Source organism: Kogia breviceps, chromosome 14 (genome assembly GCF_026419965.1).
Source record: "Kogia breviceps isolate mKogBre1 chromosome 14, mKogBre1 haplotype 1, whole genome shotgun sequence".
NCBI lineage: Eukaryota > Metazoa > Chordata > Mammalia > Artiodactyla > Physeteridae > Kogia > Kogia breviceps.
This window is the reverse complement of record NC_081323.1, coordinates 81429499-81499003: the sequence shown is the minus strand read 5'-3', so window position 1 is coordinate 81499003 and position 69505 is coordinate 81429499. Positions and strand designations below refer to the sequence as shown.

The 69505-nt window shown below is 48.9% G+C and overlaps 3 protein-coding genes across 6 annotated transcripts in view; 2 read left to right on the top strand and 1 right to left on the bottom strand.

Moving 5' to 3' along the window:
* Nucleotides 1–10016: 10016 nt before the first annotated feature.
* EIF4H (eukaryotic translation initiation factor 4H) lies at nucleotides 10017–36385 on the top strand. Of its 2 annotated transcripts, XM_059037267.2 has the most exons (7): nucleotides 10017–10179; nucleotides 25648–25835; nucleotides 28342–28406; nucleotides 28490–28586; nucleotides 28903–28962; nucleotides 34226–34363; nucleotides 34454–36385. In XM_059037267.2, the coding sequence occupies exons 1-7, from the start codon at nucleotides 10121–10123 to the stop codon at nucleotides 34591–34593; spliced, it is 747 nt and encodes a 248-aa protein (XP_058893250.1). In that variant the 5' UTR covers nucleotides 10017–10120; the 3' UTR covers nucleotides 34594–36385. The 2 variants fall into 2 exon arrangements, with proteins under 2 accessions (XP_058893250.1, XP_058893253.1); XM_059037270.2 differs by lacking the exon at nucleotides 28903–28962 and having other exon boundaries at nucleotides 10029–10179.
* Nucleotides 36386–42161: 5776 nt separating this feature from the next.
* Nucleotides 42162–57734, top strand: LAT2 (linker for activation of T cells family member 2). Of its 3 annotated transcripts, none has more exons than XM_067013689.1 (13): nucleotides 42162–42871; nucleotides 47186–47311; nucleotides 47762–47801; nucleotides 51535–51578; nucleotides 51762–51822; nucleotides 52050–52087; nucleotides 52391–52426; nucleotides 52507–52537; nucleotides 53092–53147; nucleotides 54219–54281; nucleotides 54570–54641; nucleotides 55138–55222; nucleotides 57449–57734. In XM_067013689.1, exons 2-12 carry the CDS (start codon nucleotides 47215–47217, stop codon nucleotides 55203–55205), a joined length of 606 nt encoding a protein of 201 aa, XP_066869790.1. In that variant the 5' UTR covers nucleotides 42162–42871; nucleotides 47186–47214; the 3' UTR covers nucleotides 55206–55222; nucleotides 57449–57734. The 3 variants fall into 3 exon arrangements, with proteins under 3 accessions (XP_066869790.1, XP_066869789.1, XP_066869788.1); XM_067013688.1 differs by having other exon boundaries at nucleotides 55102–55222; XM_067013687.1 differs by having other exon boundaries at nucleotides 42538–42871; nucleotides 52017–52087; nucleotides 55102–55222.
* A 1799-nt stretch (nucleotides 57735–59533) lies between these two features.
* The window catches only part of RFC2 (replication factor C subunit 2), a 20014-nt gene continuing 10042 nt past the window's right edge, over nucleotides 59534–69505 (bottom strand). The window contains exons 6-11 of the mRNA XM_059037256.2: nucleotides 68758–68858; nucleotides 64002–64159; nucleotides 63687–63752; nucleotides 62814–62894; nucleotides 61507–61620; nucleotides 59534–59943 (exon numbers count right to left, since the gene is read on the bottom strand). Of these exons, the coding sequence (XP_058893239.1) occupies nucleotides 59833–59943; nucleotides 61507–61620; nucleotides 62814–62894; nucleotides 63687–63752; nucleotides 64002–64159; nucleotides 68758–68858 (631 nt within the window). The 3' untranslated portion in view covers nucleotides 59534–59832. The remainder of the gene's footprint in view (nucleotides 59944–61506; nucleotides 61621–62813; nucleotides 62895–63686; nucleotides 63753–64001; nucleotides 64160–68757; nucleotides 68859–69505) is intronic.

Sequence of the window (69505 nt, the reverse complement as noted above, 5' to 3'; positions counted from 1 at the left end):
GCTGGTTACATGTGTTTGTTCAGTTTTGAAAATTTAGTGAGGTACATACCTATGATTTGTGTACTTTTTCGGATGTATGTTATAATTCAATAAAGTGACATAATAAATGATTAAAGGAAAAATATTAGGAATCAGAACTCTAAAGAATAAGACATTACGGGGGTGGAAACGGAGGAGGCAGGGTTTTAAGAAGAATCAAACAGAACTTTTAAAGATAAAAAATGGGGACTTCCCCGGTGGCGCAGTGGTTAAGAATCCACCTGCCAATGCAGGGGACACGGGTTCGAGCCCCGGTCCAGGAAGATCCCACATGCCGCGGAGCAACTAAGCCTGTGTGCCACAACTACTGAGCCTGCACTCTAGAGCCCGCAAGCCACAACTACTGAGCCCATGCGCTACAACTACTGAAGCCCGCGTGCCTAGAGCCCGTGCTCCGCAACGACAGAAGCCACCACAACGAGAAGCCTGTGCATCGCAACGAAGAGTAGCCCTCATTCACCGCAACTAGAGAAAGCCCGTGCGCAGCAATGAAAACCCAACACTGCCAAAAATAAATAAATAAATAAATTTTAAAAATAAAGATGAAAAATGCACTCAATGAAACAAATTTTTATAAGGGAAATGAGTTATGTAACAGGTTAAATGGACCTGAAATTAAAATTACTGACCTGGGAGACATATCTGAGGAACAGATTAAATGTGCCCAGAAGGCACAGAAAGCCAAAATGGTGGAAAATATAAAAGAGAAGTTAGGGGACATAGAAAAGAGAATAACAAATTCGACACAGGTCTAATAGGTTCTATAAGGAGAAAGAAAGAATATGGGAAAGATAATATTTAAAGAGAATGATTACTCATTTTCCAGAATTGATCAAAGACACAATTTTAAAGATTCAAGAAGCAGAAACTCTACCCCTGCTCAGAAACAATAAGTCCACATTTATTTTTTTAATAGGTATTTTATTTATTTATTTAGCCACACCTTGCAGCTTTCGGGAACTTAATTCCCCAACCAGGGATTGAACCCAGGCCACAGCAGTGAAGGCACCAAGTCCTAACCACTGGACCACCAGGGAATTCCCAATAAGTCCACATTTAGAACCATCCTAGTGAAAAGGCAGAACCAAGGCCAAAAGAAAAACTGTTTAAAGCTACCAGAGGGGAAAAGGCTGATAATCTGACAGTGAGATTGACAGCAAAACATTAGCAACATCAGAAGACAAAAAGGGCAATGGAACATCACCATCAGATTCTACAGGAAAATAATTCTCAACCGTAGAATCGATACCCAGCTTAGTGAAAGTAAAATAAATTTTTTTCAGAAACAACTCAGAGAATTTCTCTCTCATAAATCCTTTCTGAGAGTATTATAAAGGATGTACTCCAGGAAGAAAGAACTAGAATTCAGAACGAAGTGGTCAGTTGCACGAAGTGATGAGAACAAAGACATTATTAGTACACATGTGGACAAATCTAAACAAGCATGGACTTCTAAGAAGATTAATTTTGGTGTTGAAAATAAAATACTGGAAATTGATAACTTGTGAGATGTTGTATTTGTTTTTTGGGTTTTTTTATAAATTTATTTTACTTATTTATTTTTGGCTGAGTTGGGTCTTTGTTGCTGTGCATGGGCTTTCTCTTGTTGCAGTGAGCAGGGGCTACTCTTCGTTGCGGTGGCTTCTCTTGTTGCAGAGAATGGGCTGTAGGTGTGTGGGCTTCAGTAGTTGTGGCACACGGGCTCAGTAGTTGTGGCTCATGGAGCGCAGGCTCCGGAGTTGTGGCACACGGGCTTAGTTGCTCTGCAGCATATGGGATCTTCCCGGACCAGGGATCGAACCCCTCTCCCCTGCATTGGCAGGCGGATTCTCAACCACTGCGCCACCAGGGAAGCCCTTGTATTTGTTTTTTTTAAGTGTGCCCCAACCTAGGTGCCACAAACTGGGTGGCCTAAAACAACAGAAATTTATTCTCTTGCAGTTCTGGAGGCCAGAAATCAAGGTGTCAGCAGGTTTGGTTCCTTCTGGAGGTTCTGAGGGAGAATCCACTCCACGCCTCTCTCCTGGCTTCTGGTAGCTGTTGGCATTCCTTGGCGTTCCTTGGCTTGTAGCTGCATCACTCCAGTCTCTTGCCTCCACCTTTACATGGCCTTCCCCTCTGTTTCTTTTTTTTTTTTTTTAATATTTATTTTCTTAATTTTTTTTGGCTGCATTGGGTCTTAATTGCAGCATGTGGGATCTTTCATTGCAGCACGGGCTCTTCGTTGAAGCGCACCAGGGTTCTCTCTAGTTGTGGAGTACGGATTTTCTCTCTCTAGTTGTGGTACGGGGGCTCCAGGGCGTGTGGGCTCCAGAGCACGTGGGCTCAGTAGTTGTGACACATGGGCTTAGTTGACCTGTGGCATGTGGGATCTCAGTTCCCCAACCAGGGATAGAACCTGTGTTGGACGGCGGATTCTTTATTTTTTAAATCAATTATTTATTACTGTTATTACTTTTTTATTTTTATTTTTTAAAGTTTTGGCTGCACTGGGTCTTCATTGCTGCGTGGGCTTTCTCTAGTTGCAGTGAGCGGGGGCTACTCTTTGTTGCAGTGTGCGGGCCTCTCATTGCAGGGGCTTCTCTTGTTGCAGAGCACAGGCTCTATGTGCGCAGGCTTCAGTAGCTGTGGCACATGGGCTCAGTAGTTGTGGCGCATGGGCTTAGTTGCTCCGCAGCATGTGGGATCTTCCCGGACCATGGCTCGAATGTCCCCTGCATTGGCAGGCGGATTCTTAACCACTGAGTCGCCAGGGAAGCCCTGGAAGGCGGATTCTTTACCACTGGACCACCAGGGAAGTCCCTCCTCTGTGTTTCTATCTCACATCTCCCTCTGCCTTTTCTCTTCTAAGAATCCGTCCTTGGATTTAGGGCTCACCCTAAACCCAGGATGATCTCATCTCTAGATCCTTATCTTAACTACATCTGCAAACACCCTTTTTCCTAACAAGGTCACATTCACTTGGTTCAGAGGATTAAGACTTGTTTTGGGGGACTACTATCCAACTTACTACAGATGGCTAGAGAGTTATTAAAGAGTTCTAGGGTCCTTGTTTTGTTTTGGATTGATTTTAGACTTTGTGAAATCAAATATGTGTGCTGGAAACTGAATGACAATTTCCCAAATATCTGAAATTAAATTATTATAAGTTGGGAAGGAATAAAAAATTTTGACCAATTTAATAGAAGACAGAACCAAAGAAAGGCAAAGAAAAAGCACAGTATATAGAAAGCACAAAATAGGATGACATAAATAATCCAAATATAGCAGCACTCACAATAAATGAAAATGCACTAACTCGCCAGTTAAAAGGTAGACATTACCTGCTTACATGCTATTCATACTGTTTAACCATATACTATTTATATAAGAGGCCCACCTAAAACTATAAAGATTCAGAAAGGCTAAATATAAAGGGATGAAAGAAAATGTGCTTGGCAAAGAAAGCTGGTGTGCTTCTGTGTGTCCTACACATTAGTACAGACATATTTAAATAGACTTTGAGCCCTCCCCGCCCTCCCCAAAAAATTAGGAATAAAAAGAAGGCTCACTACATAATGTTAAAAGGATTAGCAGACCAAGAAGATAAAATTATTTAAACTCCTATGCAATAGCAACAAAGAGTGTCCAAATATACAGTGCCAAAATTACAGAGAATAAAATGACAAATCCACAACCACAGTGTGGAGATTTTAATATATGTCTCCCACTAGTTGAGAGCTAGCTTAAGCAGACAAAAATTAGTGAGGACACAGAAGAGTTAACCTACCTTCACAAAACTCCATATTCAACAATTAGAGACTACACATGGAACATTTTCAAAAACTGACCACATGATAAGTCAGAAATAAGCCTTAGGGACTTTCCTGGTGGCACAGTGGCTAAGAATCCGCCTGCCAATGCAGGAGACAGGGGTTTGAGCCCTGATCCAGGAAGATCCCATATGCCGCGGAGCAACTAAGCCCATGTGCCACAACTACTGAGCCCACGTGCCGCAACTACTGAAGCCCACGTGCCTACAGCCCGTGCTCCACAACAAAAGAAGCCACCACAATGAGAAGCCCACACACCACAATGAAGGGTAGTGCCCGCTTGCCGCAACTAGAGAAAGCCCACACACAGCAACAAAGACCGAATGCAGCCAAAAAATTTAAAAATTAATAAATAAATTTTTTAAAAAAAGAAGCCTTAATAAATGCCAAAACTTTAATACCATACATACCATCTTCTCTGATGACAATAAAATGAGGAATCAATAAGAGAAAACATACACAAGTCCACGCACATTTGAAATTTTAAAATACACTTCTATTTTACCGATCAAAGAAATGAAAATACCATGTAACAAAACTGGTAGGATGTGGCTATAAAAATACATACTAATACTTAGGGGAAATTTTTTAACCTTAAATGTATATGTTAGAAATAAAGACCAAAAGTCAGTGAGCTGGGCATCCAACTCAAGAAGTTAGAGGGAAAAAAACAAAATAGAAAAACCCCAAAGAAAAAAAAAAAGGAAACAATAAAATTGAGAAGAAAGAAACAAGATATACAGCCCATAAACCCCAAACTGGTTCTTTTAAAAGTCTAATAAATCCCCTGACGAAAGAAAGAGAGAGAGGGGGAGGAGAAAAACTAATGGAAAGAAAAATGGCCATATTATAGATAAAGCAGAGACTGTACTGTGAACCACTTTATGACATTAAAGTTGAAATTTTAGATGGAATAGATAATTTATCTTAAAAATATAACTTACCAAAATGTATTCAAGAAGAAATAGAAACCCCTAATAAACTTATAACCATTTTTAAATGGGTCGTTTAATATCCAACCACCAATTGGTCCTAATAGGAAAATAACTAAATTGAGGTTTAGGCACATAATGGAATACCATAGAGGTACTAAAAAGAATGAACTAGTTTCACAAACGTCCACACGAATACAAGTAAGAAACAATTGGAATGGAATCATGTGCAAAAGGAATTGTACAGTCTGATAACATTTCATAAAATGGTAAAATACAAACAATAATCATATCTATTCCTTAGAGATAAAGGGATTGACTGTTAAGTCAATGGCGAGTGGTGAGAGCGTGCAGGCCAGGAGGACTTGGGGGCCCAGCTGGCCTGGTGGGGGTCCATACTCAGCTCCAGTGCCTGGTACCATGGAGAAATGAAGGCCCAGGGTCACCAGATCTTCCCAGTTTTTGAAAGTGAACAAGAAATCAAGGCATTTATGTAGATTATGTTCCAATTCTTTGAAAGGCTGAACTTGGGGGGGGGGGGCTTCCATAGGAGGATCACCTTTGGTCTATGCCCCCCAACACCCAGTTTCTGACTTTTGGCCCGGGCCACAAGAAGTTGGGTCTGGGTTTGAACAGGAGCTCTGGGGCGAATAGGCTGAAGCAGCCTAGATTCTGCCCAATGAAAACTCCTTGGCTTAGGCAACAGGTTCTTGGATATGACATTTAAAGCATAAACAACTAAAGAAAAAAATAGATAAATTGGACATGATTAAAATTTTAATGTTTCAAACAACACCATAATGAAAGTGAAAAAAAAACCCCACAAAACTGGAGAACAGGGGAGAGGGAAGGGTAAGCTGTGCCGAAGTGAGAGAGTGGCACGGACATATATACACTACCAAACGTAAAATAGATAGCTAGTGGGAAGCTGCCGCATAGCACAGGGAGATCAGCTCGGTGCTTTGTGACCACCTAGAGGGGTGGGATAGGGAGGGTGGCAGGGAGGGAGAAGCAAGAGGGAAGAGATATGGGAACATATGTATATGTATAACTGATTCACTTTGTTGTAAAGCACAAACTAACACACCATTGTAAAACAGTTATACTCCTATAAAGATGTTAAAAAAAAAAGAAATAAGTGAATAATGAAAAGTAAAAAAACAAACTGGAGAACATTTTTGCAAATCATTTCTGATAAGGGTCTTGTATCTAGAATAGATAAAGAACTCTTACAGCTCAATAATAACAAGACCAATAATTCAATTTAAAAACAATGGCTCTGATTACACATTTCTCCAAATAAGATATATAAATGACCAATAAGCACATGAAAAGATGTTCACAGCCATCAGGAAAATGCAAATCAAAACAACAATGAGATACCACTTCATAACCACTAGATGGTCATAATCAAAAAGATAAGTGTTGGGGAGGAAGGGGAGACATCGGAACCCTTATATACTGCTGGTAAGAATGTGAAATGATGCAGCCACTTTGGAAAACAGTCCACAAGTTCCCCAAATAGTTAAACGTAGAGTTAACCATATGATCCACCATTTTCACTTCCGGGCATATACCCAAGAGAAGGGAAGGCACACAAAAACTTGTACACGATATTCATAGCAGCCTTATTCATACTGACCCCAAATGGAAACAATCCAAATGTCCATCAGCTGATGAATGGATAAATAAAATACGGCATACCCACAGAATGGAATTTTATTTCACAATAAAAAGGAATGAAGTAGTGCATGGATGTACTACATGATACAGCATGGATGAACCTTGAAAATATTATGCTAAATCAAAGCAGCCAGTCACAAAAGATCACATATTTTATGATTGCATTTACATGGAATGTCCAGAATGGACAACTCTATAAAGATAGACAGTAGATTAGCTGGTCTCTGACTCTGGGAGAGCATATGGGGGTTGGGGAGTTCGGCGAAGGGGAGCAGAGTTTCTTCTGCGTATTGAAAATGTTCTGAATTGATAGTGCTGATGGTTGCACAATTCTGTGATTATCCTACAAACCACTGAAATATACACTTTAAATGGGTGAATGGCATGGTATGTGAATTATACCTCAATAAAACTATTAAAAATATTACTAATGAAGCACATGAATGGTGCCATTGTTGAATCACAGGGTCTTTTTGTCCACAGAGCACCAGTGGCTGTGGAAGCTCTTTTCAATGCTACCCAAGTTGAGGGATAGGAGGAAACGGGATGATGAAGAAAGGGTTTTAATCAAACTCCAAATATTTTTCATCTGATTCCCAGTTTTCATGGAAGCAACCAGTATTTATTGGACTTCCTCTACGAGAGGGTCCCTGCTTTAGGTGCCAAGACTTCATCAGCCAGCAAAACAAATTCCCTGCTCTCAGGAAAGATGGACTTTAAATAAGAAAACAATAAATAGATAAGAAGTCGGTGAGACAAGTGCTGGGAGAAAGAACCACCAGGGCAGGAAAGAGAAAACTGGAGGTTGTTGGTATTTCGAACAGAGCAGTTAGGAAGGCTCCTTTGAGCAGAAGCCCAAAGGAAGCAAAGGTGCGTGCCATGTGGGTATCAGGGCGACAGGCAAAGCAAAGGCTTGAAGTGATGAAGTGATCAGGGTGCTAGAGGAAGAGGAAAGAAAACAGGGTGGCGGGGCGGACAAGTGACGGGAGAGACGGGGAGGAGGGGCTGGGAGGGGACAGAATAGGGCCTTTAGGCCATAGTCAGGGCACTGGCTCCTACCAGGAAGATGGGAGGGTTGGAGCAGAGAAAATGACATGCCCTGATTTAGGGTTTAGAAAAAACACTATGACTTTGTGAAAAATGGACCAAGGGGGCAGAGTTGAAGCATCCTTCTTTTCCAAATAGTTTCACCGCTTATTTGACATATTTGAGATCTTTTTAAACAGTTTTTTGAGTTACTTCACAAAGTCTGCACAGTTTTAGTGCTAGTAAGCTATAGTTTTGGTTACAAAGAAAGCATATTCAGTACTCTTTTTCTTCTTTATTTTCATCATGTATAGATAGAGATTCCATTTTCAATTTTTCTCATATTCACATTCACTTGTTTGGAAAGCCTTTGACCTAGAGTAACACGTGCTTGTTAACAGAAGCTTTGCAGTAGCTCAATACAGATGCTTACTGAGATTCACGCAGGGCCAGATCTGCGTAGATTTGTAGAGTATCAGTATGTCTTTTCACATAAATTGACTAAGTCATTGATCTTAATCTCAACATAAAAGTGATTCATTTTTGAGGTTATTTTAGATAGGTTAACAGCATTTCACCAACAAAAGATCGTTTCGAAACTTAAAAACAGCTGAATACTGAAAACTGTTATCACAAGGACTATCATTCTTTTATAGGCAAAGAATTGACAGATTAAACAATTTGTTTGAGGTCACACAGCTAGTAGTTAAGTGGGTTGGCCAGGATTTAAACACAGGCAGTTTGAAATGCAACCCACAAGCTTCACTACACTATAGGTATCTCAAAGAAAGTGGCATCTGAGATGGGTCCTCTAGCAGGTTGCACCCCCAACTCCCAGGATTAAACGGAACTGGTAAAGGCTGGGATATCCACTCTTGGGAAGGAGTTAGGGAACAAATTAGGATCAAAGCTCATGAAGACAATCTCAGGAGAGGTTGGGCATCTAGCTTTGCCATGGAGGCAGTCAGCACATTTATGGAACTTTCTAGGGTTGATCTCAATCCTCTGGATCCTGTGTGGGACACAGGTTGTGTGCTAGAGACCAACAGGAGGGGAAAGGGCCTATGGATAGCAAGCCTTAAGAGTGTTGCCTGAGACTGGCCCCGGGTGTTGCCCAAGTAGAGAAAAGGCCATTAAGCCCGGTGGGAGGGGATGGCCCATGGATGGGCCCGGTGCTGGGAAAATCCCAGACATATGCCTGCCTATTAGTCTTCCCTCCTTTTACTTCATTCATGATAAATCACTCTCTTCTCCCTCACGCAGGGCCCTGTGGGAGATGACAGACCTCTCTCAACACGGGTTCCTATCCTCCAGAATCTCACCTTGAGGTGACTTTGGACTGGGAGACTTGGCTTCTCATTTAATCTTTACAATCTGAGGAGGTGGGTGATATCCTCCTCTTATGATAAAATGATGATAAAATTGAGACATTAAAGAGCTTAAGTAACTTGCTTGAGGTCACACAACTAGTAAGAGGCAGAGCCCAGATTACTTTGGGTCTATTGGATAGTAAAGTGGTTTTATTATCAATACTTACAAAGATAGAGACAGAAAAGCAAAAACTGAGTTAATAGCTGCCCTGTCAATGCCAGTACTGGGATAAAGTAGCAGAAATGCTTAAATATAACAGTACTGGGCATATGTTGCAAAAATTTTATGAGGTTCTTCTAAATTCTTCCTAGACACGGAAGGGTTTGGAGCATCCAATACTACCACAGTCTCAATCACGAACTGGAGAAATTACCAGTGTAATGAATTCTCATTGCATATCCATTCTTTGCTATTGCTAGATGGACTTCACGTCAGCATAGAATTTTCTTCCAAACGCCAAGATGCACCAACTCGCAGGTTCAACGACAAGCTATACTCCAATCTCAACACCCCTTCCCCACCACCAATACGCAGGCGGCAAGTAGATCCTTGAAGGCAGGATTCAAAAGGGCATCCCCACTGCCTCGCACGCTCAGATGCTGACCCCAATCTCACCCTTCCAGGCCCTTCGCCCCCTGTGCATTCTCAACAAATGCTCAGCTCTGCGGGGTCTCCGTCCTGGGGGAGGTAGCCCTTTCTTTGGTGTTAGCAAGCGACCCCCTGGCCGTGTAGGTGTCGGAGTGGGACCTCCCCCCCGCCGCCAAGCGGAGAAGACCTCTGGGGTCCCTGCCAGGTCTAGAGTTCGGAAGCTAGGCGACAGAAAACACCGCGGGCCCGGCGCAGATTCCAAGGCCAGCCCGGGGCGGGGCCTTCGCGGCGCGCGGAGGGAGCCACCGGAGGCTCGGCAGGTAGGGCAGGGCTCACGTCCAAGGTTGGGGCGGGGCAGGGGCAGGAGGCGGCTACGGGTGAAGCCTCAGAGCTAGCACACAATGGGCCGGAGCGCCACGGCATGAGCCGAGCCAACGCGCCGCCGCACCACGTGGGCCGCAAAATGCGCGGGGCTGCCAGAAGCAAGCCAGCCCACGCCGGGCGCGGAGCGGCGCGGCGCGGCGCGGCCTACGTGCGCGCACGCGAGCGTGCGTGCGTGCGATTTGCGATCAGGCGGCGCGGCGGACAGCCCCGGCGGCGGGGCGTGGGGAGTTATATTACGGGGTCCTTCCTCGCTCACCCTGGTTCCTCTCGGAGCGGAGACGGCAAATGGCGGACTTCGATACCTACGACGATCGGGCCTACAGCAGCTTCGGCGGCGGCAGAGGGTGAGGCGGGCGTGCGCGGGCCCCGGCCGGGCGCGGGAGGCGGGCGGAGTCAGGGGCCCCTGGGCCGCGGCCTTCCCGCGCGAACAACAGGGGCGGCGAGCGGTAGGGGCCCGGCTGGGCCGACTGAGGCCTCGTAGAGGCGCCGGGCGGAGTGGGGTCTGGAAATGGCGCGCTCGGGGAGGGTGCGGCGGCGGTTAGGCTCCCCGGGTTTTGCTCGCGGGACAGATCCCTCTCTGTGCCACCTCCCCGCCGCCTACGACGTGTCTTTCCTCTCCCTCGGTCGCAGGGCCAGGCCGCAGCGGCGCTGAGTGCCCGGCAGGACAAGCTCCCGTTTCCAGCCCCATCCCCCAGTACGGCGGGGCCAGCGCGGGGCTGTGTTGCAGCGCGGGGGTGGGGGCCGCGGCCTGCCCCGCTCCAGTCTCGGTCCCGGTCGCGGCTTCCTGTTGTCAACCTGCGCTGCAGGCCCCCTGGCCCCTTTCGCCAGGAGACCAGCGGGCTTGGTATGATTGGAAGGCCGAGAGAGGGGCGATCCCCATCCCTTTACGGGTGTGAGGCTGGGATTTGGCAGCTGGAGCCATGGAATAGTTCGATTCACCCCGGGGTCGGGGGAGACCAACACACATCATAGCATTGTATTTATCCTTTCTTAAATCAGAGTGCCTTGTTGACAAGTGCTACGTGCCTACTGGCAGAAAATGTTATTCTTCCTGGTTTCTCCAGACCTGGAAAAGGAATCGCATTTAGCTTCGTTCTGATTCTGGTCATACACAGACTATATGTAATTGAGGCACCTTGTTTAAAAGAAAGATCCCTGACTAGTGAAGAAAAAGCTTATGGTGTCCAATTCCAGGAACCCGCCCTAGATTATTTCTTTTTAGACACAAGTTACCTCATACAGAATTTAGAAGATAGGCTATAAACATCTTGTTGTTTGTCAAGGGCACACTTGGCCTTTGTGTGATTTACAGAAAGGATTACTTTCCCAGGATAACACCACAATAGTACCTACTGAGGTGTCCAGTCTCCTGGGTTTCAATCCTAAAAGTATCTTTGTTTGGTGAAGAATGATCTTTTAATACCTTGGTTTGGGAATGGCTCAAATAAAAGCTTGTTTGGGTGCGGTAGTGTACCCAGGATCATTCATGAAAGTTGGGGACATGGAAGTTGGGGGAGGTGGAGCCACCTGTTACTTCAAAGAATACTTTATTTACTAATAAAAAAGAAATAGATGTTGTATTACATGTAAATTTACTGCCTTTGGGGTAGGTTTCTAGACATCAAATTTGTACTTCAGGCATCTCGAAGTTTAATAACTAGGATTTTTTTTTCCTAGTTTCAAAAAGCATTTGGAAGTACCCAGGAAAACTCTTAAACAGAGTAGTTCAGATTAAGGCAGCTCCAAGGAATTTTAGTTGGTTTGGAACTACAGTGTTAGTCATATATCATATTATACAGAGCCTGGGATTTTTTATTATTATTATTTTTAAATTCTGCCTTTTGACAAATTTACCAGCTGTTCTGGTGACGAGGTGTTCAACTTAGACTTTCGGTGGATATTGAATTTTGACAGTTGGAGTGCCTTGAACAATAGAAGTTGATCAAAAGTAAAATTCTCTTTTAAGATGCCATTTATTTATCAGAATATCAAAAGACGAGGACCCTGTTAGCCATTTGACCAGGTGTACTCCAAAAACTTGTATAAGAGAATAGTAGCTGGCATACATCTCCTAAGCTTCCTAATAAAAAGTCCCTTTACTGTTAGTCACCTTCTACATCTTACCTTCTCAGAATTTTCCACTTCACCTTCATGTAAAAGTACATAGGAAATACTGCTCAGATTGCCAAAAAGTAGTTGTAAAAACCTGTTGGTGAATTTGTGTTCTTTTAGGCAGTGTCACAGGTGAGTCAGGAAACGTCACAGAGGTGATCGCACAGAGGTGCGATCTGTGCCAAAGCTTTCCTATTCCAGATGGTTAATGTTATTTTAACTTCACCAGGTCGGAAGTTATCAGTTATTGGAATCTTGGAAATTTAGCAAGGTGATAGGATGGTTTACCAGATATTCTTCAATGATAATTTTGAGTTTTGAATTATGTTCACATCAGTACATGTCTCGGTGCTGTTTGTTTATGTTCAGATAGAAGCTTAAGCATTAGAGACGATTACCACCTCTGGAAAGCTGGTCTTGTATTGCTTTGTTTGGTACTTTTTAAAAAAATTTATTTTATTTAATTTATTTATTTTTGGCTGCGTTGGGTCTTCGTTGCTGCGCATGGGCTTTCTGTGATTGCGGCGAGCGGGGGCTGCTCTTCGTTGCGGTGCGCAGGCTTCTCACTGCGGTGGCTTCTCGTTGCAGAGCACGGGCTCTAGGCACGTGGGCTTCAGTAGTTGTGGCACACAGGCTCAGTAGTTGTGGCTCTAGGGCTCTAGAGTGCAGTCTCCGTAGTTGTGGCACACAGGCTTAGTTGCTCCGCAGCATGTGGGATCTTCCCAGACCAGGGCTTGAACCTGTGTCCCCTGCATTGGCAGGCGGATTCTTAACCACTGCGCCACCAGGGAAGTCCAATTTATAATTTTTTAATTCTTAAAATAATTCCTTTAGAGTTAGAGCGGGAAAATTTCTGTTGAGGGTTAGATGGAGTGAGTTTTTATTTTCCTGTCTATATTTCTAAAGACAATAAAGGGAAAGCTGTTCATTTTATAGGCATAAAGCATTTATAATGTAATACCGTAAGTATGGTAAATTAGTACCAAGTAATTCATTCTTTTCATTTATTTATTTATTGGCTGCTTTGGGTCTTAGTTGCTGCGCACAGGCTTTCTCTTTCATTGCGGTGCGCAGGCTTCTCATTGTGGTAGCTTGTTGCAGAGCATGGGCTTCAGTAGTTGTGGCACTCCGGCTCAGTAGTTGTGGCTTGTGGGCTCTAGAGTGCAGGCGCACAGGCTTAGTTGCTCCGTGGCATGTGGGATCTTCCCGGACCAGGGCTCAAATGCGTGTCTCCTGCATTGGCAAGCAGATTCTTAACCAGTGCGCCACCAGGGAAGTCCCACCAAGTAATTCATTCTTGTATATTATTGGTTTGTAACAGAATTCATGCTTGTAATATTAAAATGCTTCTGAGATTTCTAAAAAAAAAATTTTTTTCCGCACACTTTTAAAATTTATATTTCTGTTTGAAATTAATCTTAGTGTTCTGGAAAGACTTTATACAAATTCAAGAAGTCTTCCCAGAAACTTGGAACATACAAAGCAGAATGTTTGGCTGGGGATGTGGGGGGGCATGGGGGGAGTCAGTCCTAGATCAGCTCCACCTTCCAGTTTCCAGCTTCCGCTAGAAACAGAAGAGTGTTGGGCAGAAGACCATGCCATGCGTCTTTGCCTTTTCATCATTCGTGCAGCACACTCAGGGCACAAAGTAAGCGACCACTTGATTTTGATTGCACTTAGCAGCTGTAATGTCTAAGTTGTCCTTTTAAATAATTGAACATCTTATTTTTTTAAAGTTTGCCAACCATATGATGGTTTTTAAAATGTTTTTCTTGATAGGACCCTCTGGATGTACTTCAGTATGTTGATACTCTGCTGAAGACATAGTACCTTCATTGCACGCCAGTACAGGGTAGAGTAGCTGGTGCTCTCCCTCGCTCTGCACACTCTTCTCTGATTGAAATAATCAGTTGCATTTTTGGAGCCCCCTCCACCCCCTTTTTTTTGGCCACACCGCACAGGCTTCTGGGATCTTAGTTCCTCTGACTAGGAATTGAACCTGGGCCCTTGGCAGTGAAAGTGAAAGCAAGGAGTCCTAACAACTGGACCACCAGGGAATTCCCTGGAGCCTTTTGAATATCTGGCCGAGTAGAAGACAGCTCATTTCTCTTAGCTGCTTCTGTGTTCACTCTTGAGGTAGGTTGTTTGGTTGACATATATGAAGAAAAATCCAGCCTTACATAGGTAAGTAGTTGGAAGTGGGAGGGCTATTTTAATAGCCTTTTCAGATAATTTTAGATACTCTTATTTGTGACTGTACCAAAACTTGACAGGTGGTAATTTCCATAAAGGTTAGTTCTAACAATAAACTTTTCACACTCTTACATTAAAATCCATAGATCTATCTTATATTTTGAGTGGATCTTTTACTGTGCTTTGTTTTTTGTTTTTTTTTTTTTTTTTAGTTGTATTGAATCTTTGTTGCTGTGTGCAAGCTTTCTATAGTTGCGGCGACCAGGGACTGCTCTTTGTTGTGGTGCGCGGGCTTCTCATTATCGTGGCTTCTCTTGTTGTGGTGCGTGGGCTTCTCATTGTCGTGGCTTCTCTTGTTGTGGCGCGCGGGCTTCAGTAGTTGTGGCTCGCGGGCTCTAGAACGCAGGCTCAGTAGTTGTGGCGCACGGGCTTAGTTGCTCTGCGGCATGTGGGATCTTCCCCGGCCAGGGCTCAAACCCATGTCCCTTGCATTGGCAGGCAGATTCTTAACCACTGCACCACCAGGGAAGCCCAGCTGTACATATTTTTTGATAACATGATACTTTGGTCATTTGGACAATACCAGTTCACTGAGTTATGTAGCTCTTCCAAATGTTGAAGCATTTCACTGTACAGTGTCAAAAGTCATGTTCATTAATGTCGCCATCAGTTTCATCAGAAAAATTTCAGGTATTGGGAGACTGTCAAGCTTATGTTAATAGATAAAAAGTTTTCTAAAATTCTGGTTTTTGCTTGAAAGCCTGCGTTTTGTCATTCGCAGCAGATAGTACTGTTGTTTTCCTTGAAGTGACAGACTCACTTCATTTACAAGAAAATGTCTGTGTAGCATCCGCGTCTGAACCATAGTTTGTCAGTTCTTTCAGGTAAAAATGGTGTTCCATGAGAAGAATAGCTAGTTCAGCTTGTAACTCACTTGCAGGAGTGCTTTTCCTGGAGATAACCATGTACTTCTGTGAGTAGCAGAAGTGCTTCATTCCCATTTCGTAACGGAATATTTTAAAAGTGGGTCAGTATTTAATAAAATTAATCGTTTTTACCACTTTATCAAAAACATTCTTTGCCAAAGGTGGCTTTTTTTTTTTTTTTTTTTGGCTGCACCACGAGGCTTGTAGGATCTTAGTTCCCCCACCAGGGGTCGAACCTGGGTGAAAGCGTGGACTGCTAACCACTGGACCACCAGGGAATTCACCCACCCACCCACCCCCGCCCCCCCCCCCCTTTTTTTTTTTAATACTGCAAATGCAGGAGTAATAGTGCAGTTTTGTGCCCCGGCCTGATTCATGCGAAGGTCAATGGCATGATCGGTGTACGTGTTTGCTCTCTTTGACTTAACAGGGATACTACAGCCAGAAAGGTTTGGCTCTGTGGGGGGCAGAGCCAGAGCCAAAGGAAGTACATTTTGGTGCTCTTCTAGAGGCCATCTGAAAATGCAAATAATTGTTACTTTAACTGATTTTCTGTTAATGGAGGAACCTCAGTATGGTCTAGATTGAGCTGGAATTTACCAGTTGCTCATTTTACCTAATACTTAAAGATTTTTAAAATAAATGTATTTATTATTTTTTATATTTTTATTTTTGGTTGCATTGGGTCTTCATTGCTGCGCACAGGCTTTCTCTAGTTGCGGTGAGCAGGGGCGACTCTTCGTTGTGGTGCGCGGATTTTCATTGCGGTGGCTTCTCTTGATGCGGAGCGTGGGCTCTAGATGTGTGGGCTTTGGTAGTTGCGGCTCGTGGGCTCTAGAGCGCAGGCTCAGTAGTTGTGGCACATGGGCTTAGTTGCTCCGCAGCATGTGAGATCTTCCCGGACCAGGGCTCCAACCTGTGTCTCTTGCATTGGCAGACGGATTCTTAACCACTGCGCCACCAGGGAAGTCCCATACTTAAAGATTAATCTGAATATTTTTATGCATAAGCAGTCAAGACTAATATATCAGACCCCCATGTAGCCATTACTCAGGGTTTTTTTCTTATTGTGGTAGAATATACATAACATAAAATTTACCATTTTATAGGACTTCCCTGGCAGTCTAGTGGTTAAGACCCCGGGCTTCCACTGCAGGGGGCACGGATTCCGTCCCTGGTCAGGGAACTGAGATGATCCTGCATGCCACGTGGCATGGCCAAAATTTACCATTTTAACCATTTCTAAGTGTACAATTCAGTGGTACTAAAGTTCACAATGATTACAATTCAGTAATCACTATTTCCAGAACTTTTTCATCATTCCAGACAGAAACTCTACCCATTAAGCAAGGCTCCATTTATTTCACAGTTTTAATTTTATAAACATTTTTGCTTTTTCTGTTTCATCTATCTTCCCCATTGTGGGGAGGGAAATGAATATTTTACAGCAGAGTCTAGTGTAACGACCTGCCCCATGTACCTATTACCCACTGTTTTTTTTTTTTTTTTTTTTAAATTTAAGCTTTATTTTATATTGGAGTATGGTTGATTTACAATGTTGTGTTAGTTTCAGGTGTAAAGCAAAGTGATTCAGTTATCCATACGCATATATCCATTTTTTCAGATTCTTTTCCCATGTAGGTTATTACAGAATATTTGACATAACTACTCTTTTTTTGGGGGGGGGGGGGGCGAGTCAAGCTTTTACTCATGAATTGCTCCTTACACAGAATATGTTCCTTTTTCCTGTTTAGGTATGCTCATTTTTTTGACTAGAACTTTTCTGATGTCTTTTAATTCTAACATGTTATAATTTAACAAACTGTGGTTCCAAGTGTTTGATGTATGGTTTAAGCTATGTGCTTTTTAATTTTTTTCATCATACCTCTAGCAGCCATCTAGACCTTAAGCTCCGTGAGGGAACCCACTGGTTTTTGTAAGTGACCACTCCTATTTCATCTATACCTCCTTGCTTTACTCTCCTCCCACACACTTCTGGATTAATTTAAAACAAGTCTTAGATGTCACTGTCATTTCATCTGGAAGTACTTCAGTATGAGTTTCAAAGGTAAAAACTTAAAAATATATATATATAACCACAATATCATCACATCTGAAAACTTAATACAACAGTAGCCCAGTAAATATTTTGATGTCTCCTAATTATCTCATAAATTTTGATGTACAACTGGTTCACTTAAATTAGGGCCAGACAGGGTTTGCACATATATTTGGTTGTTGTGTCTACTAAATCTCTTAACTGATAGGGTCCTCCTCTTTTTGTCTCTTGACTGGTTTTTTTTGTTTGTTTGTTTGTTTTGTTTTGTTTTGTTTTGCGGTACACGGGCCTCTCACTGTTGTGGCCTCTCCCTTTGCGGAGCACAGGCTCCGGACGCACAGGCTCAGCGGCCATGGCTCACGGGCCCAGCCGCTCCGCGGCACGTGGGATCTTCCCAGACCAGGGCACGAACCTGTGTCCCCTGCACCGGCAGGTGGACTCTCAACCACTGCGCCACCAGGGAAGCCCTGACTGTTTTTAAAGGCTGTTTGAAAGGATGTGTGGCTTTTTTGCAGGTACTTTTAATATACTTAATTTTGATAACTATCATGTGAGGTAGCAGCAAGTTAAAATTTGATATCGTTAAATAATTATTAAGTATTATTTTATTTTAATGTATATATGTGTTTTAGTACAGGTTACTTGGGTTCTTATGACTTCAAATATTAATTGAGAAGAACAGTTAGCTCTGACTGAATGCTTTTGAATTCTAGGTTTTAAATGGTGGTCTATCTATGGCAATTTGTAGTTACCTAAAATAATTTACGTTTTAAAATAAATTGTATAGTTGTAAGTTACTTGTGGATCATATAAAATTCGACATTGCCTGAAAATGTGGTTTCATGTAAAATGAAATGGAGCTGGTAATATGTGGAATGTCAAATCTCAAATAGTAAGTCTTCTATTTTGGAAGAAAAGAACCTATAAAGTTCAAAACTAATCCATAGAAATAGTTTACACCATACCTTTAAGACTTTCTTTTGTGGCAGTATATCTGAGGACCAATAAATAGCTTGAGTTTTAAGATTTCATTTTCTCTGAAAAATCTGATACTTTTTTTGGCTGCATTGGGTCTGTGTTACTGAGGCAAACTTTCTTTAGTTGCAGCAAGTGGGGGCTACTCTTCGTTGCGGTGCGCGGCCTTCTCATTGCGGTAGCTTCTCTTGTTGTCGAACACAGGCTCTAGGCGCGCAGGCTTCAGTAGTTGTGGCATGCGGGCTCAGTAGTTGTGGCACACGGGCTTAGTTGCTGTGTGGCATGTGGGATCTTCCCGGACCAGGGCTTAAACCCATATCCCCCTGCATTGGCAGGCAAGATTCTTAACCAATGCGCCATCAGGGAAGTCTGGAACTTTTGGATTGAGTAACCTTTTTCACCCATATGAAGTTATTAAATTACTAAGCCCATTTCTTTCCTTTCATGTGTGGGAGTCCAAAATTTTAGTTCATTATGATAAGTACCTTTCCCAGTAAGAAAAGTTCCCTAAAAGACTGTGTAAACCAGAGGTCCCTTTCGTGTTCACTATTCATCTAAAGCAAGGCTTTCAAACTGTCTGTTGTGTCCTGTTGGGAGATGATGAAATCAACTTAGTGTGGGTCCTGGTAAGCATCTTCTAAGGTGAAATAGAATAGAGAATAGTGTGCATTATACTATGAGTTAGTACTGTTGGCAAGCTTTTAAAAATTAATTTGTGTAGTTAACATGCAGAAATGTATGCGTGTATTAAGTTGTGATGTAAAGTGTATTTCTTGTTGTACACAGCCTGAAAATTGTTTGAAAATACTTAAGTACATAATTGGGGATGTCATCTGAATACATGTAACCCTCTCTTATAATCTAAATTCTTTTCCAAATAAGCGTACCCACATTGGTGAAGAAGTTACTGGCAACCCTAAAGTAGTTGGTAGGCCTGTGGCTTCATTCCTTCCACCCTAAGTCTCAGATACTGTAATAGTTCTAGAGATGCAGCAGTGAACAAGACAAGAGTTCCTGCCTCAGAACAACTTTGCATTTCTGTGCATTGCTTTTTTTAATATCTTACAGATGTGATTGAATTATTAAGTTCCCATTCACAGCAGAAAAGAGCTCCTTGAAATAGGGCTCAATGAAGAATTCACCATAGACACTGCTCCCTCCCCACCCCCAGTGTTTACAGAAACTTTCACAGGCTTTCATGCACATCCTGTAGTAATGACAGTTGTCCAGATAAAGGGATTTAATTCTGAGTGCTAATTGAAGGCCTTGGAAAATACATACACTTAGAGGAAGATCTACTTGGAAGTGAAGGGTCTTTAATCCAAGTTCCATTGGGCTAGTTTTTTAAAACCTAAGTTACAACTAAAATGTAATGTGGCATCTTGGATGGGATCCTGGGACAGGAAAAGGACATTAGGTGAAAGCTAAGAAAATCTGAATAAACTGAACTAGTTAGTAATGAATTAGTAATGTATTGATATTGGTTCTGTGATTGTAACCAGTGTATCTTACTAATGTAAGATGTTAATAGGTAGTATAAAAGGGTGTTTATGAAATAAGGGCTTGGCTTTTGAGAGCCTAACCTTTTTTGATTATTGTCTAGAAACCAAGTAGGTTACATATTTTGATCTTTCTTCCTTTCTGCATGCTCAGAGGATTTTGTCTTTGTTGCTTACTTGCATATTATTCTCATAAAGGCAGTCTTACTGTGATTTTATGTAGGATCTAGGATAGTGCCTCAGGCCACGTGATATATGCTAGTAAGTGTTTCTGGGTGGCACATGAAAGACCAAAGTTGTTCATCAGCCCAATGAAACTAACTCGTTTATCATCTAGAAGTAATAGAGGGAGAGCACCTAATGTTCCAAATACCAAAGAGAGGTTAATACTCTATAGTCATGGTATCTTGACACTGGTCTTAAAGATTTAAGAATGACAGCAACAGTATTTAAATTCTGTATAGTTTCTAATGTACCTTGAAATCTTCGTAAAATTCTTGTCCAGAAATAATAGCATGTGACCTTCATTTTTTATTATCTTTTACACTTTGGAAGCAAGTCTTGAGCACTTAATTTTGTTTCATCCACTTACTGATTCTAATCCCAGCCCTAATGATCTCTTCTTCTTGTTTTTACTTATAGTTGCCCTTCCTCCAGTCTCCTCTCACTCCTATATATCTTGGCTTATTCACACATTATCATCTTAAGAGTTCAGTGTTTTGTCTGCTGCCTGGAAAATAGAGTCCAAGTGCCTTTTGCTCTACCCTGCAGAGACAGTGCTCATTGCTGTCTCCTGAATTTTCTGCAGTCTTTTTCTTGGGATGTGATTTCTCCTTTCTAGATGCCTGGACCCCCTTAGCTGAATTATCAGCTCCTTGAGGGTAGGAACAAGTCTTAGGTTTGTGCTCTTAATATGGTGCTCTGTATTTAATAGACATTCAGATACTTTGTTGATTTGAGTGAAGAAACGTGATTTGTCTGTAACTCCAGGTGTGATTTTGGTCACATCTGGAGTTGAAAGTTGGATTTCCTAAATGACTGAGGATGTAATTATTACTTTAAAACTTTTATATATTTTTTAAAAATCAATATACTGTCCCTATGTGCAACAGTAATGAGCGGGCAAGCCCATTGCCCGGTGGGAGCGATATGGCCTGGGATTATGCAGCACAGCCCTTCAGGTCTCTATTCTGAATTGCAGGGTTGTGGGGAGGTGGGGAGGTGTGCCCAGGCCTGCAGCTTTGCCTCATCTGTTGCCTGCTTTACATCCATGGCTTGTTAGTCAACCTCCTTCTGTATGAGCGGGGTACCCTGTAGCTTGTTTAATTTACCCATAACACTTGAGAATTATTATTAAACTTTTATATAGCAATCAGTCTCTGTGAAGTGTTTTTATGGTCAATTTCAAACTCCTTTATAACATAGAAATTTGAAACATCTATAAAGTAACAGATGAGAAAACCAAGGTACAGAGGTGATTTGGAAGAGGTCCTACACCAAGCTAAGTAAGGTGCCAGGTGAGTCTTTTGTGTTTTTAACCTGTTTTAGAAAGTGCTTTCATGTAACATAGCTTATTTAGATAATAGTCCCCTCTAAAATTAGTGTCAGAAGTATCTCATAAGAATTTTAGCTCAAAGAATTTTTGACATTTGACATTTTTATTTGATTGATGACAGAGTGTATCACTTTATTACGTCCATATGCATTCTCTAGGGTTTGTCTTCTTCACCCTTGTCTCTCAAGTTACTGGCACACTGTAGACTCTTCATAGAGTGAATAAATTGAAATCTACCCGGCTGGCCCCAGTCCCACTGCATTGTAATGTCTTCAGTGAACTACTCAACGAAAAGCTAAAAACCACTCAAGTCCTGTAGAACTGACCACATCAGGTAGGGAGGGCAGTATTTAGGACTGCATCTGTTAGTCTTGAAAAAATCTGGAGTGTTAAGCCGCTGGCAGTTTTGTGAGGCTGGGGTGAAATGAGCACGTTGATGGGCTTGGCTTAGCTCTTTCCACATCCCCAGCTCTTAAAGTACTGCTTGCCTGAAGCACGATTCTTCTCTCTTTGCAAAGCCAGAGCTGGCTCCTGATCCTACTGCATTCTTGCTAGTGCCCCCCCACCCCCAGTAGCATTCACCTGGGCAGCGGTCCTTATCAAGGCTTGCTTACATGGCTTTCTGTACTCAGTCAGAGGTCGGTTGACCCTGTCTTTTCAGTCTTCTGTCCAGCACCCCACAGAAGTTCTCATGCGCCCTTTTAGCAAGCCTTCCTACCTCCATTTTCTTGATTCATCAAACAGACACACCTGCCACGTTTATCATTTCTTCATCCTCACCTTCATGTTGAATTTTTAAAACATCATTGTAGCCCTTTGCTTTTTTACATATCTATGTAAATATATGCACAAACATGCATGTATGCATTTACAGTTATTTATGTTTTATATGTGCTACTCAGGTGTAAGCTACACCGGGACAAGGGGCTGTTTTCCACCAGATGTTTAATAAATGTTGAGTAGATGAATTTAAAGTGTTTTTAATTATAGTTGATCCCCTATTTTGACAGTTTTCCAAGTGTTTATACTGTATTTTATATGTTCAGTACCCAGTCCCAAAGAGTATCTTACTGAAAATATTTTAGGTTTTATGGGGGGGGTTTGTTGTTGGGGGTTTTTTTGGTTTTTTGGGGGTTTTTTGGCTGCATTGGGTCTTCGTTGCTGCACGTGGTCTTTCTCTAGTTGCGGCGAGTGGGGGCTACTCTTCGTTGCAGTGGTTTCTCTTGTTGCGGAGCACGGGCTCTAGGTGTGCGGGCTTCAGTAGTTGTGGCATGCGGGCTCAGTAGTTGTGGCGCACAGCTTAGTTGCTCCACGGCATGTGGGATCTTCCCTGGCCAGGGCTCGAACCCTAGTCCCCTGCACTGGCACTGGCAGGAGGATTTTCTTTTTTTTTTTTTTTTCTTTTTTTTTGGTGGTAACTGGGCCTCCCACTGCCGTGGCCCCTCCCGTCGCGGAGCACAGGCTCCGGTTGCACAGGCCCAGCGGCCATGGCTTACGCTCCACGGCATGCGGGATCCTCCCGGACTGGGGTCACAAACCCGCGTCCCCTGCACCAGCAGGCGGACTCCCAACCACTGTGCCACCAGGGAAGTCCCAGTTTTATGGTTATTGAAATGCAAAATAAGTCACATTCACTTGTAAACCTATTTTTCTGGTATTGGGACAGAATGCAGGATTTTTCTATTGGGAAGCAGCAGTTCTGAGTTAATTAAACTTAAAATTTTTAGCCATCTAAGAATTACTTCATAGCCTGGTTCTGCTAAAAAAAAAAAAGCGCGTCTTAAAGGTTGGTATTTATTATCAAATATTTGAGGTATCTGGAATTTGTGTCAGGCAAGAAAGATGTGGAATCTCTTTCATGATATTTCTAGCAATATATGAATTTTAAAAATCAAGTTACTTTTGAAGACGTGGTGTTAATACATATTCTGCCAAGAGAAAGGAAGGTTGACTTTAAGCAGATTTTTGACTGATGGGAGGAGACTTTTGCTTTAAATGTCTCTTAAAGAAAAACAACACCCCTCCCCCTTTTAAATTTTTTTCCTCTTGTGTTTTGCAAACGTTTTATTTTGAAATTTTTCAAGTCTTCAGTAAAGTTGAAAGAATGCAATACGAGGGACACTGGTAGATGTCACAAGTTTCACACTTGCTTTATCTTTATATATTCATGCATGCACACATGGGTTTATGCTGAACCCTTTGAAAATAAATGGCTGTCCTGACACTTCACTCCTAAGTACTTTGTCTCTCCTGAGAACGGAGGCATCCTACTAACTTCAGTACCAATTAATCACTCCTAAGAAATTTAATGCTAACAATAATATTTATACTCACCAGATTCAGATTTCTCCATCTGCTTTTTCTTTTATGGCTGTGTGTTCCAGCATCCAAAGATCACATGTAGCATTGGTTATCATTTCGTTAGCTCCCCTGCCTTTTTTGTCTTTCATGACTTTTACATATTTGAAGAATCTGTGCCAAAATAGAAGGCACATTTAAATTTCTCCCATTATTTAGTAATACTAAGTTCAGTTACCTGGTTACAGTAGTGACTGGCAGATTCATTTTATCAGTGTTTTGGCATCCTTTGAGCCTTGCCTGAATCAGTCACTACTATATTGGTGGCTGCGGAGTAGTGGTTTTCTAATTACATGATTCCTCCTACATTTTCTAGCTGACAGCCTTATTGATGTAAAGAAGAGCTCCCCTTCCCATTCATCAATTTAGTAGACTGTCTATTAGAGCAATGTAGGTTCAGAGCAAAATATCAGAAGGTATAGAGTTCCCATATGCCCCCTGCCCTCACAAATGCACAGGGGCACAGCTTCCTCTGCTGTCAACATCTGCACCAGAGTAGTACATTTGTTCCAATCAATGAATCTACATTGGCAATATCATTATCACCCAATGTCCATAGTTAACATTAGGGTTCACTCTTGGTGTTGTCCATTCTGTTCTGTGGGTTTTGACAAATGTATAATGGCCCCATTTATTTTTTTGTTTGTTTTTAAAATATTTATTTGGCTGCAGTGGGTCTTAGTTGAGGCACACAGGATCCTCAGTTGCGTCATGCAGGCTCTTAGTTGCATTATGTGAGATCTAGTTCCCTGACCAGGGATCAAACCTGGGCCCCCTGCGTTGGGAGCACAGAGTCTTAACCACTGGACCACCAGGTGGAAATCCTGTGGCTCCATTTACTTATTTATTTGTGGGGGTTGGTTTTGTGGGGGTTTTTTTGGGTTTTTGTGTGGATTTTTTTGGCTGAGTTGGGTCTTTGTTGCTGCGCGTGGGCCTTCTCTAGTTGCGGCGAGCAGGGGCTACTCTTTGCTGCGGTGCGCGGGCTTGTCCTTGTGGCTTCTCTTGTTGCAGAGCGCGGGCTCTAGGCATGTGGGCTTCAGTAGTTGTGGCACATGGGCTCAACAGTTGTGACTCGCAGGCTCTAGAGAGCAGGCTCAGCAATTGTGGCACACGGGCTTAGTTGTTCCGCAGCATGTGGGATCTTCCCAGACCAGGGCTCGAACCCACGTCCCCTGAATTGGCAGGTGCATTCCCAACCACTGTGCCACCAGGGAAGCTGGTCCCGTTTATTTTTAAATTATCTATAAAACATTGTGAACCTCAGGTCTTAGATGGCAGTTATTATGGTTATTGTTACTCTACACGTGTACTATGTGACAGGCAGTATATGACGCACCATATGTTATTTCTCAATAATTCAAGGTCTCTCTTAGTATTAACCCAGCTTTCCAAATAAGGCTTAGAGAAATTGAGTAACTCCTCAAGGTTATATGGTGGAGTAAGTATGTGGTAGAGCTCGGATTAAACCAGTGCCTATGCAGATTAGCCATGATATGGTGGAGTCAGTGTCCTGCCACTTTTAAGCTCTGTGAGCACCTCTTGACTTAGCTGAGGAAATGGCATCGACGTTTAAATGAATTAGTAATATGCGCCTTGTACTTGAGGACACAGTGAGGTAGTGCATGGCGGAGTGGAGAGTAGTGTGTACAATACACAGTACTTGCTGCACAAAATCTAAAATTTTTATTAGAGCATATTATCTATAATCAGCAAGAAACAATTGTATTGTGAATGAGTTAAACTTCAGCTTCAGGGTAACAAGTGGACACTCCATTTCTGTGTGTGTTAGTATTATCGGGTGTGAAGGAGGGCATTGGCTTAGGTTCTTTTCTCCTATTCTTGGTGAATAGGAGAGAACCACTTGTCTATAGGAGGATGTTATATTTGGATTCGATTCTCCAGGGAAATGTACGTTCACAGAGATTCTGTGTTTCTGTGGACATTTCTGTCATCCAGAAACAGGCATGTTTTTCATAAATATTTTGGAATACTCTATTATTTCAAGTAGATATTACTGTATACATTATAAAGGACTATTTTGCCTGGGTGGTGTGGCTGAGTGGGAGACATTTTCCTTGGCCCTCTGGGGCAAGAACACATGGGCAGAGTTTAATCCTGTCTGTCTCCCCTCCTAGGTCCCGTGGCAGTGCTGGTGGCCATGGTTCCCGTAGCCAGAAGGAGCTGCCCACAGAGCCCCCCTACACAGCATATGTAGGAAATCTACCTTTTAATACGGTGCAGGGCGACATAGACGCTATCTTTAAGGATCTCAGCATAAGGAGTGTACGGCTAGTCAGAGACAAAGACACAGACAAATTTAAAGGTGAGTTTGGGGAATTTTTACTGTGCATTATTGTAAGGGGAGGAGGGTCTAAAACAGAGGGCTCTGATTATGAAAGTGTTTCAGTGAAAGTGTTCAGAACGTGGGCCTAGTCCGAGTAGTTGAAATAAACATGTATTAGCGCTTTAACGCATAGGCCTTCGGTTCTATTTGGGGGGAAAATTGTTTTATACATAATCTAGTTTGTAGAAATATGTGGCATATGCCCAAGTAAATCTGGCGTTTGCCTGACCTATATAGCAGTCCTGTCTCTGCCAGAAAAGGAGTTACCAGGAAAGAAATGAACAGATAAAACTCAGGACTTTTCAGGTGCATATCACCTTGGCCGACTGATGCATTTTTAGGGGACAGTTTTCCTGTAATCTAGTTTATTATGAAGTCCAAAAGGTAACCTGGTACTTGTTGTCACTGTACATTTGTGACTTCAGAGCATGTGTTTAGGGAAATGATTGGCTCAAGTTTCAGGTAAAGTTTAGTGTCTGTAGATGAGTCTTTCGGGTTCTTGAGCCGAGGAGTAAGAATGAGGAGCCAAATGGGTGTTGTCATCCAACTTCCAAGGCTTCCTGAAGGGAAAGGTGCCCTGTATTTAAGTGTGTGATGCCAGGTACAAGGGCATTTGGTTTGCTTTATTTACCCAAGAAGTACATCCATGAAAGGCACACAGAGGCTGTGGGGCTGTAGAAGAAGCAGGGGTGCTGCTCCGCAGAGCGGATCCGTAGTTTTGTCGTTCTGAAAGCTTTCTGACTTAAGAACCTGGAGCCTTGTTATAGTAAGTGATCAAACAGTGAAAAAAAAAATATCAGTTAAGCTTGGAGCAGTAAGTCCTGCTGCTAGGAAGCGTTAGGAATTCAAATTTAAGGTAAAAATGTGTGGGTGAAGCCAGCCTTTGGGCTGAGTCAGTAGTGGCAGAGTTTGTCTCATAGAAGGGCATCGTTAGTTTCAGCAGCTCTGGAGTGTGAGATGAGTGAGAGCTCTGGAGTGACTAGGCTCTTGTTGCCTCTTTGAACTTGGAAGTGGTTTTCTCAGTTCTTCTAAGCATTGAATCCACTTAAGGGAAAAGGAGTGGATGGGGAGGTGGAGTATGGGTTGGGGGTGGAGGACGGGGAACTCTGCAGCCGAGCAGTACGTTCTTTTTTTTTTTTTTTTTTTTTTTTTTGCGGTACGCGGGCCTCTCACTGTTGTGGCCTCTCCCGTTGCGGAGCACAGGCTCCGGACGTGCAGGCTCAGCGGCCACGGCTCATGGGCCCAGCCGCTTCGCGGCATGTGGGATCTTCCTGGATCGGGGCACAAACCCGTGTCCCCTGCTTCGGCAGGCGGACTCTCAACCACTGCGCCACCAGGGAAGCCCCCGAGCAGTACATTCTTTGTGTAAGCAAATGGTGAACAGGAAAAGTTTGGACCCAGGCTTTAGAAGCACTTGTAGTCTAGTGGGCTTTGAAGGTGACCTGTAATCATCTTACAGGATGGGGATGGGGATGGTGGTGAAACAGGGTGTGGTGTGAGCCTACGGGGTAGGGGGAGTGCTTAACCCAGATTTAACCGAGAGGACAAGGAAAGGGCACGGGCAAGAGTGTTGCAGGTAGAAGGAAAAGCTTATTCCGAGGTTGGAGGTGAGAGAGAGGGTGTGGTTTCTTCTGCCTGGAGTGCCCTCTGCTTACAGGCCTGTGTCAGAATCTAGCATTAGAGACTCAAGTTGTCAGCAAAGCATGCTGCACCATGGCCAGCTGTCTTTAATTAACTAGCATCCTGAGGAGGATGCATGTGTGGCCGAGGGTATGTTTTCTAGCTTTTGTAAAACAAATTTTATACCAACTACCTGAGTAGTAAGTAACGGCACCCTCAGCCTCGTCCATCAAAGCGTGTTTGGTATCGAATTTGAAGTCTGTGTCTTAAAGCCCCTGTTAGGTTATATTAAAGTCATTCAGAAGTCAGAACTAACAGCTCTTCAGTGACCCAAGGAAGGTTTTAATATTATGGTTAAAACATAAAGCTTTATAAAAACACAGCTACTATTTCAGTACCTATTTGATTAGCACTTTCTGATAGAATATAATTAAGAGGGAGGAATACCAGTCAAGTTCTATTTATTAGTAAGTAACATATGCTCTTTCAAGTTCTGCAAGTCTGCTGCCATCTAGATGCAACAGAAGTGGTAGTTATGATGTAGGGAAATGGTACAGACAGGGATCCCACCTTATCTTTTTTATTTATTTATTTATTTATTTATTTATTTATTTGCGTTATGCGGGCCTCTCACTGTTGTGGCCTCTCCCGCTGTGAAACACAGGCTCCGGACGCGCAGGCTCAGCGGCCATGGCTCACGGGCCCAGCCGCTCCGCGGCATGTGGGATCTTCCCGGACCGGGGCACAAACCCGTGTCCCCTGCATCGACAGGCGGACTCTCAACCACTGCGCCACCAGGGAAGCCCCCCACCTTATCTTTAACCCGGAATTCCTTGAGGAAATCGGGGTTTGTTTTCTCTTACAGGATTCTGCTATGTAGAATTTGATGAAGTGGATTCCCTTAAGGAAGCCTTGACATACGACGGTGCAGTAAGTATATTCAGGTTTTCTCTGTGGTGTTAGTAGTTGAGATTTTTTTCTTGCCAGTACTTACAGTGTTTTCCACTTATTAGCTCTTGGGTGACCGGTCACTTCGTGTGGACATTGCAGAAGGCAGAAAACAAGATAAAGGCGGCTTTGGATTCAGGAAAGGTGGACCAGATGACAGAGGTGATTGGTTCTTCTACAACTGAACATAAAACTTGCTATATGCCCACTGATTACAGCTCTTGAAGGTTACCAGAAGAACTCTATCTCGTAGGTCTAATAGGTGTTTATGAGCTTTTAAAAGCGTGTAAAATCTTAGAAAGAATGGATGATGCTTCTGCAAGCCTGGGTTTTTTTCCTTCCTGTTGGCAGCAAAAACTCTTATAATTTCATTGAACTTCCCATCACATGAGTTGTACGTCCTCCCACTGAATTTTTCCATGTTTGTGCAGCAAGGTAATGATACGACCTCAACTTTATCTTTTTTGTGTATCCTCAGGAATGGGTGGCTCTCAAGAATCTAGAGGTGGATGGGATTCCCGGGATGACTTCAATTCCGGTATCAGTATTTAAAGTATCACCACTTAACCTTTTCAGTGGCCTTGCTGCTGTTGTACATTTCTTGTGAGTAGCCCGCCTGGCCGGACTACTTTAGTTCCTTTCACAAATGAAACTTTCCTAAAAGGTACCCAGGCATGCAATAAGCCTCTGTTAGAACCTCGATGTTTGGGGTAGGACTTGAAAGCTTCCACGTTGTGGGCAAGTTGGACTGATCTGCCTTATTTTGTTACCTTTTCTTACTCTACTGTTCTTATATGTGCCTGTATCTCATGCTGAGTCTTTCTCAGGGCTTAGCCCAGGGGAGCCCCTTGATGGTGCTTGTGTGTATGGCATGAATAGAAGTACTATTATTTCTGTAAGTCTGAAGATTCTAGAAGCTTACAGAAAGCCTCATACTAATAGTTCCTGGTGGCTCCCTCTTAGATGGTAATAGGTAGTCCTGATGACCCCTTTGTTTCTTTTTTTTTTTTTTTTAACATCTTTATTGGCCTATAAATGTTTTACAATGGTGTGTTAGTTTCTACTTTACAACAAAGTGAATCAGTTATACATATACATAGGTTCCCATATCTCTTCCCTCTTGCGTCACCCTCCCTATCCCACCCCTCTAGGTGGTCACAGAGCACCAAGCTGATCTCCCTGTGCTATGCGGCAGCTTCCCACTAGCTATCTAATTTACATTTGGTAGTGTATACATGTCCATGCCACTCTCTCACTTCATCACAGCTTACCCTTCCCCCCTCCCCATATCCTCAAGTCCATGCTCTAGTAGGTCTGTGTTTTATTCCCATCCTACCACTAATCTCTTCATGACATTTTTTTTCTTAGGTTCCATATATATGTTAGCATATGGTATTTGTTTTTCTCCTTCTGACTTACTTCACTCTGTATGACAGACTCCAGGTCTATCCACCTCACTACAAATAACTCACTTTCATTTCTTTTTAGGGCTGAGTAATATTCCATTGTATATATGTGCCACATCTTCTTTATCCATTCATCTGTTGATGGACACTTAGGTTGCTTCCATGTCCTGGCTATTGTAAATAGAGCTGCAGTGAACATTGTGGTACATGACTCTTTTTGAATTATGGTTTTCTAAGGGTATATGCCCAGTACTGGGATTGCGGGGTCGTATGGTAGTTCTATTTCTAGTTTTTTAAGGAACCTCCATACTGTTCTCCATAGTGGCTGTATCAATTTACATTCCCACCAACAGTGCAAGAGTGTTCCCTTTTCTCCACACCTCTCCAGCATTTAAAGGGCGTGGAGCCCCTATCCCTTAAGTGGACATAATCCACTTTATCATTGCTTTTCTTAACTCATCAAAGCATACCAATGGGTGCCTCCTTGTGTCAACTCAGGAGGTCAGTTTGCATGCCAGGCCTTGAAGGGTTGATCTCCTAAACATTTCTTTATCTCTTTACTTGTTTTTTTTTGTTTTGTTTTTAATTATGAAGGTAATTCATACATGGTAAAAATGTCCATTGTAACCGTAAGGTAGAGAATGAAAAACAAGTCTGTTTTCTTTCCTATAAACTTGAGATTATCTCTGCACTTGCCACCACATAAGTTGAGATCATTAGTGCCCGCTCCCCCCAAGACACCTCCCCCCCAATCAAAACAAAAATCAGTAAAAAGTAACTGGTAAGTATGGGAGGAACTGGTCTTGTGAGTCGAAATTTTTTAAAAGTTCATTCCAGTACTGCGTTAGCTAAACAGATTACTGCTTTTATCTGTTGAATAATTTAATTCCTAAAAGTCCTATAGCCAATCAGAAATGAGCTTATTCATAAAAGTACAGTATAATCCAGTAAACCTGTAATTTTATGTATAAGCTAGTCTCTGATTGAAAAATGCAACAAATGTCATCTCAAAGCCACCTCAGGTGTAGTAGTGACTTGATGAGTGGTGGTCTCCAATCTGCCAGTTTTGCATTTCCTAGTATTGTAGAAATAGCACAGTGAACTCACAGCTTTGGAGGTTACCAGAGGAACTGATGTCTTTCTACTACTGGTTTAGCTTGGGCTTTTTTACTCTGAAGCAAGACATATAGTGAATATAGCCAGAGAAACTATCTTGCCACCAACGAGTGTAAACGACAGTGTTTTGGTGATAATCTAAAACCAGCAGTGCCCACATGGTGGGGTACGGCCTATATACATTATTTGTATAGGTAGACCTTTTTTACTCTTTAGAATAATGCCTTTTTTAAAATGACACACTCTCCTTGTAAAAAAAAAAATTTTTTTTCAAGCAATACAAAAAAAAATACAAAGAAGAAAACAGTCCCTGTCAACCAGAAATAGGCAGTGTGTTTTGTTTTGTTTTTTTTTAATCTTTTTTTTTTTTTTTGGCCGTGCCATGCAGCATTCAGGATCTTAGTTTCCCACTAGGGATCGAACGCGTGCCCCCTGCAGTGGAAGGGCGGAGTCTTAACCACTGGACCTCCAGGGAAGTCCCTAGGCAGTGTGTTAAACTAAACTTCGTAAAGAAAGCTCAGAAGATTTTCATGAATAGTGTGCCTCCTAGAAACCTGTCATCAAACTTGATGAAAAGACAATTGTTAATGTCAAACCTTGCTTCTTTCTCCCCCCTCATAATCTTCCCATCGCTCATAAGAATTTTGAAATGAGGTGGTCACTTGATGTTAATGTACACTGGGTTTTGGGGTTTTTTTTTCCCCACTATATACTTTGTCTCATGAACCTGGACAAAGTAGCAGTTGTGTTTATGTGCCTTGTCAGTGTGGGTGTGAGCTGATTTGTTTTATGCTAAATACTGGTAACAAAAATTAATCTCATTAAAAGGGAAGTAACTTTACTTTCATAACGTGGAAAGGTACACACAGTTTAGTTTGGGGGAAATGTCAGGTTAAATGTTTGAATACTAATTAAGCTTGTTTAATGAATGGTGTATCCTCTCTGGTTGATAGAAAAGATTTTGTAAAGAAACTTATACGTGATTATGTGCTTCCAAAATGGGTTTTCCCCCAAAGCAGGGCTCCTGTTGGTCTAAACCTTCTTAGAATTGTTTTCATTACTTGTTTTGTTAAAATCGAAATTGTTCCATTTAGTCTCTGAATTGAGTTTCAGATAACTTGATCAATTTACAAATTCCTTGCTACCCTTAAAGAACAAAAACACCCCACCATTGCAGGTAGTTGATTCTCCATATTCACTGCAAACACCAAATTGGCGGATACTGAGCCATCGCTCATAGAGGAAATACACAGGCTCCTGTGAGCCTCTGGTCATATTTTTGTGAGACATTCAATACATAACCTTGCTTTATGTGTTTGTGTTTAAAGACGCCTTGTTTCATATATATAGTTGATTGATTAACAATGAACTCCCGGCCAACGGCGCTGTAAGTCATGCCCGTGTGAGGCTTCTCTAGCAAGGCACATCCCAGCCTTGCACTTAGGAGTACTAGACAGCACTTCAGCATGATGTTTGGGTGCTGTTTTATTTTAACAGCAAAATCAGTAACAAAAAGCACAAAAAAGCAGAAAGCCTGGCACTAAATAGATTGTGAAAAGGATGCTTGTTTACCCTTTGAGCTGAGACAAGGCAGAGTGTTGGCTCGTTCAACCTCAGCTGGGAATGTATGTGTCAGGTGACAGATGTTTCACTGCTCTGTGCATGTCTGAATGACCACAAAAGGCCCCAAGTATTGATTTCAGGAATACAAATAAATTTTAGTGAGTAGACAAATTTGCAAACATGAAACCTATGAATAATGGGGATCAACTATTTAGTAGAAGACTATTTCTGAAGCTCAGGATTCTTCTTCAAGGATAAGTTCCTACAAAGCTTTGAGCAATGGCACTATCCTTGGAGTGAGTAAAAATAGTCACCTTGAGGAGCTTAAACAGAGGGGCAAGCTCATTTGTTTAATTACAGTCTCATTTCTTAAATTTTTACTGAAAGTGAAATAGGTTATACTGTTAAAAGGTTAATTATCTTAACCTCCTCCCATGACTTTCAGTTAAATACAAAACTAAATAAGGCTTAAGGTTCTTAAAGTCCATTGAGAAAATATTCTTCACACTGATGAGAATTGCAGCTTACTTTTTAAAATATAAATTCACTTATTTATTTTTGGCTGCGTTGGGTCTTTGTTGCTGTGCATGGGTTTTCTCTAGTTGCGGTGAGCGGGGGCTACTCTTCGTTGCAGTGCGTGGGCTTCTCTTTTTTTTTTTTTTTTTTTTTTTTTTTTCAGTATGCGGGCCTCTCACTGTTGTGGCCTCTCCCATTGCGGAGCACAGGCTCCGGACATGCAGGCCTAGCGGCCATGGCTCACGGGCTTAGTTGCTCCGCGGCACGTGGGATCTTCCCGGACCAGGGCACGAACCCGTGTCTCCTGCATCGGCAGGCGGATTCTCAACCACTGTGCCACCAGGGAAGCCCCAACGTGGGCTTCTCTTGTTACGGAGCGTAGGCTCAGTAGTTGTGGCGCACGGGCTTAGGTGCTCCGCGGCATGTGGGATCTTCCCGGACCAGGGCTCGAACCCTTGTCTCCTACATTGGCGGGAGGATTCTTAACCACTGTGCCACCAGGGAAGTCCAAATTGCAACCTACTTTTAATTCTAAACGAGATGCAGTTTACTTCTGTTGGTAATTATTTTAGCAGTGCACAAATGAGCGGTGTGTGGGGGGGAGAGGCCCTTTGCAGCCAGAGGAGGTGTGGATTGGGTCTGCGGTTCCTGCTCTCTGGCGCCCTCTCTGGGAAGGGAGTGGTCCTGATCACAGCTTTGTTTACACGCAGGTGCTTTGCTTTTAGAATGATCCACACCCGAATCGCAGCAGAAACAGAAAAATGGGGAATGTCACCCAGAGGTGACTTTGTGTTTTTATTTTGTCTTCATATCTAGCTTTTTTCTTTTGATTTTGTGTTCTAAATTGTAACTTCTAAATTTCAGGTTTATCTTTTTAAATAACTGTATAGATTGTATTAGAAAACAATAAAATGTGCTTTGAGTATTTTTGTTTTAAGCCGTATTAGAATATTATGGACTTTTCTTGCAAGCTAAGAATTTACAGCTCGTTTTGTTTTTCTCTCCTAAGATTCTTTTTTTATTTTAGAAGTCTGTTAGCATTGAAATTACCCAGCAGATTCACGTTTGGACTCATTTTGTATGCACTTTTGATGCTGGACAAACTAAAGAATTTAAAATTAAACTTAATTCACACAGGCTATGTTATCAGCTTTGAGACAGTAGTTTAAAAGATAATTCAATGTCATCTTCCTCCTTCAGGCTTCAGGGATGACTTCTTAGGAGGCAGGGGAGGGAGTCGCCCAGGTGACCGGCGAACAGGCCCCCCAATGGGAAGTCGTTTCAGAGATGGCCCTCCTCTTCGAGGGTCCAATATGGACTTCAGAGAACCAACAGAAGGTATGACGATAATGTGAATGTGTAAACGGAGCTCTGGAGGGTGTCTGTTCATGACACATTTGTAAGCCATGTTGTGTTTCCCTCTCCCAGAGGAAAGAGCCCAGAGACCACGGCTCCAGCTTAAACCTCGAACAGTTGCAACGCCCCTCAATCAAGTAGCCAACCCCAACTCTGCTATCTTCGGGGGAGCCAGGCCCAGAGAGGAAGTGGTTCACAAGGAGCAAGAATGAGCTTGCGGTTGGGAGGGAATGGGATGTGGGGGGAGTTTGAGTGAGGCCACAGCCTGGCTGGCCCCCGCGGACCGGCAGTCCTGCAGTTACCATTCCTGCGCCTGACCTTTGTCCTCCTTTCTTACAGTGGAAACTCAGAGCTTGGGAGTGCATGTCAGCAGTTAACAAGTGGTTTTTAGTACATTCTTGGCTTTGCTGTATCTACCTAGTGCCTGGTTTGTGCTTTTTTTTTTTTTTTTTTTTTTTTTTCTTCCTGCCACTCCTTAAGCTATTTTCCTTCTCTCGCTCCTTGTTTCCTTCCAGCACATGAGTTTCTCTAGAGGGACAAAGGCAGCTGCCATGTGGGAGTTCTTTATATTGAAGTGCTGCTTCATTTCTCTCCTTTGCTTTTCTGTTTTTCCTTTAGCCACACTGGACGTTTCCTTTGATTTTTCTCAGCAACGTGCATGTTGAGTTCTGTATTGCTGTGGCTTCCGAGAAAAAAAACAAGTCACAAATTGGATAGCATCTTGTTTTTATTCAGCTGTGATCAACATACAGAATTCGGGACACCTTGCTTTCAAAACAAGGATAAAATATCTGTTGATCTTTGCAAATTCCTTCCTGTAACTATTTATAGATGGTCCTGACTCCATTACTCCCTCCCCAGATGGGAGAATAGGCTCACATTTCAAACAGCAAAACCGAAAAGGATCATGTGAACTGCTGGTGGGGCGTGCACTGTGCACATGGGAGAGAAATTGATACACTGCTGTGTTCACATGCTTTATTATTGCTCTTTCAACACCGGGTCCAAACCGGTTCCCTCCTTTCACCGGCCGTTTTAGAGGCTCCTCTGTGGCTGGATGTAGCGAATTGCTGTCTGGTTTCCTTTCTGCTGGCTGCAGAGGTGCTTTGGGCACTGCAGGTGGTAGCGCGGTGCTGGGCTCACTTCCTAGTGTGGACGCTGCTTCCTCTCAAACCCCTGTTGTCGTGTGTTCTGCATCACTCCCTGTGTTTATCTGTTCCCTGATACAAGTAATAATGAGATACTGTGCTTCCCACCATCCCTTAATTTTAGAGTGAAAGAATGGGCCTAGAATCTGGCACTTGACTCTCTTTCACTTGATGAATTGAGAATTTGACTATGCGGAGCTGTCAGATAACTGGGAGGTGGCTTGAGGTCACTAGTTCTCAGCTGTAGGACGTTCGCTCCCACATACAGTGTTCAGCACTCACCCACGCTAGGCAGCAGCTTTTGAGCTTGAACACCTCTGTGTGAACAAATTCTTTAGCACCTGAGTCCCACCTCATCCAATTGGGAGCAGTTCGGGGTCAGCTAGAGCCCCGGAAAAGAGAGACCCTCACCAGCATGACTGGAGGGCCGGGGGCAGGCTGGCCACGCAGTGTGCTTAGAAGGTAGCTCCTCACTAGCTGCCATCCTCGGCTTCTCTCACTTTGTCGCCAGGTCTCAGCAATTTACAGAACTCTCCCTCCTTTCCTTCCTTCCACCTGTCATCTTTGCTTCTGAAATAAGAACCATTTGTGTAACACCAATACTTACCTTAAGAAAGACATGCATTATGTGGTTGTAATCAAACCTGATGCTTTCAGATGACCTACTTACATCTTCAGTGTGGAAAAGATTAAGAACAAAACAAATGCATCTAAACTTCTGGGCAATCCAGTTGACTTTTAAATGTAAGAATGGAATTCCAAACACTTAACACATTCAGCTATATGACAGAAAGTAAATCTATGGATATGGTATTTTGTGAATGATCTTTTAAATAAAAGAAAACCTTACGTAATATTTAATGCTTGTCTTTATTTTTGAGTTGTTTTTTAGCTGCTTGTGAAGTTAACAATTTTAAATTTGGAAAGTAGTGTCCAAATTTAGTGGAATGTACTGCGGAGTGAGCAAAGCGTCTTGCTTTCGGAAGTTACAAGATTTGTGAAATTATTTTAAAAGCTGGTGATGATCAGAGATGGGATGCCAACTTTTTTCCTGTTTTGTTTTTTTTTCCCAAAAAACTAATTTTTCTTTTTTTGGGGGGGGGGGTTAATTTATTTTATTTATTTATTTTTGGCTGCATTGGGTCTTCAATTGCTACGCGTGGGCCTTCTCTAGTTGCAGTGAGCGGGGGCTCCTCTTCGTTGCAGTGCGCGGGCTTCTCACTGCAGTTGCTTGTTGCAGAGCACGGGCTCTAGGCGCGCGGGCTTCAGTAGCTGTGGCATTTGGGCTCAGTGGTTGTGGCTCGCGGGCTCTAGAGCGCAGGCTCAGTAGTTGTGGCGCATGGGCTTAGCTGCTCCGCAGCACGTGGGATCTTTCCAGACCAGGACTCGAACCTGTGTCCCCTGCATCGGCAGGCAGATTCTTAGCCACTGCACCACCAGGGAAGTCCCCAAACTAATTTTTCTAACAAATGTTACATGATGTGGTCATAGTTTTTGGTTGGATAAAGGAACTTTTAAAAATAACTGCTTGTGGGCTTCCCTGGTGGCACAGCGGTTGAGAGTCCACCTGCCGATGCAGGGGACACGGGGTCGCGCCCCGGTCCGGGAAGATCCCACATGCCGCGGAGCGGCTGGGCCCGTGAGCCATGGCCGCTGAGCCTGCGCGTCCGCTGAGCCCGCGCTCCGCAACGGGAGAGGCCACAACAGTGAGAGGCCTGCGTACTGCAAAAAAAACAAAAACAACTGCTTGTTTGAGAAGAAATCCTAGGTGCTCCTCATGTGCATGATGGGAGCTACTTCATGGCAAGCAGGTCGTGTGTTTGAGGAGGCGCTGCGTGTAGTTGAGTGATTTTATGACCCAGTGGGCAAGGGGCAGGGCTTTGAGCTACGTGTGGGAGAGGCCAGGCTGGTGGGGAGGATGCAGAAGTTACTTACCTTGCGGTCAGAGCGTGACCGCAGCTTCATCTGGAGAAACGAGCCGGGGAGGATGGGTGCTGTTCGGGCCAAACGCGTGAGGGCTGTTGACTGCAGCTGCTCCTCGGCCGAGAGGGCTTGGAGGGGAGGGCTTGATGCCAACTGGTGTCTCCTTAAAAGGAGAGTGGGAGCATTCCTGAGGCTGGAAACCCTCTGCCCAAAGTTAAGGAGTTGGAACTTGGTCTCCTGGAGGGAATTCCTGGGGCTGGTGGCCAGAGGCTTGAAATCCAACTCTGAGCCTTTTTTCCAAAGGTGGTTTGGATTCCATCTTTAAGGGCCTGTGGAATGTTCAGACCCTTGGAAGGATCATCTAGGTCTCCCAGTAATTCAGAGGTTTCTTACGATTGAAATGAGACTGCAGCTGTCTTTCTGCCTCCCCCAGATGTTGCTGTAACTGTGCAGTGGTTGCTTCTCACAAGCACCTCTTCCCTTGGCCTGTAATACTTTTGTGACATTAAGACATCATAGAAAGTGTTTTAGTACCTGTGTCTCATCCATAAGTGAGTTGAGAGGGGAAGGTATGTCTGTCTCCAAATAAGCACCTAAATAAATAGGGTCATTTTCATAAAAGTTTGTACCACCTATGTGAGTGTTCCAGAGATAGATTTAGACAGATAGTTGACATCTGGTTTCTCTCTGCTATTGAACTGGTTTCAGAGAAACATTTTAGTGGAGTGCCAAGTGAGGCCCTTTTAATAAGGGGTTCAGGTTTCTAAGAATGTTCTTTCCTCGGAGTCCATTTTGTCCGAAGCCAGATTGTTTCTCCATGTCCCGGGAGAGGACAAGTTTCCACAGCAGGCTTCCAGAAGCCTGGGTTTCCCATCATGACTCACATGTCTTGTTTCTTCAGGGAGGTCTCAGTGAGCTCGAGGCAGAAAGGGGGCCGTAGTCAGGAGGGGCACACGTTCGGGTGAGGAAGGCAGGCGCTGCATCCCCTTTCAATTCGTGATTCCTTAGGAGTAGCCTGGTTTTCTCAGTGAAGGAAGTTACTTGGTAGAGGTCAAGTCTAGAAGAAGAAAAACTGATTCACTTGAGTTTGTTAAAGCCACTCTGGCTTGGGATGCGTTAGAAACAGCATTTCTTTGCTATGTCATGAGACGGTGCAATGCAGCCTCTAGAAATTCTTGTGCCTGATTTTTTAAACAACCTTATTATAATCTCTCTTCATGAGTTATACTTCAGATACACTTCTGCTTCCTCTCAGTCCTCTTCTCAAATTCCAAATGGCTGTTGAGGTCATGCGGGGTCACTAGTACCATGACAAGGTTCACTCTTTGGAATGACAAACTCAGTAGGACCTGAGGGGGCCCAGTGCTGTCTGTGGGGCTACTTGGTTCTATGAGGTCAGTGGCCTGTTTTCAGTTCAGCTGCTCCTTGATGTCTGCACAGTGGGATTTCTCACCACTGGTTTTGTAGGGAAATTGGGAAGGGAGATGGGTCACATCCTGAACTCTCTGCAGGATCATCTGTACCGGATGTCTGTGGTGCATGTCACAGATGGCTGTCTCCTGGTTCCTCCCCACCCTCCCCAAACAGTTTGCCTGGCATGTAGGGTAGTGAATCATCCTAAAAGGTCCCCCTGAAGCGAGGCTGTGTGGATGGCAGGCTGGGCCCCTTGTGCTTCTTTCCAGGAACAGCTGGCCTGGGCCTGGCCACATCTGCCCTTATTGGTGAGGAGCTTTGCTCTGTCTTTTGCATTTTCTTGGCCAGTCTTTAACAACTTTGAGATGTTGGAGTTACTTTCTCGCTTGGAAGAGGTTCGCAGGCTTATAAAACACATCTAGTATCTGAGAGGTTTCCTTTCGCAGTTTTTTTGTCATGAAAATGAGCCAAAATAATGAAAGCTATGTACTTAATCATAGCCTACTACTCTTCCCCCATCTGTAACCACACTCTAGCTGTAAAATATTAAATACACAAGCAGAAACGCACTCCTTTGCAGCGGCAGGCTCTTTGGTTTTCAGTTCAGGCACTTAGAAAAAAATCTGTTTCCTGTACCTGTTCTTTCGTTCACTGTGGGAGACAAGGTAAATGGTAATAAAATTACTGGCCTAGAAGCTTATCTTTCCAAGTGGGATTGGGAGGGAGGGAGATCAGAGAAGCTTTCCAGGTAGCCCAGAGGTTCTGTAAATAGCACCAAGACTCCTCGGAATTGGTAGAAGTCTCTCACATGCATTGTACTCTTGAAATTAAGAATATGCTCACTAGATTTCTTTTAAAGTAATGTATCAAAATATAAATAAAACGGAGGTGTTACAGACTAAAAATACATGAAGGGTATATGATGATTTCCTGCAGATCTGTAAGAGAAAAACAATAGAAAACTAAGCAACACCTGAACAGGCGTTTCACAGGAGAGAAAATATGGCCCCCAAATGGTCAGCCTCATTAGCAATCAAGGAGTTGTAAATCAAGACTACAAAGAAAATATTATTTTACACCCCTCCAACCGCAAGAAGCCTGACAAACCAGTTGCTGGCAAGTTTGTGGGTCTCTCAACATGTTACAAATGAGACTTGAGTACAGCCACTGTGGGAATTAATTTGAAATTAGCATTAGCCTGAAAATTGAATCTTCCCACGCTAGCCCAGCGGTTCCCCTCCCAGATATGTACCCAAGAGAAATAACAGCCACGCAGCATGATAATTTTATACATAAAAGACACTTCAGAAATACACATAGATGACAAAAAAAGTCCCGTAGGTGGGGGGAGGCAGAAGAATTGGGAGGATATTCTAGGTTCTGTTGGGTAGTGAGGTCATGAACAAGGATAAATGTCATAAATGGCTGGAGATGAGGGACGGGAATGATGCTTGTCTGTACCCTGAGAGTTGAGGGTGGCGGACAGCTTTATAGACAGGCTCCAGGGGCTTCTGGAATGTTGTGTACGCTTCTCAAGGTGCAATTTTCTGAAGAAAATCCCTCACTTCCCGCTAGCCTTTAAGGGGGGATGTATGACACCAGAAGATTCTCAGCCTTGGAGTTGTTGAGTCCTTAGAACTGCTGCATTACTACCTAGATATCTTGCTTCTGTAACAAATGTGTACACAACTGACACTCAGCTGTGAGCTGAAAAGCCAATTAGCCCTGTTTGGAGGGATGAAAACTTTGAAAGTAGACGTGATGGTTGTACAACGTGAATAATTAATGCCACTGAATTGTACACAGAAGTAGCCAGAGTGGTAACTTTTGTGTTATATGTATATTTTGTCACAACTTTTAAAAATGTAATATACCAGCAACCATTGAATTGGAAACAAAAAAAAACTCCGGGACTTCCCTTGTGGTCCAGTGGTTAAGACTCCACACTCCCAAGGCAGGGGGTGCAGGTTTGATCCCTGGTCAGGGAACTAGGGTTCCACATGCCTCAAGCACAAAACAAAACCCAGTGCACTAGCATTTACACAACCGAACATGAAATATCTAATTTGGGTTTTGGGTTTGGGGTTTTGTTTTGTTTTTGAAGAACAAACTGGTCTATGAATGAAATAGAACTTGGAGGAATTTGAGAATTGCCCAAAAGGGGGCAGGATCCTCCTTCCACTCAAGTCCAAAAAGCGTCTTTAGGTTGACAGGCCCCTGTTTTTCTAGATGGAAAATGGGCTCAGAGAGAGTGCCAGAGGGCTCCTAGGTGCCACTGTAGATGGGCCCTGAGACTTTGCCGCTGGTTGACGGTCACTTCTCCGGCAGCTGCCATCGCTAGGGCCGCAACAGAAGCCAGCATGTAGAACAGAGCGCCATTCCCACTGGACGCGTTGGAGCTTCTGTCCGTCTCTGCGGGCAGGAAACCCCGGGCAGGCACGATGGAAACCAACAGGCTTGTCCCAGTGGGTGAGGAGGAGCCAGGCAGGCGGTCCCAGAGAGCACCTGCGCTCAAGGGTGGTGAAAAGACAACAGATTTTGGACTCTGGAGTCTGGGTTCAAATCCAGCTCAGCCTCTGAGCCTCAGTCAGCTCACCTGTATAAGAAAAGTAAGGTCTCCCTCCGAGAGTTGCCGTGGGACTTAAACGTAGCACTGCCCTACATGGGATGAGGGAGGCAGCCGCGATTCTCAGGCTCGGGAGTCAGGTGAGGTTGGCTTTAGTCCTGGTGCCACCACTTGCGGGGATGGGGATTACTGCTGATGCCCAGGGCCCACGGGCCCTCCCATAAGCTCCAGTCCCTGCGCCACCCTTCTCCCCCGCGGGGTGGCAGCAGCGGGCGCCCAGCCCTTGCATTTCTCTTTTGGTTCCCGCTGGGCCTCCTGGCGGCACTTCCACTGTCGCCTGGCCGGGTCTGGGAAGCCCGTGGACCCTGGACTGGAGCTGAAAGAGAAACCTTGTCCCAGCAGAGAGGGGCCCAGAGCTGGGGAGCCCAGGCTCTGAGATGCCAGACAGATGGGGGTCGCGGTGACCCCCCGTGGGCTTCCTGGTCTCTAGCTGGTGGGGTGCCACTAAGAGTTCAGCGGCTCTGGGCAAGTTATTTAATGACCAGTAACGGGAGGCACTGGGGAACAGCTGCTGTGTGCGTGAGGGGCACCCGTGTCTCTAGCGCCGTCCTCACCTCTGAGGGAAGGGCCCAGGCACCGGGGCAGCAGTTGGAGGGGGAGGGGGCTGAGCTCTAGCCGCCCTGCCCAAGGCTGGCTCTACGCCTCTGTGAGCCTCATCTGGAAAATGGGCGTGCGGCGGCTCCCAGGCCCGGCAGAGGAGTCACGGTTGTCCTTCCGTCTGTCCCTCAGCTTGGTCCCTTCCTCTGCTGCCAGGGACTGTCCACTCCTCTGTCCAGCTGTCTTTGTCTCTGCCCGTTGGTTTGTGATGTCTGCCCTGGCATGTGTCTCTCTGTGCCCATCCACCCACATCCCATATGGGGTGTGTGTGTGTGTGTGTCTCATTCTCTCCCCGCACATATATCTGTGTGTTTTCAGTGTGGACGTGTATTTCCGTGTGCGTGTGTGTGTGTGTTTTCAGTGTGTCTCTCCGTGTCTTCCTACTCTCGCTGCCCGTGCGTGTCTATGCGCGCCCCCCCATTTCGGTCCCTTTGTCCCCGTCCCGCGGCGTGTGTCTCTTCCTCTTTGTGAGACGTGTGTTTGTGCGTGTGTATTTAGTGTGAATTTTGTGTGTGTTTGTGTGTCCATGTCTTTCTGTGCTCTCTGTGCCTCTTTGTGTGTCTCTCTGCCTCCCTGTCTCCGTTTGTCTCTCTCTCTGCCACCGTCTGTCAAGAGCAGAGCCTGTCCGGCGGAGCAGCGGATGTAATAAGGCATGATTCAGTGGCTGACAGGAAGCCCGCCGCCTTGCACCCTGCCTGCCAGTGCTGGTGGCATTGGCGTCGGATCAGGCAGCTGTGTGGGCTCAGGATGAGGTGGCCACAGTGAGGAGCCCCCCGCTCTCAGGTAAGCCTTTTCCAGGGGTGCCTGGAGCCTGGCCCCCAAGGCAGGGGTCCTGAGGCTGACCCCCCGACACCCCACGGGGTTGGGAGTGGCCCTGCTGGCCCAGCAGGAGCGCTTGGCTGCCGGCCAGGTGCGCCGGGGAGAAGCTGGGATGCCCGGCACCCGCTCCCTTGGCCCCGGCCCTGTCCTGGCGCCCCCAGCTAGGAAGCCCTCGCCCCAGCCCCTGTGGCACTAGAGGGGCAGCTGTTTCTGGGGCTCTGGCCCCTCTCCCGCTCCGCCTTCCCCGGCCCAGCCTGCACAGCCCTGGGAAGCCCCCCAGGGCGGGTCCCATCACTTCCAGAGTCCGGTGAGGGTCATGGGCAGCAGCTCCCCCGGGCCCAGGCCCGTGAGCCTTGGAACGGGGCTGTAACAGCCCTGCCCCAGGGCTGTGGGAGGATGGGAGAGACGCTACAGACAAGCAGAGCCAGGTCCTGCCCCTGGCCTGGAGGAAGAAGCTGCCCCGGCCACCCTGCCCAGCCCCCAGACTGGCCACCAGCTCTCTGCTGGAGGGCTGAGAAACTGGAGGCCCTGGGGTGCTCTTTGTTTGTGTTTTAAAATTTTTATTTTATTTATTTTTTTATACAGCAGGTTCTTATTAGTCATACATTTTATCCACATCAGTTGTATCCATGTCAATCCCAATAGCCCGATTCATCCCACTACCCTCCCCACCCCCGCCGCTTTCCCCCCTCCGTGTCCATACGTTTGTTCTCTACATCTGTGTCTCTATTTCTGCCCTGCAAACCGGTTCACCTGTACCATTTTTCTAGGTTCCGCATATATGCGTTAATATACGACATTTGTTTTTCTCTTTCTGGCTTACTTCACTCTGTATGACGATCTCTAGATGCATCCACATCTCTACAAGTGACCTGGGGTGCTCTTGGTGCCCTGCTCTGCCTACGGGTGGCCCTGACCTTCACCATCCCCCACCCATGCCCGCAACAAGGGCTCCCCGGGTCCCTACCCCGGCCGCCTAAGCATTAAGAGCCTCCATTAGAGACCTCTCGGTCAGCCTCATCTGAAGGCCAAGGTTATTTGGAGCATAGCCCAGCGGATAAGCCTTTCCAGGAGTCGGATGGGGACCTCTGGGTCCACTCCTACCCCCGCAGCCTGACCTTCGGCCCTGGTGGGCCTCAGTTTCCCCATGTACAACATGAGGAGGGCTGGGAGGCTGGGCAGGAGGGTTGCCAAGGGCCTTTCAGGGTGAGAGGCTGGGTGCAGAGGCTCTCTCAGCCCAGCCCTGAGAACGTTTCCACCGTCGGCTTGTTGCAAAACTTGTTCATATGAAAACTGCCCACTTCCCTTTCTGCTATTTTGGCCTGCAGGCCATGAGCTGTGGCGGCCTCCCCTCCCCTCCCCACCCGACTCAGCCCTGCCTGGCCCCTTGGGGCCCTCCTGGGGCTGCCGGGCCTGCCTCCGCCAGGGGCCCAGCTCCTCTCCCTCCCCCCTCCCTTGCCCCCCTTGTTCTCAGGCCTGGCTGGGAAAGCAAAGAGAGAGGACAGACTGATTCAGTCTGGGGGGCAGCCACAGAGTTTTCCTCAAATGAGCCTCTCTTTAAGAAAATATTGCGTGATTCTTAAAAATGTAATATAAGAAAGGATTTACGTAAAGGAGTGTAGGCCTTGGAGTCAGCCTGCCCTGGGCGTAGATCTTGGTTCTGTGACTGGTCAGCTATGTGGCCTTGGTCAGAATACTCACCTCTCTGGGCCTCCCTCGCCTCCCTTGGAAGAAAGGAGCTGGCATCTCCAAGGTGATGCTACCCGCGTCTGTGACCACCGCAGGGCTGGCGCGACGGCGCTGCTCTCCTTCAGATCCCAGCCCCTCCCAGGGTCCCGCCACGACGCCCTGCACGGTGCAGTAGAGCGGGGGGCTCAGGCCTGCGTGTCTGGGGGGCCCGGCAGGGAGGGCTTCAGGTAGAGGTGACCCACACTGCTCGGTGCAGGCCGTCCAGCCAGCTCTGGCCCCGACAGGATGCAGCTGTCTCTTCCCATCCCACGGGGGCCGTGATGATGGCAAGGCACAGCGGTCACAGCCGACCGTGCCCCTCCAGCCGCCACGAGCACCTTACAGGCGTCCTCTCAACGCTGGGCCTCAGGTGACAAGCCTGAGTGTTGGGCGTCACTCTTTCCCTCGTTTAACAGAGGGGTGGCCGAAGGCCGGTGACACTGGGGTTCGACAGCTGGGGCAGAATTTGTGTCCTCACGCTCCCCTCCCTTCCCTCACCCAGTGCCAGGCGGGTGGAGATGCCAGGTGGGATGCTGGGGGCACGCCGACTGTGCCGCCCATGCCAACAGCAGGGCCGGGAAGCCAGAGGGCTTCCTGATGGTCGGGGTCCTCTGGGAGGGAGGGCAGCAGAGCTCAGCAGCCCAGGTCCCAGGGCCTTGAATGCCAAGCTGAGGGCGTGGACTTGCTCCTGGCGTCTTCAGCAGACCCCGGCGGTGGCCAGTGCTGGACCCTTGTCCCATGGGTGCAACCCTCCCGTGTGTCTGTGCCTGAGCCTCCTCTGTGACAGAAAGAGTCTCTGTCTTGAGCAAAGGACAAAGATGTCAAGGGTGGGAGCTCAAGGGAACTGTCCACACCAGCCAGCTGGAAATAAGATCCTCAGCAAGTTTCTCTTCCGGAAGCCCCAACCGCGATCCAGGCTGGACGTGTTTGTCCTCCCAGCGACTCTTCGGGGAAGGCCCTGGGTTGATCCCAGTCTTACAGATGAGAAAACTGAGGCCAGGAGACCCTGAGTCACAGGCAGGCTTCCCCGCTTCGAGGCCAGGCGCTCCCAACCTCACCAGCCTGAGATGGACTTGGGCCTTGGCTGGAGGCCCGGGAGGGAGGCAGCCCCGGGACAGAACGAGGTCGGGGCGGGGATGGGGGAGGGTGTGCTGCCTGGGAGGGCAGTGCCCAGGCCCCTAGATCCCCTCGGACAACCTCCTGGGGTGACCAGCTCGTCCTCTCTCCTCGTGTGGAGACCGCTGGGTCATGAGGTTTGGGAACGGTCATGTTTCCTCTGACTCACTTGGCGTTTGGGGGAAGGAGAGGTGACTTCTTCATCACGGGCCCCTGACCGGGGCTCGGCCCTGCACGGAGATTCCTTGTCACCTTTGCCACAGGGATTCCGGAACCTCGGAGTGGTGAGGGCGACGGCTGGGTGCAGTGCAGGCCTCTGGCGAGCCCGGGGCAGGAGGCAGGCAGCCCAAAGCTCAGGTCTCCCCAAGCCTTGCCCTCCGCAGCTGGGAAGCTGGGAGAAGCCTCCTCCCGGGTGGCCGAGGCAGGAGGAACAGGTGTTCACCGAGGGGACACTCGGTAGCGTGGGACCCCCGGCTGCCCTCAGCTCTGTCACTGGCATTTGCAAGGGGGCTGAGTCTCTTTACAGTTGTAACGATTCTCCTTGGAGGGTCCCTCGAGAGGGCTGTACTCACCAGGCCCTCCTGTGAGGGTGCCTGTGGCTTTGCTGAGGCCTGGCAGTCACAGCGGGGCCCCGAGGCTGGGACCGGCCACTGACCAAGAAGCAGCCTTCTAGCCCCACCTCCCAGCACATCCCACCACCAGCCACCAAGGTCCATCTGCCCAGGCGCCCTTCTTCCCCTCCTGGTCTCAGGCCCACCTCCTCCAGGAAGCCTTCCTGACCTCCCTCCTTCCGGCACCCAGGGCAGGAGGAATCTGGGCAGCTGCGTGTTTTAGGAACGGAAATCCCACCCCCGGCTTCCCCAGAGGCCATGGGTGGGAGCGGAGAACCACCCAAGGGTCGATGGGGGCTGCCAGGGGCTCCCAGGCGGAAGGGGCCATGGACTCTGAGGCTGGGGAATAAAGCTGGGGTTGGCAGGAGGCAACAGGATGCAGTAGGCGGAGCCAGCGTTCGGGCCTGGAGGCTGGAGTTCAAATCCTGTTTTTCCCCTTAGCAGCTGTGGGATCTCTGGCTTCCGTTTTTCTGTTTGTGAAATGGCTCGAGCCTCTCCCTCAAAGGGCAGTTGGGGGGACTAAGCGAAGACGTGTGTGGGAGTGTGCACATACATGTGGTGCTGTCTGGCGGGTCTCCAGAACCTTCCAGCACTTACCAAGAGGTGACGATGGCCCTGGGAGCCCGGGGTGCGGGTCGGGGGTCAGATGGGGGAACAGGGCTGGTTCTGTCCCCGCCTGGTCCTAGAGCAGGGAGGGGAGGGGAGGTGATGCTGGGCTCAGCTGTGGGGTTAGCAGGGGAGAGTCGGGGCCAGAACCCTGCGGTTCCTGGAGGGGGCGGCCCTGCAGCCTCCAGCCCGGCTCACGGTGGCCCCCACGTTGCAGCCCTGCAGGAAGAGTGGCCAGGAGTGGACATGGGCGCGGACCCGGAGCTGCTGTGGCCGGGGGCGGCCCTGCTGCTGCTGCTGCTGGGGGTGGCGGCCGGCCTGTGTGCGCGCTGCTCCCGCCCAGGTAAAGGCTGGGGTCACGGGTGCCTGGGAGGAGCCGGCGGGGTACCCAGCCAGCCACGTGGCTGCAGTCGGAGGGGTCAGTCAGATAAGCCTCAGGAGGCAGAAGTGAACCCCGGGGGCCTGGGTTTCTCCTCTGAAGACAACGGGTCTGGCTCACTGGGGGCTTCGGTTCTGCTGGGTCAAGGGCATGTGTCTGGGGCCGATGGACTGCGCTGGACAAGCGTGGGGAGGGGGGCTGGGCTGCCTGCGTCCGCCTTCTCCACGCTCTGCGTTCCTAAATAAATGGTGAGCAACCCCCACCAGTGTCAGGTGGCCCCCAGTGATTGGTGGCTTAGCGCGCACGTCCAGTCTGAGGCCCGCACAGGGCACAGGGGAGACAAGATGGTTGGGCCCCGGATTTCAGTTCCCGCCCGGCCCCGGGGCGCTTGCTAATCTGGTCCTGTTCTTGCAGGTGCAAAGAGGTCCGAGAAAATCTATGAGCAGAGGAGCCTGTGAGTGTCTCAGTGTGCCCAGCCCGGTGGCGCTGTGTCCCCTGGGCGTGGGTGTTCATGTGGGCATCCCCTCGGGCACCGCCACGCCCCACCCCTAACCCTTCACTCACACTTCCTCCGTGCCGGACTCTAGTGGGTTCTAAGCAGTTAGGGGAGGGGGAGCGGGTGCCCAGGGGCTGTCCAGACCCGGCCCCAGCTTGGTCGGGGAGGGCTCTGGGAGGAGGGGATGCCACACTCCAGCTAGCCCAGGAGCATCTCCAGAAATCCCTGCAGTGACCCCAGCCCTAGGGAGCGCACTGTGCAGGTGCTGGAGGTCGACAGAGGAATCCCACCCTCCCGGGGCAGTTGTGGGGGGTGGGACAGAGACCGGGCGCTGTGTCCGAGTCTCCCCTGGAAAACACCAAAGGACCCCAGGGGAGGATATGGGTGTGAAACTTGGGGGAGCAGGGAAGGCCTCCTGGAGGAGGTGGGAGGGATTTTAAGAGAGAAAGAAGGCGAAAGGGGACATCCAGAGAGAGAGGGAATGGTGTGGGCATTTGCCGATGTCGGGCCGGGGTGGACGCTGTCTTGGGGATGAGGTGGTCCCTGTGAGCATGTCTTGAGAGAGATCAGCTGAATGCAGAGGAAGAAGAGGCCTTGACTGTGGAGAGAGGCCTTGGCCTTTGTCCTAAGGGCCAAAGGGAGCCATGGGAGAGCTGGAAGCAGGGCAGTGAGGGTGAGATGAAACGGGGCCCCCCAGGCAGAGTGGCAGGACCTGGGCAGGAGGGAATTCCAGGCACCTTGGGGACAGGCTGGCCGTTCTGGGAGCCCTGGGAGCGTCAGCAGTGCTGCGCGCTGCAGATCGGGGGGCGACCCAAGAACAACTCGAGGCGGGAGGGCAGCAGCCAGTGGTGTCCTGCACAGGCCTGCACGCCCACTCGCCCCCACAGGCTCCCCCAGCACTCGCTCATGCGTGCACTTCTCACAAGCACGGCACTTGCTTGCACGCCTGGGCAGGCACTCACATACAAACTCACACACACACCCTCTCTCATTTCCTTTTGCAACTGAAAAACCACTGTGAGATTTGAAAATAGAATTTTCCCATCCATACCCACTCCTGGGGCCGGGGTTGCACCTTCCCAGGCTTTTGGGGCCACGTGGTCCTCTGGCTCGCCAGCCCATAACCTCCACCAGTGCTGGGCTGGGCTCCCCTAGTGGCCACCCACACCCCTGCCCCAGGGCTAGTTCCTCAGTATCTTCCCTCTCCCCTCCTCCCTTAGTCCCTGCCCACTCCAGGCCCCTGATTAATCTTAGAACTGAAGATAGAGGCACAAGTTAAACCTCCTCGTGTGAGAGGTGGGGAAACTAGGCCTAAGTGGGAGGAGGTGGGAGGGGAGACTTGGGCTCTCCCCACCTCACTTGGGTTCAGTCCTATCAGCCTGTGTGTGCCGGGCCCAGCTCCTGCATCATTTCCTCTGGGAAGCCATGCCTGACTCTCTTCTGTGGATTTAGGGCATCATTCCTAAATCAGATCACTCTGACCCCCAGCCCCCCAGGCTGGAAGACTGGGGCAGGTCACCATTCTGGTCCAGGGGAGGAACCCAAAATGGTTTAATGATTAGCTAATCTGATCCACTATCCTTAGCAGTGGCTTTCATTCCCAAGGGCATTTCATGGTCCAAAGTGGCAGCTAGAGCTCCAGCCCTCATCTCTGCCTTCCAGGCAGTAGTAAGAATGAAGGAGAAGGACAGAAATGGGGCATCCCAGTTAGCAGTGCCTCCTTAAAGGAGTTTTCCTGAAAGCCCAACAACCTTGGCTTTGCATTTCATTAACGAGAATTATATGGTCACGCATAAATGCAAGGGAGGCTGGGAAATATAGCCTTTTTAAAAAATTTGAGGTAACACTGGTTTATAACATCATATAAGTTTCATTTGTACAACATTATATTTCTACCTCTGTATACCCTACATCGAGCTCACCAACAAAAATTTAGTTTCCATCTATCATCATGCACTTGATCCCCTTAACCCATTTTGCTCTCCCCCACCCCTCGTAACCACAGGTAACCAATATTCTGTTCTCTGTATCTATGTGTTTGTTTGGTTTGTTCATTTATTTGGGGTTTTTTTGTTTGTTTGTTTTTTATATTCCACATATGAATGAAATCATACAGAATTTTTCTTTCTGTTTGACTTATTTTACTTAGCATAATTCCCTCAAGGTCCATCCATGTTGTCACAAATGGCAAGGTTTCATCTTTTTTATGGCTGAATAGTATTCCAGTGTGTATATATACCACATCCTCTTTATCCATTCATCTGTTGATGGGCACTTAGGTTGTTTCCATGTCTTGGCTATTGTAAATAGTGCCACAATGAACGAACATACGGGTGCATATATCTTTTCAAATTAGTTATTTTGTATTCTTTAGATAAATACCCAGAAGTGGGATTGCTGGCTCATATGGTAGCTCTATTCTTAGTTTCTTGAGGAATCTCTATACTGTGTTTATAGTAGCTGCACCAGTTTACATTCCCCTCAACAGTGCCCAAGGGTTTCCTTTTTTCCACATCCTCGCCAACCCTTGTTATTTCTCATCTTTTTGATAATAGTCATTCTAACAGGTGTGAGGTGTTACTTCATCATGGTTTTGATTTGCATTTATTTCCCTCATAACTAGTGATGTTGAGCAGCTTTTCATGTGTCTGTTGGCCATCTGTATGTCTTCTCTGGAAAAGTGTCTATTCAGTTCCTCTGCCCATTTTTTAGTCAGGTTGTTTTGCTGTTGTTGAGTTGAGTTAATTATATATTATATTATACGGGATATTAACCCCGTATCGGATATATCATTGGCAAATACCTTCTCCCAGTCGGTAGGTTGTCTTTTTGTTTTGTCGATGATTTCCTTTGTTGGGCAGAAGGTTTTTAGTTTGATGTAGTCCCATTTATTGGGAAATACAGTCCTTTGGATGGGCATGTGGCTGTCTAAATAAAAATCCGGGTTCTGGGCTTCCCTGGAGGCGCAGTGGTTGGGAGTCCACCTGCCGATGCAGGGGACACGGGTTCGTGCCCCGGTCCGGGAAGATCCCACATGCCGCGGAGCGGCTGGGCCCGTGAGCCATGGCTGCTGAGCCTGCGCGTCTGGAGCCTGTGCTCAGCAACGGGAGAGGCCACAACAGTGAGAGGCCCGCGTACGGCAAAAAAAAAAAAAAAAAAAAAGAAAAGAAAAAAAAATCAGGGTTCTGTTTCAAAGGAAGAAGGTGATGGTTAGATACCTGGCTGTGTCTGCTAAGCCTTGAAGTTGCCTCATCAGTTTCTGGGGAGTAAATGGCGTGTGTGAACAACTCAAGAGGACCATGCTCTCTTAGGAATGTTAAACACTCCTGGGATGGCAGGTGGTGTGAGGGCTTCTTTGTTGCTCCTGGCTGAACTCACTGCCAGGTCTCTGAGCAGCTGCCCCAGCCCTGCCCACAGACTCTCCTGGGCATCTCCGGGGGTCCTGGGGAGGCTCTGTGGGGGCAAATGTCTGGCTGGCAGCTGGCTCCAGCCCAGGGCCATGTGAGAAGTGAGGACACGTGGTGGGCAGGCAGGGGTGCATCAGGAAGCCCTGGATCTGAGTCCTGGGGGTCTGGCAGCCCCTCCTCACTCTCGCCCTGGTCTGTCCCTCCCTGTCCGTCTGTCCTGTCCCTCTGTCCCTGGGGCTGTGGGAGGCCAGGCCCTGGCTCAGCACAGCTCCATGTGTTTCCAGGCAAGGGAAGCAGCAGAACTTTGCAGTGGCCCGGACGTATACCTGTGAGTCCCCAGACACAAGGGTCCAGGGCTGGGCTCGGGATTGGGGGTGTCCACATCAAAGTCCTTTTCATCCGCATTGTTTTGAGGCTGTGGCCAGGCCTGATCTAGTGGGATGATGGGGTGAGGGGGCTGTGCTGGGCAGCTGGCCTGGGGCCCCAGCCAACACCCCGTCCACCTTTGCAGTGGTCAGGGAGGCCTGTCCAGGGCCCCTGGTAGACACGGCCTCCAACGCGGCATCAGCAAGGTAGGAAGGAGCCCCTATCCCAGCCCCACGGGAGGCGATGAGGTGGGGCCCGGGGTCCCTACCTGGCTGAGCCCAGGCCAAGACCTTGCTCCTTCCTCGGACCTCAGAGCCCCAGATCTGATTCTGAGGGCCCTACCGGGGGGCTGTGGGACTCTAGCCTCCAGACCCCCAGGAAACCCGGGGCCTTCTCCCAGCCCCTCCTCAGCCCCTGCCCCCCTCCCGCGCAGGAAGGACAAGCTGCTGCCGTTCTCCCCCAGCCTCGAGGGTGAGTTGCCCTGGGACACAGGGTTGGGGGCAGGGGCGAGGTGGGACCGAGGCAGGTGAATACCTGGTGGGACAGGTACTGAGCAGGAGGCCTTCCCAGAGGAGAGACACTGTGAGCTGGGCTGGGAGGCCTGCTGGGGCTGGCCCAGCAGCCGGAGGGGCGGGGGTGGGGGGCGGCGGGATGGAGAGCAGGTGTGAGGGCGTGAAGATTGGAAACACCTAGGCTTCTTCAGGTGGTCACAGCTGGGAGGGGGCGGGGGCTGGGGAACCAGCATTGAGCCAATGGGCCTGGCCTTTCTTCCAGATTCTTCATCCTCCAGGTACCAGAACTTCAGCAAAGGTAGGTGGGCTGGGCGGAGGAGGGGGCCGCAGTGGGGCATACAGCCCGCGCTCAGGCCTGATTCTCGCCTCCTCCTGCAGGAAGTAGACGCAGATCAGATGCAGCCTACATGTGAGCGGGCTTCTCCGGGTCCTGGCCACCCCCTCGCCTCGCTGCCTGCCCTGCCCGCAGCCTCCTTACGCGAGAAAGGCCTCCTGCCCTGGAACCCGCTGGCCCAGGCAGGCTCTCCGTAGCACTGTTTCCTTCAGATGACCCTAGCTTTGTGGGGGCTGAGGACAGGGACAGGAAGGAGACCTGCTCTGTTTGGGGGTGGGGAAGTCCGTCGGGGGGGCCTCATCCTGCACCACCCGGTCAGAGACGAGTTCCACCGACCCTCAGAGAGGAAGGGCCCCCAGGACGTCCCCTCATCTCACAGTTGGGCAAACTGATGCCCAGGGCAGGAGGTAACTTGCATAAGGCCACACGGTGAGGTGGCTGGAGCCAGGGCGGCTCAGGGGTGCAGGGAAGCAGGGTGGGAGGATCAGGGGAGACCCTGGCAGGGCCCCCGAGGGCTCCAGGGGCAATGACGGCCGGAGCAGCCCCGGCCTCACTGCCCGCTCACGAAGCTCCCGGCCCGACCGTGGGCCTGCCCAGCAGTTGGTGCTGTGTCTGTGTTTTCTTGCCAGACACCCCTTGGCCACGGACGATTTGGATTGTGGGCGGTTCCAGAAGCCCCCGGAAGGTGAGGCAGAGGTCGATGGGGGGGAGGGAGGAGGTGGCCTGGGAGTGCAGCTTCAGAAGTCACACCCCCGGGGCGGGGCCAGAGGTGGAGGCAGAATGTAAAGCAGGAGGCCAGGCGTAGGTTCAGGCGGCTGGAGGAGGTGGGGGGGGGCACCTGGGGGAGGCACTCTAGTCAGGAGCCAAAGTGCAGAGGAGGGAAGGGATGGGTGGGAAGAAGGGGTAGGGGGCCCAGAGGGGAGCTGAGGGCAGGGGCAGGGGGCAGGCCAGTCCCTTTGTCATCCAGGCCCCTCTCAAGGCTGGGCACACAGGGGACCTTGAAGGAAGGCCCTGGACCGGTCAGCCTTGTTGACAAACGCTGAGCCCTGCAGGCTCCGAGGACGCTGGCACCCTTTGTTAAGAGCAAAGGTGCCCCTAACAACCTTTGCTCTACAGAAACTGAGAGCTGAGGGTGGGCGGTGCCTGCTGAGAGGTGCACAGGGCTGGGCTCCTGCCTGGGCCAGGCTGGGGTGAGCGAGGGGCTCCTTTTCTCCCCACTGCGTTTCTAAATTGGGGAGAGGCCCTCACTTCTCAGAGCCTCTTCGACACAGATGGACGCAGGGTGGGGTGGTGTTCAGAGCTCAGCTTCCCCATTGGGGGGTGGGGGGAATGCCGGGGTACCGGGCTCTGATATGCCACAACCAGCCTAGGCCCCCAGACAAAGGATCCTCAGCCCACCCCACTGCCTGAAGGGTTAGGCAGGTTCCTGTCTCCTGGGCCCCCAGCGGCTCTCCCTGTCCCTCTTTGCCCCATAGAGATGGGCCTCCCTTCTCCAACTGTCCCTCGTGGGCCTGATTGCAGCCCCACCCCCTAATCTCCCCTCCCCAGGGCATTCAGGGGAAGACAGAGAAGGAGCCCAGGGTGGAGGCTGCTGGAGCCAGGCCAGCGCCCATTAAGAAGCTTGTCCAGGAGAATGTTCGAGGCCCCGGGGGACTCAGAGGGCTGGGGGCTTGATGAGACAGAGGGAGAGAGGAAAGGCCAGGCCTGTCGGGCAGGGCCCACCAGCATCCTGTGCCCTCTCCTCTCTCGCTGGCAGATGAAGATGACACCAATTCCTATGAGAACGTGCTCATCTGTGAGCCAAAGAAAACCGAATCAGGTGAGGCTGCCCTCCCCGGAGCAGCGCAGGGAGGCAGGCCTCCTAGGCCAGGCCCGCCTGCCCCGCTGAGCTCTGAAGTCCCCGCTGCGCGGTTCACCGATATCAGACCCTGTGTCCCGGGAGGAGTCCCCACCGGTCCTGGGCTCTCCCTCCCTCCCTCGAGGGGGCTGCCCAGCACGAGGACACAGGCTGCCCCTCTGGAGGGGTGGACGTGGCACCTCTCCGGCCTGAGGGCTGGCCATGGTGGCTGCCCCTCTGCCAGCCCCTCTCCCGGTGTTCTCCCTGCAGGGGACGAGGGGTCTGAGGATTATCAGAACTCTGCATACATCCAGCAGTGGCGGGAGTCCAGGAGAGTCGTGGGTATGTGGCCGGAGCCCCGGCGCTCCCAAATGGTCACTTTCAGCAGGCTCAGAAGGGCCAGGCCTGGGCCAGACGGTCGAGGGGAAGGGGAGAGAGGGAGAGCTTAGGGGATCTGGCCCCGGGAGGGCAAGGCGGGGTGGGCTCCCCTACGGCCAGTCCAGCTGATTCCACAGCGAAGCTTCTGGCACATCAGCGGCTGCAGAGGCTCGAACTGTGCCGGGACCCCCTTCAGCAGCACCATGGCCTCCTGAGGTTGGGTCCTCCTGGCCGGCTGCCCATCCAGCTGCACGGACGGCATCGCACTTGCCCTGCTCCCGGGCAGGACACACCTCTGGCAAATCCCAGAGAGGACGGGACAGACACACCATCCAGTGCAGCCTTTCCTGTGGGCTGTGTGGTGGCGGGAACAGGGCTGGGCATGTGCCTGTGAACGCTCTGACCATCTGCCCTCGGGTCACAGAGACGGTCCTGAGGGAAGCACCTCCCTCCCCGGTAGGAAGCCCAGACGAGGACAGCGGGGAGCCCGATTATGTGAACGGGGACGTGGCAGCCACCAAAGCCTAGAGAAGCCCCGGAGGAAGGTACGGTCCAGGGTGGGGGGCCGCACAGGCCTAAGGGGCTGCACTCCAAGGGAGAAGCAGAGAGCTGGGGCTGGAGGAGCCACAGCAGGGACCGTGGGACAGCACCCATGGATGCTGAAACAGGGTGGCTCCTCGGGGTGCTGGGACGCCGCCCTGGGTGCCGGGCCTCCCGAGCAGTCCCTACCCACCCCCCACTCCTGTGGCTGGCGTGGGGAGCTGACAGATCCACGGCGGACACCAAGTCTCCGGCCCAGGGCCTGTCAGGCAGGGCCGGCTGGTGAGTCATGGGGGGAGGAGGTGGGCTCTGGGTGGGCCTCTGCAACCTTGGGCGAGAGACTTCACCTCCCTCGACCCATTTCCTCGCTTGCAACCTGGAGCTACTGGGACCTGTGTCTTAGACAACACACACAAGGCACTGCACGGAAAGCAGGACCAGTTGGACTCAGGGACGGGGCGGGGTCGGGAGGCAATGGTGCCAAGCGCTCACGCACGCCATCTCTTGGCGCCCCCAAGGCTCGGAGCGGACAAGCCACCTGCCCGAGGTCCCACTTAGAGGGAGTAGGAGGAGGGAACGGTCCCCCAAGCGCTCAGATGTCGGAGCCCAGGCCCTGCCTCACGGGGAGCAGGTCGACCCGAGGGCCCCGGAAGGTTGCCCCGAGTCCCGATCTGGGGGACACGGGCAATCGTCCCAGTGGGCGGCCGGTCTGGGCCGTTTGAGAACAGCAGCAGGGTCACAGCGGCAGCAGTTGCAGCCCAGCGGGCAGAGCTCGGGGTTCACTCACTCACCCAGCACCTAGCGGGCGCCTGCCAGGGCAAGTCCTGCCTTAGGGGCTGGGGACACAGTGACGGACGGAAGACATACAAACCCTGTCCGCTTAGAACTTCCGTTCAGGTGGGACAGAGAAGACAGACAAGCAGCTGCGAGAGAAGAGGCGAGAAACGCAGCACGTTAGGACGTCAGGACGTCAGGGGTGGGGCGGGGAGAGGTGGCGCCGTGATTTGAGCCGGGAGGCAGCGCAGCCTTTCTGAGCTCCCCTCCTCGCCCCTCCGGGGACAGGAAGGACACCCAGGCAGAGGGACTGGCGAGGACCCCCAGCAGGAATCTGCGTCTGGTGATGTGTGCGGGCAGACAGAGTGAGGGGGGGCGTCCGCAGCGGTGGAGGGCGGCGGCGGCGGCGGCGGCGGCGGCGGCGGCGGCGGGAGGCGTGCAGGGCCAGCGCCTGCTTTTTCCTGAGACGGGGCAGGGGAAGGTCTGGAACAGAAGAGTGACTTGTTTCTAAAGGATCGCTGGCCGCCGGGGAGAGACATGAGTGCAAGGGACGCGGTGGAGGCCGGGAGACCGGCGCGCTGGGGCGCACGGATGCGCGGGGTGTCGGCCGCCCGGCAGAGCAGAGCGAGGGCTTCGGGAGGCCGGCGGGGGTTTGCATGAGTAGTGAGAGGTCATCGCTGCCAGCAACTGAGATCACGGAGGCTACAGGCCGAGCGGCTTTTGTGGGCAGGGCCGGTTTATTTCTGGGCCTGTTAAGTTGGAGACGCCGTGCAGGAGGATGTATGAAACGGGCAGTTAGAGATCTGCGCCTGGATTCAGGGAGAGGCAGGAGTGGAGAGGCTGTGCAGGTTCTCCAGACGAAAGAAACTAAGAGTATGTTGTACGCTGACAAACGATACGGGAGGTTCGAGTCTGGGTCGGCTACGGCTGGCTGGAATTTACACCCGGGACCCCGCACACAGAACGGACTGAACGCCACAGGCTGGGGCCCACAGCAGCCCGACAAGCCTGCAGAGGCCCAATCCCTATACTCCAGAAGGGGGAAGGGCCGCCAGGCAAGGGGGAAGGCGGAGTGGAGTTAGGGCCTGGTACCCCTGTCAGGTCCCTCCTGGGTTCGAGGGGGGAGGACGCAGCTTAATGGTACCGGTCCCAGGACGCGTGCGGGGGAAAGCCGCCAGCTGCTGTGCAGAGGGTGTACCCGCACCTAAGGCATGTCAGAATAACTCGGGCCTCGGCTAGAACCGAGCAGTCAGGATTTCAAACAAAAAGCAGACGCTCCTGGAATAAGAAACATGCTTAAGGCTGCTTGACGGCGGGTTCTCTGCTCACTGGACACCGACCATCGATCACTGTGTATCCTCCCCGACCTGTGCCGGCTGCTCCGGGGCTGAGGGGACAAAGCGTCAGGCCGGGCAAACCTTTTCCTCTTTAACAAATACTTTTCCTTTTCATTGAAGGAGCCAGGGAACCATAAACTGCCTCCCCAGGGTCCCTTCTCCAGAGCTGCTCAACTTCTAGACCCCCTGCGGCTACTCCGGGGAGGGGCACCGATGCACCGAGAGGACCAGCCGGCCGGCCCCGGGGTACCCAGCCCGGGAAAGGATAGTTACGCGTGGAGTCGCCCTCTGGCCGGCTCCCACGGGCACGGCAGGGGCCTGGGGCCGCGGGCAGCTCCCGCTGTGGTCGGATGCCCAGGACTCAGGGCAGTTGCATCCCCTTAACCACATTTAAAACATCATACTACATGGGTGTTCGTGTCCTTTTTTGCTTTGGATTTTGATCCCAAGTTGCTTCCTAATGTTGGTTGCTGGGATTTTTGTGCGTGATGGATAAGCTTGTACAGTTAATTTATATAGGTGGAGTCGTATTTAATATTTTGCATTTCAGAGTAGAGGTTGTGTCTATCTTGTCTCCTGTGCGCATTACACGTGCTTAACTAAAGCAGAGTTACGGGGAGCCCTGGCGCTCTTTCTTTGGGCCTCTGTTGACTGAATCAGAGATGAGGCCACGGCCACCTTCATGACCCTTCAGCAGGAGCGTCTGCTGTGGACGGAGCGCGTCAGGGTTCTGGAGAAGGGGTGGGCGGAGTCGAGTGGCCTGGAGCCTCAGCTGATTGGGCAGAAACAGGACCCTCTCGTGGGAAGGACGAGGTCCAAGGGAACTTCTGAGTCAGAGAAGCCAGAGTCAGGGAAACAAAATGCCTCCTCCAACCGAAACATCGCAATAAACCGTTCCAGTTTAAGGGCAGTGATTCTCCTGTCTGCGTTCCCTGCTTCACGTAGAACCTTCTAAGGCAATGAAAGTCAGGCTTCTTGTTTCATAGAAAGGGACCCTGAGGCCTAGAGAGGGAGAAGGCTGGGGACAAGAACTTGGTCCCTGAGTCCAACCCTCTTTCCAGATGCTGCACCGATTCTCTGAGACGAAGTTAATGCTGCAAGTTAGGAAATTAGAAGAAAAAAACACCTAGAACACAGCTGTTGGCCACTTGTCCCTTCACACCCCGCAGTCCTGGCCTCACGACGTGGAGAGGACAGCTTAGGTCTGAGCACAGGTGTGGTGGGTCTGCAGTGAGGCTCCAGCGGAAGGGGGTCCTGCCCCGCCATCGCTGAGTGTGGGAAGCCGGGGTCTCACTTGCAAAACGGGCACAAGCATCCATCCCTTCGCCTCACAAGGATCCCAAGGCTCCAGACAAAAAAATAAGATTGAGAAGGCAGGGAATTCCCCTGGTGGTCCAGTGGTTAGGGCTCGGCACGTTCACTGCAGGGGCCTGGGTTAGATCCTTGGTTGGGGAACTAAGATCCCGCAAGCCGTGCGCAAAAAAAAAAAAGATTGGGAAGGTGTGCCAAAGTATTTCTGTAAAACTTCACCCTGCAGCTTCTGAGGACCTTAATTTTTTTTCCCCCTCTTAATCAAAACCCTAACCGCAAAGAACCAGTGACCTTGTGGAGCCCTTCCTGTATCCGTTCAACAACATGGTCTGGACACGTGTCTAACCCTGCCTGGGATTTGCTTCAGAACAAGCTGGGAGTGGGGCAGGATGCTGGCGCTGGGGTAGGGTACAGAGGAAACAAGACTGGCCACGTGCTGGTAAAATTGTTAAGATGGGTGATGAGTATGTGGAAGTTCACTGTATCATCCTCTGTTTTATGTACAATTGATGTTTTTTCATAATTTTTAAACATGGAAAAAAATAACACCTTGCCAAAAAAGAAAAAGCAATTCTATAAACTAATGCAAAATTCACTGGGAAATTCTAAAGCAAATGAGTACACCCGTTTGCACAGAAAAGGCGACCTGGTGGGAGGGTCCCCTAGGCCTGTCTGCGCCATCCTCCTCCGTGATTCTTGCCAAGTCCTTTCTGAAGGGCTCAGGGCCCCGGGCTGCTCTGAGAAGCTGATAAATTACACCAAACCCTGCCTCACCCTGTGGGATTGTCCCCTAGGCTTCCAGAAAAATTGAGATTAGCCTGTCCAGTCTATTATCGAAATCACCTTTCTACCTGTAGGACGCTAGGGGCGTACACACAGAGACAGGAAGCCAGCTTTCCTTGTGGCTTTGCACTGCCACCTTTCTGCTGACAAAGCTGGACGGCTTTATTACTAAAAGGCCAACACGTGCACAGATCAAGTACTGGGCCCCGGAGGGTCTCGGGGGCCTTTCCGTGCCGTCACCCCACCACGAGTCTGAGGCTGCGGAGCAGGGGAGACGTCCTGGAAGCAAGGTGACGGCCAGGAAGATGCACCCCAGGGCCGTCCAGGGCAGCACTTTTTCCAAATCAGAAGGCTGTGGCTCCTGCCTCTCAGTGACGAGGACTCATAACCCAGCGAATGAGTTCTCTGCTCTAACTGGCGACCGGGGCCATTGTCTTCTGACACAGCCTGGCCAGGAGCCCTGCCATCTGCAGAAGGGAGTTCACGCCTTCCGCTATTTTCATATGAGTGTATCCAATTTCCTGAAAAAAAAAAAAAAAAAATCAAATTTAAATCTGGTTAATAAGTGAGGGAAGAAGTTTAGTTTTTAAAATCTAAACGAACAGTTTGCTCAAAATTGATGCCGTGAACTCAAACTCCAGCTGGAAAATGAATTCTGAGAAGTTCAATTTATTTCCTAAAAGGATGCTGATATTTCTTTGACAGGTACTGCTAAGAAAAAGAAAAAAAAAAAGCCAGACTGGGAGAAAACATGTGTAACACACATATCTGACAGAGGACTTGCAACCAGAATATATAAAGAACTCTCAAAACGCAGTAATAAGAACACAAACAACCCAATTTAAAAATGGGTAGACTTAGACACTTCCTCAGAGAAGATCATGGATGTCAAATGAGCACATGAAAAAGTACTCGACATCATTAGTTATTGGGAAATGCAAATTAAAGCCATAATGAGATACTACTATACACCTATTAGAATGGCTTAAAAAAAGACCAGCTGAGCATTTCAAGTGCTGGCCAGAAGGGGGATCGCCTGGAATGCTCACATATTGCTGATACAAAGGCAAAATTCTATAGCCACTTTGGAAAAGTTTGGAAGTTTCCTATAAAGTTAACCCTTCGATTACCATTCAACCAAGGAATCTCACTCCCGGGAAGTTACCCAAGAGAAATGAAAACTGGGGTTCATGTTCACACCAGTTCACGTACACAAACGTTTATAGTAGTTCTATTCATTGTCACCAAAATCTGGAAACTCAAATGTCCTTCAACTGGTGAACAACAGTGGGACATCCACACAAGGGAACACGACTCAGCGATGAAAAGGACCCACCGGCCCAGGCAACAACGTGAACAAATATAAAATGCATTCAGTGAAGTGAGAGAAGCCAGACTTAAAAGGTTACATTCTGCTTGATTCCACTTGTATGACCTTCTGGAAAATTCTGTCCCCCAAATAGAAAACAGATCAGTGGTTTCCAGGTGCTACGGGGAAGAGCTGACTACGGAGCGGCCCATACATTTGGGGAGATTACAGAGCTGCTCATATCTTGATTGTAGTGGCGTTTACAAGACTGAATGCTTTTGTCAACAGAATGCACCCAAGAGGCTGAATTTTTCTCTATTTAAATGACACCTCAGTTAATCTCACTTAAACAACAAACAAATAAATACCTCTCTCATAAAGAGAGCCATTCCAAGGAACGCTAGGTCACTGCCTGGCAGCACTGACTTAAACAAACCCCCAGCCCCCAGGATCACTGGCCACTGACTGAGCATCTTCCAGACACCTGGCCTGTGCGTAAAACAAAACCTCAGCGTGGCCCACATTCTTTTTTTTTTGCAGTACGCGGGCCTCTCACCGCTGTGGCCCCTCCCACTGCAGAGCACAGGCTCCGGATGCGCAGTCCCAACGGCCATGGCCCACGGGCCCAGCCGCTCTGCGGCACACGGGATCCTCCCGGACCGGGGCACGAACCCGCGACCCCTGCAGCGGCAGGCGGACTCCCAACCACTGCGCCACCAGGGAAGCCCGTGGCCCACATTCTTGACGGGAGAAGCATTGCTCTACTCTCACTAACCTTAATAAACTCCAGTTTCAAGTATTCTGCCATTTGGAAGGTTTTACACACTCGAAAAATGTTGCCAATGATGTCTTCTGGGGAATAGCCAAGATGCCACAGGTGAGCGAGGATCTAGACAAAAGCAAACACACGGAGGCCGTGTGACTCCGTGAACAACAAGGGTACTGGGGGAAGTGAGGTCAAACCCACACCAGTCTCAGGCCTGTCACACAGCTGGGAGCAGACAGGCCATCTGAGACAGCACGAGTGCTTCTGACAATGGGCCCAGCGCAGCGGCCCTGCCGGTGGGCTGCACCCTTTAGGTCACGTGGGGTAATTGATCTTCCCGGCAGGCAGGGAGATAGTATCGCAAACGTTTTAAACCATACTGCAAGACGGTCTACCACCATACCCTGTAACGTCTTTATCCAAGGCTCTTAAAAAGCCTTTTTAATCGTCCCAGTAAGCACCCCCAGAGTGTCTGCTATGCTCTCTGAGCTGCCACTCTCATTAATGAACACCCCCGGCACGATTAGGCCTGAACAAACCCTGACCAGGGCAGAGATGACCGCAGTGGTCTCAGCCTCCTGCTTTCTCAACCCCAGGTCCCAGTTCCAACGCTCACCCCACCCCAACCGCAGGGTCTGGAGTCCTTGGCTCCCTGGGGCAAACGCGGGTGGGGGGGAAGCCCCGTGGCCACAAATCTGACGGCGTCCTTCAGGCCACGTGCCTGGGTCTCCCTGCCTTGCACGCCAGTTTCACGAGAGGTCGAGCTCTGCCCTAAACCCTCTCAGCTTCTAGCTTAGTTTGGTGGCAGCATGCGGAGGGAAACCGGCTGCAATCAGAGCAACGGCCTCAGATCACATCAGGGCCCCCCATGTGGACTTGAGGGTCACCTACACCCCAACGCTGCCCACAGGGATCTGCTCACAGGACCAGGCTCTGGGTCCCAGGATGCCCACTCCCAGGCCCTTCAGGAAGATGAGGGGGACAGCTCCCCTCCGCAAGGAGAAAGATGGCTTTTCTCTACAAAGCAAGGAATTGGGCTGTTCTTTCCTCATGTCCTAGGAGGACAAATTCCTCTTGCAGAGAATATAATTCGAGTAGAAAGGCATGACTTTGAATTCCAGGTCTATTACTTTTAAGCAGTGTGATTTAGAGAAACGAGGTTAGCCTCTGAGCCAGTTTTCTCACCTGCAGAGGGTACCCAACTCCTGGCATCAGTTAAGAATGAAGCAAAAGCCCCCAGCACAGGGAGCGCCCTCTCTGCCCGGCTCAAGAAGCGAGAGGTTCCCCCCGAGTCAGGAACCGGGGAGGAGACCCACCTTGTAGGCCTCATCGATACTGGCGCTCACACAGTGCTGTATCATCTCCTTCACCAGCAAGGGGTGGGGCTCGTCACACACCTGACCAAACAGAAAAGAGGGGCCGGTGTGGGGCTGAGGGGGACCGTCCGAGGAGGAGCCCTGGCAGACCCACGTCTGGGCGAGCTCGGTACCCCCCGTCTTCACTTGCTGTGTACACTGAATTCTGCAGCAGACAGAACCAGGTTTGGGAATGCCTCCCTCACCACCAGGGTCGCCACCAAATAGAGTTCGGTGTCGACCTCCTGCGGTGAGGAGAAGCCTCGGGCGTGATCATTACAGATTTCTCACACAAGATGAACTCACAAGAGCCAATGAGGAATGTACGCTCAAGGCGCAGCTTCAAAGCCGCGAGTCACCTGTCTTACGTCACTGGGAAGATCACGTGCCCAGTGGACTCTCCGAATCCGCTTAAGAACTGCGAGGTCTTTGGGGCCAACCTCCCACCTGGAATAGGAACAGGCCTGCCCTGGACACGGCCCCCAGCCTCAGCGTGATCTCGGGCCTGTTCCCTCAGCCCCAAAATGACGAGAACATCTGCGTGCAGGGAAGTGTGAGGACCAAACGGGACACACGTGGAGGCCCCGGGCCTGCCGCAGCGGCGGGCCACGCCCACCACCCACACCGTGCCACAGCCAAGCCCCTCCTGCTCTCCGCGGAGGCGGGGAAGCCGAAGTGGACCAAGGGGAACAGGACTGCTCCCCTCCCTGCTCCCGGGGGGGGGGGGGGGGCGAGTCTGTGCCCCCTCCTCCCAACACGCCCACCCGCCCTCCTCTGCTGGCCCCGGCAGGTGAACGATGCTCTGTCGACGGTGATGCCCACGCCAGCTTTTACCTTGAACACGTTCTCACTGTTGATGAAGCCGAATCCCGAGAAGGTGGACTGCAAGTTGTTCAACGCCTGCCAAGGAACGGACACAAGGCCGGGGGGATCTTCAGTCTCTGCGCCCCCATCTCCCCTCTTGGGATCCAAGCTTACCCCCCTCCTTGCGGGCCTGCTCCCCGCTGGCCTGAGGCCCCACCGGTGTATCGGGTCAACGTTTCCCAGTCTGGCTACGCTCATCCCCAGGCAGCAGTCGCCCCCCTCTCCCCCCAAAACGAGGGGTGCCGCAAGCCCGGGAGGCCGGCGCCCAAGCGGCGGCGCGCGCACCTGCCTCATGTCGCCCTGTGCGGTGAAGAGGATGGCTTCCAGGCCATCGTCTGTGTACGGCACCTCCTCCTTCTCGATGACGCTCAGCAGCCTGGCAAGAATCTGGGCGTCGGTCAGCTTGGTGTAGCGGAGGACAGCGCACCGGGACTGAATGGGCTCTGGACGAGGCAGGAAGAGAGTCAGGCTCCCCAGCAGAGCACGGCGTGACCCGGTCGGTCCTTCAGTTACCCGGAAGCGGCCACACGAGCCACGTGGCCCGGCCATGCTGGCACCACAACCCCTGCCCAGCACTGCTCAAGAGGGACTTGGCAAACAGGGCTCCGCTTCAAAATATCAACCAATAGTGGCCTCAGCTAGGACTGCCCGGGCTGACCTTGGCTGGCCAGGGCTTCCGGAAGGGGAAAAGATCCTCCAGGATAGAGACAGCCACGTGCCACAGCCCACAGGAGAGTCAGTGCTGGCCCAGGTGGACTCCTGAACCACCGTGTAGGAGGTACGTCTGGGCCCTTCTGGGCAGGTCACGACCCAGCCAGTCTGGGGAGAGAACAGGGCACCTGCGTGGCTTCTTGAAGCTCCCACGGGAGACTCCGATGCACAGGAGAACCACCAGGTAGATGAATGCCGAATTCTGGATGCTATCCCTGACCTTCAGTTCAGGCTATGACAACAGCGTCTCCGTGATCTCCACGCCCCGAGTGGGTCTCTCTCTGATCCAGCCTGCTCTGCTGCCCCACTGGCCTTCCTCAAAATGTGTCGATCCGTCACCTCTGCCTGCCCAGGCAAACCCTTCAACTGCCCGCCAAGGTCACAGCACAGACCACCTCTGACCCTCCTACATAAAATCGTACGCAAACCTCACCCGTCTCTCCTCTCCTAAGCCCGGGTGCCTCCCGTGGAAAAGCCGACCTGTGCTCTCCGGGCGGCTCTTCCCACCAAGGACGTCCTTTCCCAGCTTCTTCCCACTTAAATCACAACCGTCACTGAAAAAGCTCTTCTCCCACCGCCCTCCTGGCGGAGCCGGCCCAGACCACCCCAGACTGAGGTGACCGCCCCTCCTTTGCTCTCACATACACTTTCAAGGACCATGTTCCCGTTAGTGTATTTGCATTAAAGAAACCAGTTGCATACCACGACCTGGCCCTGGCTCCTCAGGGCTTAGGTTTGCCGGGATAGAGGCGTGAGCATTAACAGGGACGTTCCCACACCCTGGGACAGGGCCATGGAAGAGGCTGGCAGGAACGGCTCCAGGAGCCCAGCCAGAGAGCGATCGGCTCGGTGGAGGTGAGTTCTGAGCTGGGCCTTTAGGGACGAGCTTTCCAGACCGGAAAGGCAAAAGGAAGAGCACATTCAAAGGCGAGAGTGATGAAAGGGCACAGGGGCTTCGGGGAACCACGAGGCACTGTGCGGCTGCATCACACAGGGTGGGAGGAGATGAGGCTGCAGGTAGTGGGCTCCCGTGTGCTAGGATGGGGGCGCGCGTGGCTGTGTGGGCAATGAGGGACCACTGAAGGGTTCAGTGAGGCAGTGGCAGGGTCAGACCTGTGCTGAGAAGACCCCGGCAGCCAGCTGGTGACTCAGGTGCAGAGAAGCTGCAGGGACACTACACCAGTGAAGGGGAGACACTGAGGCCAGACCTAGAGTGAGGGAAGGAGGGGCAGGGGCTCAAGACACTGGGGAGGTGGGATGACCTTGGATCTGACTCTGGTGAGGAGCTGGCTGCGGGGGTGAGCAGAAAAGGGAGGGGCTGAGATGGCTCAGGGCTTGCTGGCTTTGGGACGCACCCCCCGCCTTGTGTGAACCCCTGATGGGCCGGGACAGAGCCTCCTACGGATGTGTAGCCTCCGCTGTGCCTTGTGCAGAGGAGATGCTGTGCACATCAAATACTGTGCTCAACATCTGTCCAATGGATGAGACGTTTCAAACAACAGCTTTCCTAAGAGTTCATTTCAGTTTACCTGAAATCAGGAAGATTCATGACAGAACCTTATTCACATATTTGGCTTATCAGCACAGACAAGAGAAAGACCAATTCAAACGGGAGTTCTTGGGACTTCCCTGGTGGTCCAGTGGTTAGGACTCCATGCTTCCAATGCACGGGGCATGGGTTTGATCCCTGGTCGGGGAACTAGGATCCCACCTGCCACGCGGCCACGTGGCCAAAAAGTAAAAAAAAAAAAGAAAAAACGAAACAAAAAAAACGCAATGGAATTCTTATCCAAAAGCAATTAATATGCAAACTGCACTAGAAGTTTCCTTTCATAGATTTTGCTCTTTGGAGAAGTACCGAAAGCTGCGAATTCAGATACACGTCAGAATAAAGCAGCCACAGCCTTCCTCCAAGAAAGCAGAGCTCTCCCTTAACTGGTATAACTCCAGGAGCTAAGGTGAGGTTGTTACTGACAGTTTCAAAAATCAGCTCTGCAGTGATCTGATCATGAACCATTTCCTCTAAAGCTAAGCAATACATTTCTTTAGAGATTTGGTTTACATGGTTCTTATATCCCTTTAGAAATTAAAAAATAATCAGAATGCTACCTATATATACCAGAAAAATTAAGTTCATGAAAAGGGAGGGCCAGACCTTTCTCCACCAATAACTGCAGTTTCAAATCACTAAACAGACTCATCCACGCATAGCCCTATGCAAAATGCACCGGGGGGATGGCTTCACAGGCGAATTCTATCAAATATTATGGAGAACAGTATGGAGGTTCCTAAAAAAACTAAAAATAGAACTACCGTATGACCCCGCAATCCCACTACTGGGCATATACCCTGAGAAAACCATAATTCAAAAAGAGTCATGTACCACAATGTTCACTGCAGCTCTATTTACAATAGCCAGGACATGGAAGCAACCTAAGTGTCCACTGACAGATGAATGGATAAAGAAGACGTGGCACATATATACAATGGAATACTACTCAGCCATAAAAAGAAATGAAATTGAGTTATTTGTAGTGAGATGGATGGACCTAGGGTCTGTCATACAGAGTGAAGTCAGTCAGAAAGAGAAAAACAAATACCATATGCTAACACATATATATGGAATCTAAAAAAATTAAAAATGGTTCTGATGAACCTAGGGGCAGGACAGGAATAAAGATGCAGACGTAGAGAATGGACTTAAGGACACAGGGAGGGGGAAGGGTAAGCTGGGACAAAGTGAGAGAGTAGCATTGACATGTATACACCACCAAATGTAAAACAGATAGCTAGTGGGAAGCAGCTGCATAGCACAGGGAGGTCAGCTCCATGCTTTGTGACCACCTAGAGGGGTGAAATAGGGAGGGTGGGAGGGAGATGCAAGAGGGACGGGATATGGGGATATATGTACACATATAGCTGATTCACTTTGTTCTACAGCAGAAACTAACACAACATTGTAAAGCAATTATACTCCAATAAAGATGTTTAAAAAAGAGTATAGCACAGCTACCTTGTGTGATACCACTCAGTTGTTAGTTAGCGGAGCAGGGATTTGATTTGAAATCTGTTTACTTACAAAGTTCATGTTGTTTCCAGTTAAGTTGCTGATCTGGAAAGTTGAACATTACTTGGTAAAATCTGGACTCTGTAGTTTCCCTACTCTTGCCATTACCTATAGATAGAATTTTGACTTCTAGGATATTGTTCATTTCACTTTCACAGTAAAATTTATAATAAAAATTTAAATTATAAAAAAATGCACTGGGGGGTGGGGGCAGTTCTTTAAGTATAACACGACTTCTGCCCTCCCACTGGTAAGGAGACAAGCAACATACATGGCCATAAATCAAGACCTTTTAGCACAGTTTCCTCCAGTGCACCATGGGTGTCTTGAAGGTAGAGAATGTTTCTTGTTAAACTCTGTCTGCTCTGCACTAGCCCGGTGCCTGACACCTACTAGGAACAGAGTAGATGTCTGTGGAATAGATTCATGACCTGGGGAAGGTCAAGGGACACGAGCCCACTGGGGCTGGAGACAATGACTTTGTGGGGGCATCATGGTTGGTACCACACTTGTCTGGGTGGAGAAGGAGGAGCCGGACGGCTGAGCTTACACAGGCTGGGGGTTAGGAGGGCGGATGTGAGGCAAGGACAGAGGGACAAGAGAGCTGTGAGACATGGTCAGAGAGAGAGTGAAAAAAAGCTGGACTGTGCTCAATCAAGTCGGTATCAGAAAGGGAAGGATGTGAAACCAGCAGGAAGTTGAGACACTGAGGTGGGAGGGCTCAGAGCAGTGAGGAAGAAGACAGACGGCTGGGAGGGAGGGAAGGAGGGAGGGAGGGAGGGGGCCGGAAGGACCAACGCCAGGTCAGGAAGATGAGCGTGTGAGGTTTCACAGGGGAGGCAACTCCTGGTAACGACAAAACCCAGCGTGCAGACACACTGTGTGCCAAGCGCTCCGGACACACAGAAAGCGCAAGAGCACATCTGCACAGGGGCCGTGACCATGGCGCTGCGCACAGGATACCAAAACATCACATGTGCCTGTGATGCAAGAGTCAGACAGACCCGGGGCTCCAATCCCAGCTCTTCGGCTTGCTGTGAGACTTTGGGCAAACCACTCAACCTCTCTGAGCTCCATGTTTTTTCCATCTCTAAGGTGGCGCTAATAATACCTCCCTCCGCATAGAATCATGTAAGATTAAATGAGAAAGCGGATTATACAGTGCTCAGCCCACGGCAGGCGATCAAAAAGCCCCTTCTCTTCTACTGCTGAAGAGCCAACGTGAACGGCACGTGGACCGAGCCACGCAGAGCGGACCCTCACCTATGATTTTATCCGAAGCATTACAAGCAAGAGCGAAGCGGGTCGTTTTGGAGTAGATTTCCATGGTTCTCCTCAAGGCTTGCTGGGCTCCATCAGTCATGCTGAGAAGAAAAACACAAGGCGCGGTTTGCAGCTGGGACCCAAGGTCCACGGGACACAGATCCCCTCCTACGGACCCTGGGAGGCCTACACTCCTGATTGGGCATGCTCAGTCTCTCTCCGGGACCCCGTGTGGGTCTCACGCAGACAGGCTGCACGCGGGCACAGCAGAGGCCCTGCAGGCAGGCTGCCTGGCTCACCTCAAAGATCCTTCATCCACTCCCGTGGGACCTTTAGGCAAATTATCTGAGCCTCAGTGTCACCGCCTATAAGGAGATAATGCTACTGCCCGCCTCAGAGGGTTGTTATGGCAATTAAATAAAACAATAACATGTAAAGTGTGTAGCAGAGCACCTGGCACAATGCAAATGCTTACAGATACGTGCTGGATAAATGTTAGCGGCTCTGACTGCTGGAAATGATGTTACAGTAAAATGGTTAAGTGGATCCCCACTATGGAACAGAAGGGAACAGAATACAGCAATTAAAACCTATGCTCACAACAAGATCATAATAACATGGAACTCTGCTTTTCACGTTAAACGGCAAAACCAGGATACCAAAATTATAATTATTATCATCTCAACTATGTAAAAAGGCACAGTGTAGAAAAACAGGAGATAAAATAAAGCAAGAAATTATCCATATC

What these genes read in the sequence shown, in the direction of transcription:
- EIF4H (XM_059037267.2), top strand. Translation starts at nt 10,121, where the DNA reads ATGGCGGACTTCGATACCTACGACGATCGGGCCTACAGCAGCTTCGGC. An exon ending in AGACACAGACAAATTTAAAG is followed by an intron (nt 25,836 to 28,341) that starts GTGAGTTTGGGG and finishes TTTCTCTTACAG; the next exon opens with GATTCTGCTATGTAGAATTT. An exon ending in CCTTGACATACGACGGTGCA is followed by an intron (nt 28,407 to 28,489) that starts GTAAGTATATTC and finishes TCCACTTATTAG; the next exon opens with CTCTTGGGTGACCGGTCACT.
- LAT2 (XM_067013687.1), top strand. Translation starts at nt 47,215, where the DNA reads ATGGGCGCGGACCCGGAGCTGCTGTGGCCGGGGGCGGCCCTGCTGCTG. An exon ending in AGATCAGATGCAGCCTACAT is followed by an intron (nt 52,538 to 53,091) that starts GTGAGCGGGCTT and finishes TTTTCTTGCCAG; the next exon opens with ACACCCCTTGGCCACGGACG. An exon ending in GGAGTCCAGGAGAGTCGTGG is followed by an intron (nt 54,642 to 55,101) that starts GTATGTGGCCGG and finishes CTCGGGTCACAG; the next exon opens with AGACGGTCCTGAGGGAAGCA.